The sequence below is a fragment of the Ostrea edulis genome, chromosome 2 (assembly GCF_947568905.1).
Source record: "Ostrea edulis chromosome 2, xbOstEdul1.1, whole genome shotgun sequence".
NCBI classification, from domain to species: domain Eukaryota; kingdom Metazoa; phylum Mollusca; class Bivalvia; order Ostreida; family Ostreidae; genus Ostrea; species Ostrea edulis.
Genome location: NC_079165.1, coordinates 95425080 through 95484851, shown reverse-complemented (window position 1 = coordinate 95484851; position 59772 = coordinate 95425080). Strand labels below are relative to the sequence as shown.

At 35.2% G+C, this 59772-nt stretch overlaps 7 protein-coding genes and 1 long non-coding RNA gene across 9 annotated transcripts in view; 4 read left to right on the top strand and 4 right to left on the bottom strand.

The window, feature by feature from the left end:
• Positions 1-8011: 8011 nt before the first annotated feature.
• On the top strand, positions 8012-9546 carry LOC125680830 (uncharacterized). The gene is made up of 2 exons (XM_048920604.2): positions 8012-8083; positions 8297-9546. The coding sequence occupies exons 1-2, from the start codon at positions 8018-8020 to the stop codon at positions 9371-9373; spliced, it is 1143 nt and encodes a 380-aa protein (XP_048776561.2). The 5' UTR covers positions 8012-8017; the 3' UTR covers positions 9374-9546.
• A 3195-nt stretch (positions 9547-12741) lies between these two features.
• LOC125681957 (uncharacterized) lies at positions 12742-15066 on the bottom strand. Its single transcript, XM_048922249.2, has 2 exons — positions 14861-15066; positions 12742-14083 (listed from the first exon to the last, which is right to left on the bottom strand). The coding sequence occupies exon 2, from the start codon at positions 14080-14082 to the stop codon at positions 12907-12909; it is 1176 nt and encodes a 391-aa protein (XP_048778206.2). The 5' UTR covers position 14083; positions 14861-15066; the 3' UTR covers positions 12742-12906.
• A 9243-nt stretch (positions 15067-24309) lies between these two features.
• On the top strand, positions 24310-28430 carry LOC125680783 (uncharacterized). Its single transcript, XM_048920549.2, has 3 exons — positions 24310-24537; positions 25568-25743; positions 28288-28430. The coding sequence occupies exons 1-3, from the start codon at positions 24418-24420 to the stop codon at positions 28325-28327; spliced, it is 336 nt and encodes a 111-aa protein (XP_048776506.1). The 5' UTR covers positions 24310-24417; the 3' UTR covers positions 28328-28430.
• Positions 28431-33805: 5375 nt separating this feature from the next.
• On the top strand, positions 33806-40166 carry LOC125681256 (mucin-5AC-like). Of its 2 annotated transcripts, XM_056155644.1 has the most exons (9): positions 33806-33989; positions 34457-34559; positions 37820-37929; positions 38135-38311; positions 38403-38502; positions 38783-38913; positions 38995-39135; positions 39276-39393; positions 39460-40166. In XM_056155644.1, exons 1-9 carry the CDS (start codon positions 33923-33925, stop codon positions 40163-40165), a joined length of 1653 nt encoding a protein of 550 aa, XP_056011619.1. In that variant the 5' UTR covers positions 33806-33922; the 3' UTR covers position 40166. The 2 variants fall into 2 exon arrangements, with proteins under 2 accessions (XP_056011619.1, XP_056011618.1); XM_056155643.1 differs by having other exon boundaries at positions 33807-33989; positions 39276-40166.
• A 184-nt stretch (positions 40167-40350) lies between these two features.
• LOC130046382 (uncharacterized) lies at positions 40351-44750 on the bottom strand. Its single transcript, XM_056153537.1, has 7 exons — positions 44723-44750; positions 44397-44582; positions 44026-44141; positions 43726-43858; positions 41171-41300; positions 40840-40874; positions 40351-40727 (listed from the first exon to the last, which is right to left on the bottom strand). Exons 1-7 carry the CDS (start codon positions 44748-44750, stop codon positions 40516-40518), a joined length of 840 nt encoding a protein of 279 aa, XP_056009512.1. The 3' UTR covers positions 40351-40515.
• LOC125681257 (uncharacterized) lies at positions 44483-47585 on the bottom strand. The gene is made up of 2 exons (XM_056155645.1): positions 45818-47585; positions 44483-45631 (listed from the first exon to the last, which is right to left on the bottom strand). Exons 1-2 carry the CDS (start codon positions 46000-46002, stop codon positions 45325-45327), a joined length of 492 nt encoding a protein of 163 aa, XP_056011620.1. The 5' UTR covers positions 46003-47585; the 3' UTR covers positions 44483-45324.
• A 4045-nt stretch (positions 47586-51630) lies between these two features.
• On the top strand, positions 51631-55931 carry LOC125682202 (uncharacterized). Its single transcript, XR_007372479.2, has 2 exons — positions 51631-52657; positions 53144-55931. It is a non-coding gene; the product is annotated as an uncharacterized LOC125682202 (long non-coding RNA).
• Positions 55932-57117: 1186 nt separating this feature from the next.
• LOC125680397 (cytochrome b-c1 complex subunit 8-like) overlaps positions 57118-59772 on the bottom strand; it is a 2818-nt gene continuing 163 nt past the window's right edge. The window contains exons 2-3 of the mRNA XM_048919955.2: positions 57754-57907; positions 57118-57312 (exon numbers count right to left, since the gene is read on the bottom strand). Of these exons, the coding sequence (XP_048775912.1) occupies positions 57194-57312; positions 57754-57907 (273 nt within the window). The 3' untranslated portion in view covers positions 57118-57193. The remainder of the gene's footprint in view (positions 57313-57753; positions 57908-59772) is intronic.

Here is a 59772-nt window from a genome sequence, read left to right as displayed (position 1 = left end):
TTAAACTATATTAGTAAATCACAAAAATTTCAGCTTCCTAAATCAAAACATCACGAAAAAAACTCAGGAAAACTTAGTGGTGACAGAAGGACGGACGGTTAACGAACGTCCGGACAGAAGGCTCTATCGGGAGGGGACTAATTATCACGGAGTAATTTTACAATGTGTAGCTGTCGATGTGTAGATTCTGGATAAAGTTAAGATTAGGTTATATTCAAGAACAAAATGACATACCCCAAGTATCTTTGACACTAACATAGCATCACATGGCTACCAGTTGGCGTAGATAGGTTTCGTATTTTGATATGAATATTTTTTGGCTAATTATGTTACAAAACCGGCAGAGATTCTTAAGGTATAATTCAAGAATTAAGTATAGAAGATCTCCGTGACAAATTTCAGTTCATAGTTTTTGTACTGTTTTAAAAACAAGAGACCTGTATGCTCCGAGGCCATTACCATTATACTGAAATGAGCTCATATCTGATACAATCCCACCACTAATATTATCAAAAATCAGCTCATCTCAGTTGTGTGTTAATTTTTCCATACCCGAACTTGAAATGCAGCGTAGACTGTGTTTTAATAATTCGCAAGAGGACAGAGAATTTCGTGTATTTTTCTAATCGAAACCGTTCTAATAAGGTCTCTTGATTCGTTCTCGGCACCTCCGTAGCTACAAACTCCTATGCATTATTTCAATGTGAGTAATTAAGAAGAACTCGTCATTTTCCAGTTTTGTCTTTCTTCATCTTCCCGTGGGGATCCGGGTTAGAATAGATCCTACAGTAACCCTTGCTTGTCGTAAAAGGCGACTAAATGGAGCGTTCCTTCGGATGGGACCGCAAAAACCAAGGTCCCGTATCACAGCAGGTGTGGCACGATAAAGACCCCTCCCTGCTCAAAAGCCATAAGCGTCGAGCATAGGCCTACATTTTTGCAGTCCTTCACCGGTAATGGTGACGTCTCCATATGAGTGAAAAATTGAAAGGGACGTTAAACAGTATAAAATCAATCAATCTTTCTTCATCAAAGAAAAACTTCTTATATGATGTATTATGTAATCGAAATTATCCTCAGTAACGGAATTTCCTACTGATATTAAGTGATTTGTGAGTGTGTGTCGTTATTGAATTGAACACTACAAGTACGAATAAAACGTAATCGATACTTAGATTAATTTATTAAGTTATCTTACAAATTAGAGCACTGGGCTCAAAAAATAGCACTATACAGGGGTAAAATCACAACGATATTATCAAACCATTGCAAGAGTCTTGAGGTCACTTTGTTTCTTGTCATTGAAGAGTTTCATCTTCTTCCAAATGTTCTTGGAATTAAAAACACCATTATCTCTATCTTGATTCGCATCCTTAGATTTCTTCATCCGCAGAATATTTCTCAATATTACCATTGGCTTCTTTCCGGCACATTTCCTTTCTCTTGCTTCCTTGTCACAGCCGGAGTTACTCGGAACTTCTTGGACTTTTACGAGGGATAGATCCGCCCTAGTGCTTGTCCGTTGGAATACTTTCGGTACAGATTGGAGCGCCTCGTTTTGGTACATACATAAATCAATGTCTTTCATGTAGGAGTCTTCAAGAATAAAGTCTTCATCGTTTTCATGGATGGTCCATGTATACACACTCGACCATGAACATCCAGGTTCGTGACAATTAGAATCTGGAATAGCCTCGATCATGGTTGACGACGCCATCGGATTCACCCAAGTGAACTGCAACCCTGCCCTTTCTTTCTCTTTGCTGTCGCAAGCCGAGTCTGGTAAAGTGGCATTGCTGCATTCCTGATCTTCACATCCCTCAACTATCCGCTCTAATATTTCGCCGTCTAATTCTAAAGATGGCACTTGTTGGTCGGAAGTCCGTTGTAGAGCTCTAAACTTTTGCTGTGGGTTGTTGCATATTGGAACTACACAATCTGAATCGATGGGATTTCCAAAATTACCTTAAAAGAAAAATGACAATTTGCAATCATAAGTTAAAAAAAAATTCCACTAACAAAAAAAAATTGTTTTCTTAAGGAGGAATGATATATGAATTGACTGATTTCCTTTTTAAACTTTAATGAATATAATTATAAATATCAGCTGTACGTGTATATTCCTTTTAAATCTAATTGCCTATAGCTGGGAATCTCTGTATGTTAACGTGTCGCTGATCTCTGTCTATAAATTCACATCAGTATTGTGTAACATACCATATAATGTCATGCCATGCCATACTATACAATTGTTAACTTGTTTATTATTTTTGTAAACATGTATGCCATAAGACGTATGTCTTCAGCAATAAAGAATAATAATAAATGATCTGTAGATCGTGGGTTTCAGTCTAGCAGGGGTTTTAACCCCGCCCCCACCACCCGCCCCGCTTACTTCCTACTTTAAACTACATCTTTTAACGGGTAACTAGAATTACCGAAATATCCGTGATTTACCGAAATACCCTCAGAAAACACCGAAATATTCATCATTTCATATTATTGTAGTTGAAATATTTGTATAAGAAGATTTTATATAAAACCAAGTATATAATAATTCATGGAATTTTTCTTGTATATTTCAAATTTTGAGAATTAAATTGTTCATCTCCTCGTCAAATTCCCCCTTTAATTTTTAATTGTAAGAATATAATTAGTTTGATCCAAGCAGATGATACTGCTTTCTTTATCTTTAACGAGGAGTAGAAAATTACCTGCTCAGCTTTTCTTTACAATGATATCATTAGTGTGCCATTCCGAATTATCAAACGCCAAAATAAGCTTGAAAATAATTATAATGAGAAAACGATCATTAATTGTTCATCAAAATTAAAATAAATGAATATTTGTACAAGTATGTTTGTATGTGGCGATATTTTATCGACCTTTATGATAGTTAACAAGAGTTACGATTCTTGTCTCAAGCCGTTTCCGATGTGAAATATACAAGAAAAATCCATATATTATTAAATACTTATAATATATATATATATATATATATAACCTTCTTACACAAATATTTAAATTACAATAATACAAAATGAAAAAAATGGGTATTTTGGTAAGTTAGGGGGGTATTTCGGTGTTTTCTGAAGGTATTTCGGTAAATCACGGGTATTTCGGTAATTCTGTGTATACCGTCTTTGAACTAAATAAGGTAACTTTGAAACTTTTCAATTTCAAAATATGTGTATTATTGTACATATCCTCCAATCCTCCATTTTTCATCCATATCAGATCATGCATCCTTAAAGCAACACTCAACAGAAAATGTTTACCCACTTTTCAAAATGATTATGTAATGTTAACGCCCTTTTTCAAAATTAATGAAATGAAAGAGAAAAAAAACATGAACATACCTTTCATTGCAGACATTTTGTACACCGACCAAAACTACCAGGATATATCTATGTTAAAACATCGATAGGATCATTTTCACAAATTCCTAAATATATATACACCGATAGTACTCATTATTAAGTTTTCCTAAAAGTGACAATCGCATTCAATTTTTGTGCAAACACCAGTCTCTGATTGGTCCATTTTCTATTTTCACGACCTTAGGGGCAACCAGGGATAACATTTGTGTTGATTAGCCTCTCACCTTGTCCACGGTGGTATGTTTTTATAAACTAAATTACATTTAATGAAGTACGATTATGAACATGTGTTACTACAATTAGACATACGTTTACACATCTGTGAGCACCTTAATGAGCTGGCAGCATATGCGCTCATGCATGGACTGATTTCACTGGAATGGTGATTTTTTTATTTTATTGTTTTCAACATATTTATATATCAAATTAAAAGGATTACGACCACATTCTAACAACTTACCAATCCCTCTAAAATATTACAATATGTCATGCAAAATGATAATCAACAGGTAACTGTATATATGATTAAATTAATCTTAAAGCGAACAGCAGAAAAACTATTCATATTAGACTGCAGAGGCAAATTAACATTAATGCACAGAAAACGAGTTGTATCAATTTCGACAAAGTCAAGCATAAAAAGCGATTTAAAAGTTTATTTGTACCTTTAGAGTAATTTTTACAAGTAAAAAAAAAAAAAGAGATGATAATTTTCGTTATGTCTACATGAACAAAATGGAGAAATCGTATTATTACGAAGATCGGAATGAAGTATCCAGTTGTGCCTTAGCTCTTGATGAGTAGTTCCCCAAAAGAAAAATTTGATGGTGGTCTTGTTATTTCCGCTACTATATTTTTGCGGAATGAGTTGCCTGGGCTCTACATTTAATGAAGTCCGATGTTTTACGGAATCAAATTATTTTTTTTTAAATAACTTCAATCTGGAATATAGAATCGGTCTTTGTTTCGTGTACACAATTTCGTGTTTTTGTTTTCGTGGCGCTATGAACATGGTAGTCATTTTTGCAATATAACGTCTACTTGTTAAGTTTGCCATCCTGTTTCTGAATAAAGGGATTCTCTAGATGCAAAAATAGGAAAACCGATAACAATTCTAGCTAAAGATATCTGTATTTTTTTTTAAAAAGCTTGCCAGAATCGTGAACAGAACAGTCATCCCAAACAATTTATACATATTCAAGAGTAGGTCTAATAAATGCTATGTATAATTTTGACAGATGTTTTATACCAAATTTGAACTTAATTTTTTGTTGTTGCTTACTATGAAATCAATATAAGTTTATATCAACTGAGGTTGTGTGACAATAATAAGCCAAATGACGATGATGGACTGGAACATACCCTAGTCCATCACCCTGAAAAAATAGTGTTGATAAAGCAGGAATGGCTTTCTTAGAAAATAAAGAACTTTTGATAGTCTTCGATGGATTAAATTTGAGTATCTTTCTAATGTATGTAAATCATGATTACGCTTATCTTCAGTATCTAACATATTACATGAAGATTGATGTTCAAAGTAAGTTGTCAATAGTAAATGGTCTACACATTGATAGCATATTTACACCGACATCATTAGCATAGAAAGAACCTTGGGGTACACAAGCAAATATATCAAGTTTTGACGATAAAAGGTCCTTATGTAGTACTTTTTGTGATCTATGACACGAATAGCTTTCAAACCATTGTAAAAGATTGCCAGATATACTATAAGTTTGTCATTCAAAAATGGGACCATTATGCCAAACTCTATAGAATGATTTCATTTTATGATAATTGTGTACGTTTGGCACGATAATTGAATATGTTTGCATCAATGATAAATGCTTTTTCCCAAAATTTAATACACAGATTTACAAACGTTTTGATAATTACTAAAATGATCTACTTTATTCCTAAAATTAGTATTTGTGTCATAGTGCGCTTTTATTGACTTCAGATCTTTCGTTTTAAACAGTTTTTGTTATATCAGTATCAAATATTACATTTAAACTGTTATATAAAATCAACTCTTCCAAGTTTTTCCTATTTTCGAGAGATAATTGCCTTTCTTTGTGTTTATTTTGAATGGAATGAATTAAGCAAATATGTTGCTTACAAAACACCTCGCGTAAATATATGTATTAAACAAGGCAATTTTAATTTTCAAAACTGTGAACTTTTACATGATCGTGACTTATTACCATTAAGTTAACACATTTTATTGACAAAACAGTTGGTTTAAATGAATTTTATCGACACCACGGATATAGAAATGAATGACCGCAGGTGCCTCAATTTTCCTAGATACTGGAAAGTGTTGCACAACTTAATAGTGTTAACAAATTAACACAGGACGCTTAATAAAGAGGCATTTAAGACACATTCTAAATACGTAATTATGTCTTTATTTAGTATATATACGAAAAATGAAATCCACCAGAGAGAGATTCATTATAGCTTCCCCTGTGTGATGCTATAGTTTTCTTGTTTTCTGCATCCATTGTATGTTATAACAATGACGGACCGTGCCATACCCTTTAATGGTAAGTACATGTAATCTAATTGTTTGTTTTTCTTAATTCAAACTCGTTTCTTCCACGTGTTTCATCAATTTCAAATTAATTTTCTCAATACTCAAAGCACTCCTATAAATAACAACATGCACACAGTGTTTATGAAGAAAAGTGCGTCAACACATGTTTAATCAATACAGACTAGTTAGTTAAACTACGGCTGTCAGGTTTTAATTATGAGACACACGTTCTATACTAATACATTAATAGGACGTAGTACTTTGCCATCATTAACTAAATATAACATATATAAACATCTCATCCGTGTCCTTCTGAGTAGCAAAGGAATTTCTATCAAAGTTTTTTTCTTTGAAAAAAGAATTGCCTATATCGATCGTAGAGAAATCAAGACAGCATATTATAAGATAAAAGACTGTTTTTATCGGAGAATATACAGGTAAATGTTTGGATTAAAATGGATCGATAAAAGTATAATAAGAAAACATTTTGATCTCGGTTCATAACTATGCTATATTTTGATTCTAGATTTTGATCTCGGTTCATAACTATGCTATATTTGGATTCTAGATTTCGATTTCGGTTCATAACTATGCTATATTTTGATTTTAGATTTTGATCTCGGTTCATAACTATCAGGGCCGTAAATTACATGGAGGCGGAGGAGGCAGCTGCCTCCTCCAACTTTTGAGCCAAAAAAAAAATTAAAATTTAAAGTTCATTAGAATTTATGTTGTTTCCAATAACTAAGAACATGATACCTCCCTTAAAAAGCATTCCAAATCTTTCTTTTAGAATGAGTTAGTCAAGTAACATCTTAGAAGGCCCTAGAATCAAGGATTTTGCACGAAACGTGTTCAGTGTGCACAGAATGTGCTCAGCGTCTGGGGGCCTGGGCGGCCCTCAGACCCCCGCCTAATTTCTTGCCTCCTCCAAATTGAAGGTTAATTTACGGCCCTGACTATGCTATATTTTGATTCTAGATTTTGATCTCGGTTCATATCTATGCTATATTTTGATTCTAGATTTTGATCTCGGTTCATAACTATGCTATATTTTGATTCTAGATTTTGATCTCGGTTCATAACTATGCTATATTTTGATTTCGGTTCATAACTATGCTATATTTTGATTCTAGATTTTGATCTCGGTTCATAACTATGCTATGTTTTGATTTCGGTTCATAACTATGCTATATTTTGATTCTAGATTTTGATCTCGGTTCATAACTATGCTATATTTTGATTCTAGATTTTGATTTCGGTTCATAACTATGCTATATTTTGATTCTAGATTTTGATCTCGGTTCATAACTATGCTATATTTTGATTTCGGTTCATAACTATACTATATTTGGATTCTAGATTTTGATCTCGGTTCATAACTGCTATATTTTGATTCTAGATTTTGATTTCGGTTCATAACTATACTATATTTGGATTCTAGATTTTGATCTCGGTTCATAACTGCTATATTTTGATTCTAGATTTTGATTTCGGTTCATAACTATACTATATTTGGATTCTAGATTTTGATCTCGGTTCATAACTGCTAGATTTTGATTTTGGTTCATAACTATACTATATTTGGATTCTAGATTTTGATCTCGGTTCATAACTATACTATATTTGGATTCTAGATTTTGATCTCGGTTCATAACTGCTGGATTTTGATTCTAGATTTTGATCTCGGTTCATAACTGCTATATTTTGATTCTAGATTTTGATTTCGGTTCATAACTATACTATATTTGGATCCTAGATTTTGATCTCGGTTCATAACTGCTAGAATTTGATTCTAGATTTTGATCTCGGTTCATAACTATACTATATTTGGATTCTAGATTTTGATTTCGGTTCATAACTATACTATATTTGGATTCTAGATTTTGATCTCGGTTCATAACTATGCTATATTTTGATTCTAGATTTTGATCTCGATTCATAACTATGCTATATTTTGATTCTAGATTTTGATCTCGGTTCATAACTATGCCATATTTTGATTCTAGATTTTGAACTCGGTTCATAACTATACTATATTTTGATTATAAATTTTGATTTCGGTTCATAACTATGCTATATTTTAATTATAGATACCATAGATATGTCGGAGATGTACAGATCGTATCTGGAACCAAGAGAAAAACTCCGTGTCCTTCATGCTGAGTGGGTAAGGAATTTCTATCAACTTTTTTTCTGACTTTGAAAAAAAAATGAAATTCAAAGCTAAATGGATACTACTGACATCCATGTTTTAAAGCAAAAATAGTTTAACACTATCTAAAACATTTTGAAACAGGATGCTAGTGTTGTAGTGTAGCACAGTAATTTTCATTTACAAAATACAGTAATTCAACACGATATCAACCATTTCTCGTTACAGCTGGAAATAAAGCGAAAGGAAATGGAACTTCAGACGGAAATTGGAGATATTGAACGGAGATTTGTCTCAATGATTGAGAACTGCGGAGTATCGAGAAACCATTTTCCATTTCCAGCTCCGGCTAGACAGGTCCCTGGGACTCCATCATTTCTGTTTCCCACCTCTGGCTCACTCACACGGGTATCAGCCTTATCTAATTTAGCCGAGGACTTAACATTTTGTAATCATCCTTATCAGGGAAAGGATCAGAGTCTTTACGAAGATACGGTACACATGGGAGATACTACAATTGAAGACGTCCATGACACAACGTTCTTCTCATCAGACCTCGACAAAGAGTCAGAGGAGAAAAAGTTTGAAGAAGACACCGACACAAATCAGCTAGTGCCCGTAATCGATGTTGACGGAGAGAAGATTTACAGAGTAGTTGAGGGCTGCGAGACCGAGACAAAGATGCTGATAAAACGGCCGTGCTGTGCAAAAGCATCACCAAGCATGATAGATCACGCGATTTTAAAAGAAATAGCTAAAAGACCGAAGACTAAAAGACCAAAAATCAGTCATCCACAGGCTTGTTCCACTTTCATCGGAAAAGATGAAGTGGTGGAGGAGACGATTGAAGATGACGATACCAGCTTCCGGTCTACAAACGACAGTTCCAGCACGTTATATATTGAAGATGATGGTACGAAAAAGTTCCCTCGAACCAGCACCAAAATCAACCTTTCTCCTGAGACAGATATACATTGTGTTCCCGACATAACAGATTCACTTTTCTCAGGAAATTCCAGGAACTCTGACAAGCGGCACCGATCACAGAAGAAACACAGCAGACACTTAGCTACAGGAGACATGGACATCTCACTCTATTCAACTCTTGGATCAATGGGAGATGCCTCTGTTTTTCAACAATCCCGAGTGGTACGAAAAGGTGTACCAAAAACTGGATTGCTGCGTAGACAGACTTGTATAACACAACTGGTCGACCCCAGAGCTTTGGTAAAGAAAATGAAACGCTTCAACAGCAACTTACGAAACAAAAAAATCAACCTCGCTCATACTCTGTTAGTGATATAACCGTTGTTGAGTTAACTAATGAAATTTGTTCTGTGTAAACTTTAGAGAGATCGTATAGTGCTACTTTTGTACAAAGCATTATTTATTGTCTTCGTTGAGAAGTGCAGTACATGTCAATAAAATATGCATAAATGCTTGTTTTTTTTTCTGTTGATTAAAAACTTAAAACTAGGAGAGTTGCTTCATAAGAATAGGTGATGCACACGACTCGACATCACCTTCACACCCCTTCCCCTAAAAATACCCCCACAAAAATTATGAACATGTATACTACATACGAAGCAATTCAATGGGTCACTATGTATACCTAAGTCACCAAGCCCCATACAGAAACTTGGAACACATATTGCGGCCTATTCTCTAGTGGACAGTCTATAATCTGAAGAATGTGTAAATACCGGGACCGGTGATGGTTTACACTTCGATCGACGTTTCGACTTAAATATGCCTGGATATTAAAAAAATCATCACCACTTACTCGCTGTATCCATTTTCACATGTCCCTAGCCAATTCAATTCAATTATTCACTCAATACCAAATCACTGGTAATTGTAATTGTAATTAAAAGATTTATATAGCGCCCTATCAACATTAGTTCTCTAAAGCGCTTTACAAATGTGAAAGAAAAGATAATATAAAATCGATGTGCACATACATGTAAATAAAATATTCATAGTGTCAGAATTAAAATGCATAAATATTATTATTAATATATAGCGATATGATATGATTACCCTAATAACATATGAAACAATTTAAAACAATCCTTAGGAATAATTAAATACATAAAAAGGACATAGGCATAATAACAAACAGCAGGGTTGGGTTTTTTTTTGGTTTTTTTGTTGTTGTTTTTTAGCAGCACTGTAAGAGCTGTATGTAAGAGCACTAAGTATATAAAAATAATCACAAATTAAAAGCTAATCTAAAGAGATGCGTTTTGAGGTCCACTTTAAAATTAGACAATGAAGTACATTGTCTGAGTTTAAAAGGCAGAGAATTCCAGAGACTCGATGCAGCCTTGTCCAAACGTCGATCCCCATATGGTACTGAGCATCGTCTTACGCCACGGTCCGGAGTCCTCATAGAGCCCTCTCCAGATGGAAGAAGATCGTACATATTGACCGTGGTTTGTGACGATGGTATGTGACGTACATATAAACTATGATTATAGGCTAAGCCTGTTTTGGGCCCGAACTCTGTGATACCATGAATGTAGAAAGGGGTCTATCTCTGACCCAGATTAAAAAAAACATACCCTCTCGCTTCAAATGCCTAAAAATAAAAACCAGAAACTATGTGCGACATGCGTAATTTGCCCGTCCCCTTGCATAGATCAATGTTTTAACTACTTGCATGCCAAATTTCAAGTCTATTGCACCTAGTTTCTGACTTTTTAAGGTAGAGGATCAAATAACCCCAAGGTGTTCGGGATCGTCTAAATTAAGGTAGCTCATTACACTAAAATTTTATTGAATGGCTCGTTAATACACTTCTTATGAAGTATGGTTTCGCCATCGAAAGAGTGATACAAGCATTCAAGTATTTTATATGAATTTTTTTGTGATTTTTCCCGGAATGATAAAAAAAGTGTTTTGCTTGTGAATAAGAAGTTCTTGAGTCCGAATTTCGGCTGTGATGTGGTGCATGATATGAATATCTAATAAAACATGCCTAAAAGATTCAGATATAAACGTTCTAACATTTTAGAAATTTTTTTTATGAAAATTGAAAACGCTATATGCTAATTTTTATGAATCTATGGATAAAATCTTCAAAAAGCATGTCAGTTAGAAAAGATATATATCAAAGAAATATATCATAAAAAGAAATTGAATTGAAATGACAAAATTTTAAGATATCATCCCTATATTCAAACTGGAGAAAAGAGTACCGATCCCGATCAAAATTGATAGAAATTACTGAAATAATCATATTGTGTTGCTAATTGTATGCACTATTCATGAAGACAGTAGTTTTCTTTATAAAGTAGTTTAATTTGTAAACCATTTTACATCAAGGGAATGTAGTTTTCTGATTACAATGTTCTCTATGACTACTTTTTTATAATTCCGATCGGGCTTGTTAAAATTAGAAAAATCGTAATATTTCTGAATTTTGACCATTTCATTTCAATTTCTGTTTAAAATATATTTCTCTGATATATCTTTTTTCAAATTGAAATGTTTTTAGAAGATTGTAACCGTGTATTTAAAAAATATTAGCAAATAACGTTTTCGATTTTCATAAATATTTTTTATTTAAAAAGAATTAGAACGTCTGAGTCGTTCAGGCATGTTTTATTTGATATTCCTATTATGCATCAAATCACAGCGAACTTTGGACTTTAGAGTATCTTAATTTGCAAACAAAGTACCTTTTTCATCATTCCGAAATAAATCACAAAAAATCATATAAAATATGTGAGGGCTTGTATTCCTTTTTCGATGGTGAAATCATACTTCATAAGAGGTGTTTTAACGAGCCATTAAACAAAAACTTAGAGTAATGACCTACGTCAAATTTTCAGAGAAAACATGTTTAACGATAAATTGGATTTATGAAAAAAATCTCTACAAGAACAACAGGGGTCATATTGATTTGCAAGCATTCCCAGGTATCGTGGACCGTGAGGGGGTCACAATTGAGAAACAAAGTTTTAGTTTTGAATACATATGGAAAAATATTTTGAGAGCAACAGTGCTGCCCCCCCCCCCCTCCATGTGTAGGATGGGGCCTCAAAGGGGGATCAAAGTTTGACATGGTAAATTGGTAATATATGGGGGGGGGGGGGCGTCTTTTCAAAACCAGCAGGATCATGCTTAGTCATATCAATATGCAAATATCATCAGGTAGTGCAGATTCTATTTCACTCAAATTATGATTCTGGAGAATAAGATAAGGCCACAATAAGGGCCATGGCAATATATGAGGAGATTAATCTGCATCATCGATACTTGTGCTCATACAAAATTATCATTTTATACGGTCAGTGATTTGCGGTCGTTTTTTACGCTTACGTCAATATTTCTTAAGTATTATTTGAATGAAACTTAACATTTCACAGTATTATTGCTCATTATTTGATTCAACGTGATGAAAGTAATTTTGTCTTGCCTATAAGTGAAAAATACGCACACACTAAAATCTATGCTAGTGTTTTCTAAGTTAATTTCCTTCCTGTTCCTGAAAAAATCAATCTATAAAATCAGTCTAAAAAGTATATAATATATGCACTATACATGTGTGTGAACTGAACCCATACAAATATGTCCATTCACAAATAAAATTTCCAATCTGGTTTTATTTTGCTTTTGTTTAACTGGATGCAATGCTTAATAAGAGCAACCCATTTTAAACAACGGTCTTGATGGCTCTGTCTGTTTATTCAAAATTAAACTTCTGTACAAAATCAATATGCAATAACAATGTTTATGATGAGGATGAATTTCTTCCCTTTGTTTGAACATATACATAACTCATGGAGATAGATAGCAAATTAGTAACATTTCGAAAACAGAAAACTATTTTCTCAAAATTCACTATCATCAGAGAAATAATCGCTTTCAGGACTTTCTGTACCGAAAAAATCGTCAGCATCATCCTCTTCGTATTCATCTGATTCGTCGCATGAATCGCTGTCAAATGGTAGTCGTCGAATTGATGGTTCTACGGGTGCTAGTTTTCTAAGCTTAAACGTGAAAACGCACTCCGAGTTGAAATCACACTTTTGCCTCAGTTCTAAACGAACTTTATCCACGAATTCTTGACCTCTGGCCTCCAGAAGGAATGGGCAACTTGGGTGCCAGTAGGCATGATCCTCCCAGGGGTCAAAATCAAACTTTTTCAGCTGTAGCACTCCGCCACACTTGAAACACTGAGCCAACTTGACGTCATTGGTGAGAAAATATCCAGCCTCTGCAAGTTGCAGGGAAAAAGCGTCGATGCTTACGTCAAATCCGTCTTGTAGACGTCGGCACGACTCCAGACGCCGCTGAACGTCTTCGTATTGCAAGGAACCTAAACGAACACCCGTGTCACCAAACACTTGGCGGATAAAGAAGTATTTTAGAATACCTGTTAAATACACATCACCCTTGACGTAACACATAAGTTGTTCACCATAAAATGGCAAAGGAACTATTTTTCGAACGAGTTTGGAGAACGCTTCTAGTCGAACACTCCCTTCTTTTGTTTCAAAGTCATGGCCGACCGCGTGTTTTTCCACTGTGATACAGATTTTCACGACATCGACCTTCTGTTCTGTTAGGGTTGGACAACTTAAGACATCAGCATGGTGATAAGTGTCGTACATAAAGGGAGCGATGGTTTTCCAAGATAGAACAGCAGCATTGTCTTCCAAAGAAACACCACACACGTCCTGGTAGATGGAGAAGAAATGTCGAACACTCAGTTCAGCTATGTAATGTGACAACCCGTCCTTTGTGTATAGCCAGAAGAAAACGATCTGTCTCTGAAGAGATCGGCGACATTCGTTATGTTTTGTCCACTGGAATGTTTGAAGGAAAATCCAACTACCACATCCGATAGGAGGTATAACTTGTCTCTGGAATGCTGATGTGGTTGTATTTAAACTATCCCTTTGTGATCGTCCAGACACATTGTTCAACTTTAATCGTTCTTTGAAAGTCCTGAATTTGTCGTTGATTTCGTCAAAGGATACGATGTTTGCTATCACAGTCCACATTCTACAAAACGAAAGTAGCAATGAACGTTCCACAAACGATTTCTCCGACTGACAAGGATTTATTTTCAATTATTTGTATAACATGTGTATTTTAGCGAAAATAGAGTAGATTCTATAGAATTTGTTTATTTCTAATTCAAAGTCTCAAGGACAAATCATAGATATATATGAGAAAAGAAATGCCCAAATGATGGATTGGCACAAAACCAGTAAAACACATACATAGTGCAGAGGGAGGGAGTATCCTAACTTGTTGTAGTATAACAATGCGAAACATACAATCAATTATAAAACATATCTATAGACTATAGGCCTACAATGAATCCGATGAAAATCAATGCCACAGTATCAGGAATGAGCATATATGAGCAATTCATATACAGGATTTATTAAACCACAAACTTAACCCCTCTCCCTCCAAATCAATAGATCAATTGAAATTTGGGTTATAACTTCGATAATTGTTAGTATATCAATGTTCTGACACCATTAAATAATAAACAGTGTGTCATTATGAAGGGATATCATGGATAAAAATAAACCTATTGCCTACAATTTTAAATCTTTAATTTCCTTTCAAACTTTATAGCTATTAATGGAACTGTGGAATGCTTCCGCAAAAATTAACTTCTTAAGCAATTGTTAATTTTAAAGAATTATCAATGAAGAAAAATGTGGTGCAATCATTGGAGAATGTGAGTTCGATTCACCGTTCAAAATTCTTTTTTCGGCTCAAATGCGTAATTCTTACTGTTTACAATAATGTAACACTCATTACCTTAAATTTGATACTGCCTGGCCTGTGACTGTTCCTACGTCGAGTCTTCAGATTCAGTGGTACTCACGTAAAGTGTGTACGCGTTGCATGTCCGTATACATACGTATACGTGTCGCTGATATTGTAAAACCTTTGGTTATTGCACAACTCAGTTCAATGTTTACAAACAAACAATGGTGAAACCGGAAGTGTATTATATCCTTGGAATTGTATCAGAGTTATCCTTCTTTGATCTCACCCATTTTCGTGCCTTCTGTCGGTAAATAGCTGTTGCGTGTTGTAACCATGCCCAACTTAAAATAAAGATTATTTGATGTGGATTAGAAATCATTACAAGAAAAATCAACAACAAAAACAAAAACCCGATTTACAAATTATAGAAAATCGCGAGAATGATTTAGAAAATCGATGTCTAGAAGCAGAGACAATCCCAAAAAGTTATCAGACCGATTTAAGAAATTTTAGAAAACTAGAATTATAATTTGCAATAAATGCCTATTTATATTTTGTTTTTCAAGCCCAAAAGTTCTTTTGAACAAAAAGCACACTTGTGTACATACGAAATTTGAATTTATTAGAACAAAGTGTCATGTCCTCTCCAAATGGGAAAATAAACATACATACAGGTGTCGGTCAAATAAAATACCTTTTGATGCAGAACTTCAATAATCTGTTGCCGCTCTTCTGACAGTAACAGATAAAAACATCGAATTTGAATTAGATTGCCAGGTATTTAAACATCTTTTTGTTGTGTATACAGGTACCCTCTATATCCGTCAGACAATAGTGAAGAGATAAAATATCAAATCCCAAATGAACATCATTCTCGAAGACTAACATCAGCAGAGTTCTGGTTTAATATGTAAATAATTATACATTGTTGACATCATTTGGTTTTTGCTTAGAATAAAAGGAATGTAGGATGTGCATTTTTTAAAAATTCAATGGATCACATAAAATAGGGGCGTAGCTATAGGGTCCACTTGGCGTGGACTACGAAGTTATGGGTTTTGGGGGACACCTTAGGTCGGGCTGAGAACAGGGCACACGTACTGACCTCTGGTTTTCAGTGCGACAAAAAGTGGAAACCAATTGCAGGATATACTTTTTCGGTGTTATATATGTAACTAAATATGTAAAGAATCCGTAATCACCCCCACCCCCTACCCGGTCATACGAGTCTACTTTTGGCAAAGAGGAAAGGCATTTGTCATACAGAATTATATACCTTGTTTAGGTACAGATTTGCAAACTTTGAACACTTTATATATTTTCACATTTATATTAAGCTCCATTCTAGTTATATTTTGTGGTGCTAAGAGGGAGGATAAAATAGAAATAATTTTCATTTTTGAAAATACACGGGGATATGAAATGCGACGCTTCACGCCGATCTCCTTCATAAAGCACGAGAAATACCGGCATGCCATCACGAAGTGTTGCAGTTCATACCCTCGTGTATTTTCAAACTTATTTTAATTTCTATCGGAATTCCCAACCGTCAAAATAGAGGTACTATGTTTATCAAGATTCATACACGCATTGTTCACAACTGCAGCGCGTTCACGAGTAAATGACTATCATTACAATTTGGAAAGAAACATTGGAAATATGACTTTTTATCGCTGGGTCATCATACACTCATCTTTCAGTTTGATAATATTTTGAATTATATTTTGGTGTTCATGAAATTATCGGTGAAGTTATCTATCCTTTGTTCTAGTAGCTGTAGAAGATCAATCTCATGAATGATAAGTGCAGCTACAGCTACAGTGAATTAAAGATACTTGTGCAATTCCACTCTGTAGCTTTACATTCTATTTCCCTTTCTCTAAAACTACATGCATGAAGATCAGAGCACTTAAAGTTATGACGTCTGTATACTTTTGATTAGATTTCAAGGTGTGTGGACGTGTTTTTGGGGGCTCCTGATTTTGGGGGATTTATAAGTGTAAGGTCAAATTATCTTGCGACATACGTTTTGTGTATGTTAGCTCTTTATAATTGAAGCGATTATAGATACAAATGGGGAAATCTCGTCGTGAGAATCAGGATAAAAAACGCAAAAAAGAAAGTCAAAGTCTTAGCAGTTCGGACAATAGTGACAGTAGTACCTTGGCTGTGAGTAGTGTTCTCAGTGAAGTGAACGATGTGCTCTATGGAAGTTCAACGTTGGCAGCTACACCAATTATCGATACAAACAATCGAGAAAATATTACTTCTACACCGTTACCAACCGCAGCATCGCAGAATCAACAAAATGTCTCTCTGGTGCAATCGCAAACAAATGATACATGTCCACCATGGGCTAAGGAACTTGTCAACGCTTTCCGTACGTTGGAGTCCAAAGTAAACGGTGTGTACAAAAAACTCGAAAAACTTGAAAGTGTTGAAACTAAAGTAGCGAGCATCGGCACAACTATCTCAAATTTTGAATCGGAACTATCCAACATAAAATCCAGTATAAACTCAAGTCTTCAACAAACAAAGGACATGATTACAACTCTCGGTGAAAGGACAGATGGAGTAGAGTACCAATGCAACGAAATGGACGACCGAATAGCACACCTAGAGTCAGAAAATCAAGCACTGAAATGGGAAATCATTGACGTAAAAGCGCGCTCTATGAGGGACAATTTAATCTTCTCAAATATTCCTGAGAGAGTCGACGAAACCCCTAATGTGACTGAGAACTTTTTACGAGAATTTCTAGAAAAAGAACTGAAAATGGATACGGCTGATGTGAGCAACATTAAGTTTGACAGAGTACATAGAATGACGGGACGTAACAAACCCCGAGCAATAGTGGCGAAGTTTAACAACTTTAAACAAAGGCAAGACGTCAAATTCAGATCCAGAGAACTGAAAGGTACAAACTTTTATATAAATGAACAATTTCCACCAGAAATCAACGAACAAAGACGACAACTAATTCACATTGCGAAGGAGAAACAACGACAAGGACACAGGACACGTTTAGTGTACAATAAACTGTACATTGATGGCGTTCCATACAAACCACCTACCAACCCACGGATCCAGGAACCGATGAGATAGGAAATTGCGGGGGTCGGACATTCATTGCGTATAGTCGCATGGAATGTAAACAGAAATTTAGAGCAAAAGATATGTGACAGTGATTTTTGCACAGTCATATCTGACTACGATGTAATATTTTTATCAGAATGCTGGATTCAACCTGGAACAGCTCTAAAGTGCGATTGGTTAAACGACGAATTTGAATACAAATGTTTTCCTAGACTGAAGGGTAAAGGCGGTGGCCTTGTGCTGTTATACAGAAAAACACTTCGTAAGTTTGTATCAATTGTTAAATGTGTTGAAGACACACTCATATGGTTAAGAGTAGAACAAAGAGATCATCCCGATATTTATATCTGTTTTGCGTATATACCTCATGATCATAACGTTTACTACACAAAGTATAATTGCGATTTATTTGATTGTATCTTAAATGATATGTCAATTTTTACACAGAACGGCACTGTTGTTGTTGCCGGTGACTTAAACAGTAGAGTTGGTAATTTACCTGATTATATTGTAGAAGACTCTCTTGCTATACCTATTCATGATATGCTGTCAAATGTTTTTGATTATAACACCGATTCGGTCATGCCACATCGAGTATCAGAAGATATGATGGTTAATAGGTTTGGCAGAAAGCTTTTAGAATTATGTAAATCTACTGGTTTAAGACTTTGTAATGGTAGAACACCAGGTGATGAAAATGGTCAGTTAACTTTTTACAATCACTTGGGTACAAGTGTTATAGATTACATTTTAGTAGAAGATGCGTACTTTAACAATGTCACTAAGCTTAACGTCTGTGAGTTTAACGAATGGTCAGATCACGCACCAGTAGAATTTACTTTGAAATGTATGAATGCTAGCTTTTCCAATAATAGTGATGTAATCACGAGTGGTCCAAATACGACACGGAAGTTCAGATGGGACGACGAGCACGTGGAACAAATGGAACGTGACCTCAATGACAAAGTCAGTGATCTGTATAATATTATCGACTTAATACAATCATCTACCCTAACACTGGATCGTGGTATTGAGCAGTTTAATTCTATATTAAATGATGTTTTTCAACCTTGTTCTAGAAATGTAAAATGTTGTAAAAAAAATTCACCAAATAAGAAAAGTTCTACCAACAAGGATAAACCTTGGTTTGACGAAAAATGTAAGCACTTGTACAACACTTATCGTCATTTTATGTACATCTTTAATTCTGAGCGTAGCCCGGAAAACAGATGTAATCTGGTTGAAGCTAAAGGTGAATATAAACGTTATGAACGACAGGTCAGACGTAAGTATTTAAGATCAGAGGGGAACCGACTTAGTCTGTTACGTAGGAATAATCCTAGGCAATTTTACAAAGCGTTTAAGAAGAATTCACGGTCTCCACCTACAGAGTTGTCTTTGAATAATTTTTTTGAGCATTTCAAGTCTGTCTGTAACAATGATGGAGATAACAATAATACAGATGTGGACCGAGCTCAAAGTTGCATTTTCGAGGAGCTAGATGTTCCAATATCATGTGATGAAGTTTGTAATGTATTAAAGAAAACGAAAGCTGCTAAATCACCGGGCATTGATAACTTGTTAAATGAATACTTTTGTAAATTTCGAGTTATTTTTACTCCATTGTTGTCACATCTATTCAATATTATCTTTAATCGTGGCACATTTCCAACATGTTGGTCTGAGGGAATTATTTTCCCATCTTTTAAGAAAGGAAATGCTAACGACACTAATAGCTATAGAGGCATAACTCTGGTGAGTTGTTTGGCAAAAATATTTACTTCTGTTTTAAATGATAGGTTGTTAAAATGGTGTTACGGGAATAATTCTGTGTCAGATGCTCAGTTTGGTTTCAAACCAGGTTTTGGCACTTCAGACGCTATATTTGCATTACAAAGTGTCATTAGTAGAACGTTATCACGCAAAAATAAGTTATTTTGCTGTTTTGTTGATTATGAAAAGGCTTTCGATAATGTCAACCGAAACAAGTTATTTTTTAAATTATCACGCTGTGGCATCACTGGTAAATTACTTACAATCATCAAATCACTATATAGTAACTTAAAATCCTGTGTTAGATTTCAATCCGAATTATCGAACTTCTTCTCATGTACAAACGGATTAATGCAAGGTGAGGGGTTGTCCCCCTTTTTGTTCTCTCTCTATGTGAATGATTTTGAGAATGCATTTATTAATAGCTTATGTGATGGAATTGACTTTAAAGATATATCACTGTTTTTGCTAATGTACGCTGATGATACTGTACTTTTTTCTGAATCAGCCACAGGATTACAAAACATGTTAAATACTTTATCAGTTTATTGTAACGAATGGGACCTAAAAGTTAACATTCAAAAAACAAAAGTTCTTGTCTTTCGTAACGGAGGGAAAATAAATGCCGCCAGCAAATGGTTTTACAATGGTAGCGAACTAGAAGTTGTTGACAGTTTTAATTATCTTGGTCTTACTTTAAATTTTAATGGTAAATTTTTAAAGTCTCAGTGTATTATCGCCGAGCAGGGTAGAAAATGTATGTACCATATTCTTCGAATTTGTGATAATCTGTCACTGAATATTGTAACAAAACTTCATGTATTTGATACTTATGTTTCAAGTGTTTTGAATTATGGTAGTGAAATTTGGGGTTTTAACCCAGGTAACGATGTTGAAAAGGTACATGTGGACTTTTGTAAGCGAATTTTACATGTAAAGAAGTGCACTCCAAATTATATGGTTTACGGGGAACTTGGTCGTGTGCCAATGTATAATTTACGTATGATAAAAATTATCAAATATTGGTTGAAAGTTATCAAAACCGACAATTGTATCCTTCAATCTATATATGATGACATGTTGATTTGCAATCACAAGAACTGTAATTGGCGCTGCCAAGTTAAGCATTTATTATTATCGAAAGGATTTGGTGATGTATGGTTTAACCACTATGTTAATAATGAAGTTTTATTTCTAGAATGTCTCAAACAGCGTTTAACTGACAACTTCATGCAGTCACGAGATGAATTTTTTGTTAATTCACCCAAATGTATTCTGTATAGACACCTTATTGATAATGTTACCATTCAATTTTACTTGACAAAATCTATTCCGGAAAATCTTATTAATCTTTTAGCAAAATTTAGATTGTCTGCTCACCAGCTTAGAATTGAACAAGGTAGATATAATGGCACAGCAAGACAAGATCGATTGTGTGAATTCTGTAATTTGAACGAAGTTGAGGACGAATATCATTTTATTTTAATATGTCCTTTGTACAAAAACCTCAGATCTGCATATATAAAAAAATATTATTGGTCGCATGCTTCTATGTTTAAACTGGTACAATTGATGTCAATTCATAATAGAAAACAAATCTGTAATCTGGGTAAATTTTTAAAAGGTGCTTTACTCTTACAATCTAGCCAAACTATCGTCTAATGTATATGCTGGTTTTTGTTGGTTTCTTTTTTATGTAAACTTGTCTTATAACTCTCTTCATGTATGTCCATCCTCTAATATTCACTCCACTTTTCATACTGTATACATCTTTTTTGTTTATACTTTGTAATTGAATATGTATTATGCTGATGAGCCGTAAGGCTTAAAGCCAATAAACAATACAATACAATACTAAGAGTGTTTACTATACGGACTTCGTCACTTCATTTACAGAAACAAGTACCTGTGATGTGAACGCCCGGACATACGTCATTGCAGTGTATAACCCAGTAGATCTAATTTCTTTTTTCTTTTTCTTTTGGTCCAAAGGTCTGCAAACTTCATACGAGGGATATTTAAAAGAATGAGTGATACTTTAGAAATAAATTTCATTTGTGAAAATACATGAGGTAAGGGCAGGTCCAGAAATTTTCGAAAGAGGGGATTCTACCATCATTTTCGGTTTTCAATGGGAGATCCACCCTCAAAATTCGTTATTTTTACCTTTTCTAGCAAACTTTACTGACCAAAGGAGGGGGGGGGGGGTTCAACCCCCCTCCCCCCATGGAGGGCATCAACTGCTACGCTTTACGTCAGAAAAGAATGCTGGAGTGACATGAGGTGTTGTTTTTATACTCTCATGTATTTTCATACTTACATTTTACTTTCTTTTCTGTCGGAATATTCTCAGCCGTTAAAATATAATTTACGAGGAAATTACTATCATTTTCAATTGATAAAGATATCATAGTTCAAAACATTGGAAATGTAACAACTTAAAAGTGTTTGAAATAGAGTTGATTACCTAAATCAATTCCCATGATTTAGAAAATAAAATTCTCTTCACAAACAAGGTTGTAATACATATTAACACTTCATGTAATCTCTCTCTCTCTCTCTCTCTCTCTCTCTCTCTCTCTCTCTCTCTCTCTCTCTCTCTCTCTATATATATATATATATATATATATATGTATTCGGTCTTTCCTATAGACCGAACATAGATAACCCCCTCGTTTCTACAGAAAATACTCCATCGTCAACTTCCCATATCTATGCAGCAATATTATATCATCACTAACATATGGTGTTTATGTCTTCCTATTGATTTGATACGCGGAAGCATGTTCTGCGTATATTCAATTTTTGAAAGTTGGTGTTACAGGGGTTTCAACAGCATGTTAGAGGGCTCACTGTTTGTTATCTTTACCTTTTTCATCAAGAGTAATATATACCGACTCGTGATTTTTAAAAATGATATCTACTGTTTTCTCGTGTACATAATTTACAGGGACTGTAACCTATGTAAGCTCCTTATGTCCCCCTATCACAAAGTTTGTGGACGCAGTTTCTCTAGGAATGAGAAGAGGTGTTCAGCACTAAATGTAATTGTGCCCACGGATTTTCTTTTCTTTAATTTTTGTTGTTGATTGATTTGGTTTTCCCCATGGTGTAATAACATGGACATGGCCGTTTTAATATATGAAGATGTTTCTGAATGCAGATTAATATTTGACGGAAGTATTCAGTTATTAGTATTAGTTGTGAAAGTGATGGCAACCTTTTGTGGACGTAGTTTCTCTAGGAATGAAAAGAGATGTTCAGCACTAGATATAATTGTGCAAGGCACCGATTCTGGTATTTCCCATGGTGTAATAACATGGACATGGCCGTTTTAATATTTGGAGATGTTTCTGAATGCAGATTGATATTTGACAGAAGTGTTCAGTTATCAGTATTAGTTGTGAAAGTGATGACAACCTTGTTTTCTCAAAATCTCTCAATGGCATAGGAATATAAATATTAATGACTACTTAAAACATTCATTTTGTACAAAAACAGGAGAATAAGAAACCAAGATAGATAACCGCTTTTAGTGTAAAGAAATATAAAAGGAAGAATTACTGTCTTGCAAGACAATGATTATTTAATCACCAAAATTACATATTCATGTGCCTGTTACGAGGTTAAAAGGTGTTTGAAATGATTTTAAATACTAGTGTTATTACTGAAATAATAATATATATTATTGAGCAATTTTCATTGAATTCAATTTTTGGTGACAAATAATTGACATATGCTCACCAAAAGCAAACACAAAATGAACACACGCACGCACACGCACGCCGGTCCACCCCCATACACCCACACCCATCCACCCACACACCAAAAAACAAAACAATCAAACACACAAAACGAAACACAAACATACATGTACATTAGTTACACTGTTCTTTTTCACAGCTCTTGATTAAACTATAAGGCTGGACCCCAAATTGAAACAATCGAATATTTTAATCCCTTGTTTTCTTTGCAACTTTTCAAAGACCACCATTGAACTGTGCACGTATTACAATGAAATGCTGCCGCTAGAATGCAAATATTAGAACAAAGAGAACAGTTATAAAATATCGAATTCTTGAAGTTTGAACTACACTCGCTCTTGTGTGAGGGACATTTCAATCAGAGGTATAATCATCACAACCACTAATCGTTGAGAGATAAATTTCACTGCACTACAACAAAAAAGATTCAGGGTAGGCCTATGATGTTATAAAAATGTTAATTAATTCTACATGACATTACAACAGTAAACGTCGACGCGCTTTACGCACGAAATTTGTTTTTTTGTCGAGCCTGACATCCATAGCTATCAAATGTCTCGGTGGAACACAAATTAACATTAAGCCAGTTCTCTTTGTACACTGACCAAGATTGCACGCCAAGTTAAAAAATTATCTTATTAAGGTAAATATTCCATGACTTAATGACAAGATATGCTGTAAATAATACAGATCCTGGCAATACACAATTACGCGTCCTGCTCTGTCACTGCTTGATAGATATTCAAAGCACCCCGAATTGTTTAAAGACCGCTACCGGGGAAAGTTTGAATAGCACTGTTTGTATATGTTTCACTTTAAATTCAATGCATATCTTATAGATTACCAGAATAAACGAACTTTATAATTTTGGCTCGTGTGCCCGTTTTCTAGTGTTTTAAAACTTTTGGGTTTGTGCAGTAAGGAGTCGATTTTTGTGATTTAGTTTACTCCGAATTAAGGAGGAGGGGCACCATGACGCTGATCAGTGTTTCTGCGGTAGTTAAAACGAATGTTCCTCGACAATCTATAAAGAAAGATTTCTTAAGCAAATTTACGGAGTACTTATGCGATACATATAAAACGGAATCTAAGGTAAGTTATCTTGTCAGGTAATCGAATTACGTAAATCACCAACGCATTAGAATTACATTTCTAAACATTTTAGATTTTATTTTCATGGACTATTATCCTTAGAAATCGATTTTTACCCGAATAGTATTAATATAGAGAGAGTAATTCGGTTTATGACTTTTTGTTGAAATACGTTCCGTGTACCAAACGGAAATAAGAAATTTTTTGTAAGATACTAACGCAAAATAAAACAGATTGAATTTTTTTTCCCGTTTAGTTTTGCAGTGCAAACATACTTTAAAGAATATACTTGTGTCATAAAATGATATCTAGAACTATGATTTGTTTCATCAGAGAGAGAGAGAGAGAGAGAGAGAGAGAGAGAATTTTTGTGATCTGGGGATCTTTGTGATTTGTTTCAGAGTGTGAAGTTGGAGATCTTTGTGAATTGATTCAGAGATCTATGTGGTTTGTTTCAGAGATCGTTGTGGTTTGTTTCAGAGTGTGACAAACCACAACCATCTCCACATCACTCTCTGAAACAAACCACAACCATCTCCACATCACTCTCTGAAACAAACCACAACCATCTCCACATCACTCTCTGAAACAAACCACAACCATCTCCACATCACTCTCTGAAACAAACCACAACCATCTCCACATCACTCTCTGAAACAAACCACAGCCATGTTCCAAAGATCTCAGAGATCTTTGGAACATGGATGTGGTTTGTTTCAGAGAGTGATGTGGAGATGGTTGTGGTTTGTTTCAGAGAGCGATGTGGAGATGGTTGTGGTTTGTTTCAGAGAGTGATGTGGAGATGGTTGTGGTTTGTTTCAGAGAGTGATGTGGAGATGGTTGTGGTTTGTTTCAGAGAGTGATGTGGAGATGGTTGTGGTTTGTTTCAGAGAGTGATGTGGAGATGGTTGTGGTTTGTTTCAGAGAGTGATGTGGAGATGGTTGTGGTTTGTTTCAGAGAGTGATGTGGAGATGGTTGTGGTATGGTTCCTTTAGTGATAGATAACACGTGTTTTGTAATTTGTTTCAGAGAGTGATAGTTGAAATCCACGCCGACACTCCGATGATGAGGGGTGGTTTATCTGCCCCCATGATGAACATTGAATTCTACCACAACTGTGACATCATCTCACAAACCACAAAACAGAAATATGCCACGGGAATGGCTAAGTTTATGGCGGATGAGCTCCGTATGCCTGTAGACAGGTAATGGTTAAAAATCACATCTCCGTCTCTTTCGACTCGAATACGAACATGGAGGTTCAACTCTCAATGAATATCGTAATTTCGTACATAAGTTGATATGTTTATCTATGCCAAAAAGTTTAATTGAAAAGTGTTATGCCACTCTCGAATGTTGAGGATGCTTTGAAATAGCAATCACATTTTTTATTACTTGAAGTAAAATGGAGATCACGGCATGATGCATTAGATAGTAGTAATATATGTACTTAGCTACACATTCAGAGTATTTTAAGCTGATATTTCAAACATGTGACTGCTATATACATGTATACACGCACTTCCAATTTTCGATCGGTTACGAAAGCCAGTCGCCAACCGCTCGGTATTTAGATGCAAAGGTCAAGGTTCTTACGAATAACGCGGTTAAAGATCCCTCACTGCTACGGGTCTGACCCCTAAACATTGGTTTAGATTTATGATACTTCACCAACAGCTGGTGAATCTCAATATGAGTGAAAAATTCTCAAAGGGACGTAAAACAATAAACAAATGAAACAAACAAAACGTTCCACTTTCATATTTAGTGTTAAACATGCATAACAGAAAATGGCATTTTGGAACATATTCTCTGTAGAGAAGTCGAGAGGCACAGTCTTCGGTGAAGGCTATGCCTCTCAACTTCTCTAAAGAGAATATTTGGAACAGAAAGAGAAAAACTTTATCATAACATGCGATACCACTGCTTCATTTACATACATTTTGAACAGCCATTACCAATTAAATAATGGTAGTCCCCTTCATCAAATGAAATGACATGTTTAATATCCAAATCAATCCGTGGAATGAAGAAACAGTTTGCCAAAAGCTGGACATGTATGTAGGCAACAATTATGTAATCTGTTAGGGTCACAGGCTCTCTCGCCTTTAGGGAGATAACGCATCGTCGTTCTCGTTTTATCGCTGCCTCCCTCACGCATTCTCACTGCCTCGTGCACGCATTCTCACTGCCTCGTCCACGCATTCTCGCTGCCTCCCTCACTTATTTTTGCTGCCTCTTCACGCATTCTCACTGCCTCCCTCACGCATTTTTACTGCCTCCTTCACGCATTCTCACTGCCTCCCTCACGCATTTTTGCTGCCTCTTTCACGCATTCTCGCTGCCTTCCCCACGCATTATCACTGCCTCCCTCACGTATTCTCGCTGCCTTCCTCACACATTCTCACTGCCTCGTTCACGCATTCTCACTGCCTCATCCATGCATTCTTGCTGCCTCTTCACGTATTCTCGCTGCTTCCTCCACGCATCCTCACTGCCTCCCTCACGCATTTTTGCTGCCTCCTTCACGCATTCTCACTGCCTCCCTCACGCAATTTTGCTGCCTCCTTCACGCATTCTTACTGCCTCCCTCATGCATTCTCGTTGTCCGTCCCCCCCCCTCCACTGCCTCGTCCACGCATTCTCACTGCCTCTCTAACGCATTCTCACTGCCTCCCTCATGCATTCCTGCTGTCTCCCCCACTGCCTCGTTCACGCATTCTCACTGCCTCCCTCACGCATTCTCACTTCCTCCCTCATGCATTCTCGCTGTCTCCTTCACTGCCTCGTTCACGCATTCTCACTGCCTCCCTCACGCATTCTCGTTGTCTCCATCACAAATATTCACTCCCTCGTCCACGCATTCTTGCTCCCTCTGCCCCGCTTTCCTGCTTCTTCGCGTCGTTGCCTTAAAGACGAGGTATTCAGAATGCAAAGGTAAGAAATTATTATCACGTTTCCTTGAATTTTCTTTCCTTTCGGTTCTCCTTAAAGGCAATGGAGCAAAGTCGGAAGGAGGGATTGGTCTAACAAACCATTAACGAAAAAAAAGGCCGACTGCTTCATGGACAAGGCAGCGAGAATGCGTGGACGTACACAAGGAATTATTTTCATTTTCTGTTTGTCTTTTTGACAACCAGTAATTAATTTGTTTCATCAGGAGTATATAATAAATGTATCATGATTTGAGGGGTGTCAATACAGGTGTATGTCGTCACGTTTCGTTGATTTTAAGGTCCGACGTAGTCCGCCTCTTTACAGTAAATTCTGTGGTCGTTATGATAATATGATTTACCAATACAACCTGTCCATGGATCAAATGGTGTCAGACGTGTTTCATACATATTGTTAGGCCATTCTACATACTAATTTTGACGGATTACTCAGTTTCTGATCAAAATATAGGGCTCACGGCGGGTGTAACCGGTCGACAGGAGATGCTTGCTCCTCCTAGGCACCTGATTTCACCTGTGGTATGCCCAGAGGTCCGTGTTCGCCCCACTCTTAATATTGTATTCTTTACTGGAGTTAAGAGATTAATCGCTGTTCGTTATCTTCGCCTTTTCATCAAGTTTATCAAATTGAATTTGGTATAGCTCTACACATACACATATTTTCGATTGAGTTCGGTATAGCTAGGCACGTTGTAGAACTCGGCAGATTATCACATTTTCCACGCGACTTTTCACATATTATGTATAAGGTTACGCTGTATTTGAAACTGATTATAACGTCTTTGTCTTTTTCAGAGTCCTAGTTTTATTCTTTGACACAAGAAAATGCACATGATGAAAAATGGGTTGTCCCACTGGACGTAAACTGCATGTTTTATGGTCAATTCCCCACAATAGCATGTTTGTTGTACACTTATTAAAATCGTTTACTAAATCAACAGAGTGTTATAGTTTTGTCTGATAATGGCCAAAATCAACTGGTGGATTATGTTATTAGGTATTCTGCGATAGAGGGCGCACGCAAACGTTAGACATCTAAACTAGCATGCAGTCTTGTAAACCAGAATGCAATCTCGTAAATTAGCATGTAAAACTGGTAAAAAGGGGGAATTTATGGGAAATACAGCTCTAGTGTTGAGAAGATTTTTGTTTTAAAATTCGACGTATTTCTACGTAAACTTCCATTATATTGTGGCCCCATCTAACCTCCGGGAGCCACAGATTGAATATGACTCTACACTATCTGAGGATGCTTGCTTATTGATACTATAATCATGCTCTGAAGAAAATATCTCTTATCATGGAGCTTTAATAAATATTTGAAGGCATGTTTGGACCCAAGTAAAGTGGGAAAATGTGTTACGATTTTTTTTTTGAGATGACAATGCAAGAATACAACCATATAAGGCTTTAACCGTACGTGCGCATTTTTTCCTGTGCCGTAAATCGAAGGGTTTTTATAAGGGGTGGATCTGTAGCTCTCTGGTCTGTCTCAATATTTTCCCAGAGAGCTATATAGATCTGCGGCTAATGGAGACGTCACAAGTGATCAGAAAAGCTCACTTGACTTAAAAACTCAGGTGAGCTATAAAGAAATAAGATCAGGCGGCAGTGCTCTTCTGAATTATACATGTATTTCCTTGACCGTGGGAGCATAAAAAATTCTCCAGCAAACCCTTCAGATCAAAGAACGCCAAGGGGTATTGAGGAATTTTCTATCTTGACGTCACGTCACATGTAGCTGACTTCCCCTATAGAAGAATCGAAATTTGCACATGTTAGAAACATCACCCTAGTGGGATAGAAATAATTACTTCGTCATCGGAAGAGTTCAAGCATAATTCATTTGATCTCGGATCGGTTTTTATTTTCCACCAAATCTTCTCAACTGAACTATATTACAGTAAAACACGCTTATAGCGAAGTGCAAGGGGCGAACAATTTCAATTCATTATAAACATAATTCTTCATACCCAATAAGTTTATAATATTGTGACGAATTGGGATCGGGCACGGGATGTATTATTATCTATGTGATCCGGACTTCATCGTATGACAATACGATATGACCCAAGGCATAACGAATGCCGGGTAGTATAAATACGGCTGTTTTGCGAGAGACAGTGTCATTCTGAAGTAGACGCTGGCAAGAAGTTATCGAAGGTACGGTGAAGAAAGAAACTAACAGTATACGGTGTCTCGTATACTAGTAGGGAAGCTTTTAAAGGTGGGGACGTTCACCTGGTGTTTATTTTATTTTGTTTGATCAGTCCTTCGACAAAAGGGATCTGTCCGGTATAAGGACGCATCTCCCGTACTCCCGGATCTGTCACATCCAGATCTATAGTCTCTTTATGATAAAGATAGGAAATCTTGCACATATCTGTATATATTGACTCGTACATTTTTTTTATAAGGATAAATAATCTTTGATATATCTGTATATATTGACTCGTATATTTCCTAATCATTTGTTTAAGATCAATATCAATAAGTATAGGGACTCATCCAAATCTTCGAACCATAACACGTTACAATATGCTTCAAAGTTACAGGGAATGAAAATCACTTTACTGTAAGTATGGATTCATTGTAAACGTGTTCGCTGTAACAGTGTTTGGTACTGTATGTATTAGTTTTGGTCCAGATGGTAAAAAATGAGGTAGCACAGAAAACACACACACACACACACACACACACACACACACACATATATATATATATATATATATATGATCCAAATAGAAAGAGTTGATATCACACAGTCAAAATAATTCAATAAAAAAGCAGGAAAATATACAGTTTCAAAATATATTTAAATCACTAGCGCTTTCTGGATTTTAACATCCATCCTCAGGTGAATACAAATTAATAATCTAGTGATTTAAATATATTTTGGAACTGTATATTTTCCTGCTCTTTTATTGAATTATATATATATATATATATATATATATATATATATATATATATGCAAGGTGAAGATAACGAACAGTGATCAATCTCATAACTCCTACAAGCAATACAAAATAGATAGTTGGGCAAACATGGACCCCTGGACAAACCAGAGGCGGGATCAGGTGCCTAGGAGGAGTAAGCATCCCCTGTATATATATCTTCTCTCTCTCTCTCTCTCTCTCTCTCTCTCTGTGAAAACTTTTTAAAAATTCTTCTCATGCACCACTGGCCATGATTAGTCATATTATATGCAAGGATTTGAATATAGTACAAATATTTATATATCTATTTGATCATTCCATGACCCCTGGGTTAGAGTTGGGCTAAAATAGGAATTTTTAATTCAATTTAATAAAAAAATTCTTTTCATGGCAACAGGGTCACGCTAAATCATATGAATATGAAAACATTCCTAAGTTGTATGGATTCAAGCTTCTTATGATGAAGAACAGCAGGACTAGGTTGACACAGGGATGCATTGGATACTTATGGATACTTTTATAACACAATCTTTCTGTGACCTATGCATTTGGATACATCGTAAAGGCTACTCAACATAACATTTCCAAGGTCAAGGATATTCAGGAAATGCTATACATTCTATTTTGTTTTTTAGAAAATCTTCAAAAATATTATTGGTGAAATATAACAATGACATCACAATGCCAGAACACCACAACAATAACATCAGCATGACATCACAATGCTGGAAAACCACAACAATAACATCAGCATGACATCAAAATGCTGGAACACCACAACAATGACACCAGCATGACATCACAATGCCTGAACACCACAACAATGACATCACAATGCCGGAACACCACAACAATCAAACTTCCACCAGAGTTCGTTTGCTCACAAACTATTTGTAGGTGACGTAATGAGGCCTTGACGGGGAGTTTGCACAACAATAACATCAGCATGACATCACAATGCCTGAACACCACAACAATGACATCACAATGCCGGAACACCACAACAATAACATGAGCATGACATCACAATGCCTGAACACCACAACAATAACATCAGCATGACATCACAATGCCTGAACATCACAACAATAACATCACAATGCCTGAACACCACAGCAATAACATCAGCATGGTATCACAATGCCTGAACACACCAACAAAACATCAGCATGACATCATAATGCCTGAACACCACAACAATAAGATCAGCATGACATCACAATGCCTGAACACCACAACAATAACATCAGCATGACATCACAATGCCTGAACACCACAACAATAAGATCAGCATGACATCACAATGCTGGAACACCACAACAATAACATCAGCATGACATCACAATGCCTGAACACCACAACAATAACATCAGCATGACATCACAATGCTGGAATACCACAACAATAACATCAGCATGACATCACAATGCTGGAATACCACAACAATAACATCAGCATGACATCACAATGCTGGAATACCACAACAATGACATCAGCATGACATCACAATACTGGAACACCCCAACAATAACATCAGCATGACATCACAATACTGGAACACCACAACAATAACATCAGCATGACATCACAATACTGGAATACCACAACAATGACATCAGCATGACATCACAATACTGGAACACCACAACAATAACATCAGCATGACATCACAGTGCCTGAACACCACAACAATAACATCAGCATGACATCACAATACTGGAACACCACAACAATAACATCAGCATGACATCACAATGCTGGAATACCACAACAATAACATCAGCATGACATCACAATGCTGGAATACCACAACAATGACATCAGCATGACATCACAATACTGGAACACCACAACAATAACATCAGCATGACATCACAATACTGGAACACCACAACAATGACATTAGCATGACATCACAATACTGGAACACCACATTGACATCGCTATACAATGATATAACAAAAACAACCATCTCTGTTGCAGTTTGTTCACTCACAAACACGGAAAGTTGTACTTCTAAATTTACAAGGATATCCTTTTAAATATCATGCTTTGATACAATGTGAATATCAAATCAATTGGATTTTAATCAAACTTTACATAGAAGTTGCAGATAACACAATCTTATTATTTAACCATTTGCGTTAGATACATTGTACATATTCAAACGTGTTGTCGTACAGTGTGAAAGATTTAAATATATAAAGATATTTTTTTGAGAAACATCCCTCAGTTTCTCTGATTTTTTTGTTGTTGTTCAAACTTAAATCTATGATGAATGAATATTGTAGCGATGAATATACAAGGAACTTCCCCTAATAAGCTAGGATTTCTAGTGATGTGACCGTCTCTCTCTTGATCACGCAAATTAATTAACAGCGCGAACGATGTTAGTACTTAGACGGGTAACAGCTACACGTTACAAAATTATAATATGTTATACCTTAAATTTTTTTTAAAAAGACTTTGGTTACAATGATAAAAACCTACAACAATGTAAGAAATAAAAAGCATGCCCCAGCTAACATAAAGCTCGTTCTACTATAAAAACCTCTATTTTCAAATTTGTAGAATCAGTTTAACTTCCTTGATTATCACGAAGATTTATTCTGGGTTATATTCATTCAACCAAAGAAAATGTATATCCGTTTCTCTGACTCCCATATTTATGGCACGCCAAATTCACAAAAATGAGCTAAACATAGTTTCACAGTTGATAAACTAGGTTTATCGACTGTAAACTATAGTTTACGGACTATAGTTAACGACGTTAATCTATATTTCACATCTGTAAACCATAGTTAACAGATAATCTATGTTTCCCAAGCGTAAACTATAATTAACAATGAAAACAATCATTAGCGATTGCAAAACATAGTTTATTTGATAAATACGGTTTTACGATTGTAAACTACGGTTATATACGGTGATAATTCACAATTTGTGAAACTAGGATTAACAATTGTGAACTATAGTTAACGAATGTAAATTATAGTTTACAAATGTGAATCTGTATTTATCAGCAAAATCTATTGTTAACGTTTATTTAAAGACAATTAACTTGGATTAACATTTGTAAACTATAGTTTACAACCGTTAAATATAATTTTACGCATGAAAACTATAGTTAACGAATCGTTAACTATAGTTTACAGCATAGGCGTAGCTTGGGTTCGAATATTACCGACGCAGGGGGTCTGGGGGGCTGCGCCCCCCAGAAGCTATCGACATTTTAACAACGTAAAAGGTGGGGGTTTTTTGTTTTTTTTTTTACCGAGGCAGCTGCCTCGGTTGCCTCAATGGAAGCTACGCCACTGGTTTACAGTTCGTAAACTATGTTTAGCTCATTTTTGTGAATTTGGCGTGCCATAAATATCCCGCCCTTTTTTTCTTCACGGATAAGTTGACAACGTCGTGTCTGTCGCGTCGCGTAAGAAATCGGTGAAACACAATACATGTACTAGTTAACATTCGGAGAGCCGGTTGTTCGCATGGATACCGCTGGTCATTTTCTTCTGAGTATATCTCTATTCAACAGTGTGTTCAACCATTTTACAAGTAAGTATGTAAAGAGAAGTTTTTATCTAAATATTGAAAAATATAATGAAATGAAACGACGGTAGATGAGGGTTTTTTTTATTATTATTATCATCATTGTATTGATACTTTGAATTCCTCAATCGTGTCCATTGTGGTCCATTATTTGTAGACTGCTATGGGGAGTGCAGACACGATACTCCATTTTTTTTATATAGCCATCTCTGAAAAAATATTAGGACAGACCAGAGATCCCAGAGAGCTGACACGTACAGATCGGCAGCATATAAATAATACGAAAGGATCTGTCAACTACTACGCGAATTTTGTCTCTACTTTTTTCTCTTACTTCCGGTTTTGGTGCAAAATGAAAGAAATGGGTCTATTTTTCAAAAGACACCTGAAACGATACCACTCTGTACATCGTGTCGTTGAGGACACTATTAACACGGTTGCATAATTGTTAACAATAATAAACATCATTTCAGGTGTATCGTGTCAGTGTGACGGAAACACCCTATCTGTACCTGCACCTAACTTCGACAGGGTAGTATTTTCATATCCCATCAATTCATCCGTAAGCTATGACAAGTGAGTGTATGTGTACACTGGCATTATGTATCAAATTATTTCCTTAAAAAATATGAAGTAGAGTTACCATTTATTGCTAGCTCTTGTTTACACAAGAGTTTTTAGCACAACCTTTGTATGATATATTGATATATATATATATATATATATATATATATATATATATATATATATATATATCGGATCAGCTCTTAAAGTCTTTGGACGAATAAGGCATGTCCTAATTCGCTCCACTTTTAACATTGATTGGCAAGCCTAAAGACCAAAAACATGTAGTCTGCGTTGTAAATACGTTTGTAGATTAGTGTAATTGTAGTGCTAGATGTATTTATATGTAGTTTTTGTTATTATGCTCTATTGATATTGGCCACATTATGTAATTCTTTTCGTTTGTCCTGAAGAAGGGACGGGGCGTCCCGAAAATTTGTTCGTGTCGTTGGTCAGTTTAGTGCTTTGTGTGTGTGTGTGTGTGTGTGTATATATATATAATATATATATATATATATATATATATATATATATATATATATATTCCACTTGGATTTTCCCCCTCTTAATGAAAGCACATCCATGTTATGATGTTGCTAGAAGTCGTGATCTTTCTCAAACAAAACTATATACATGTAGACTGTTAAAACATCTACATTGTATGGGTATATATAACAAGGAATGTCCTCAATAGAGTTCTTTAAAGGGATTTTCTTCTTTATAAACCGATTTCGCTTATAATTATGTTGCGCTTTCTGAATAATAAAATGATTTCTTTTAGTTAGTCAAACGGGATATGAAGGTCGCTTACATGGTAAAAAAAACCAACAACCAGCGATAAGCAATGTTTGAGATCTTCATATTCAGTTTAACAAATCAGAGAAAAGCATTTTATTATTTATGTTTTTCTACTATATTATTTTGAAATATCAATACTTTCAAGTAAGTAAAATATACGTAGATATTATTGAATTGTAAGTTATTTAAATGTAACAACAGAAAATCACTTCACATTATCCGTATTTGGTAATGACTTCCATATTTGAACGATGGAAAAGGGAAATAATTCAAGAAAGACGAACTCAAAGTAGCAACCACCACCCATTTTTTAAAAATTACCCAAAACAATAAAAATCAGGTGTAATTACCAATTTTGAGTATGCTGATTTCAAATCTGGATTCCTTTTACTCCAATTTCTTATAGAAAATGAGGTATAGTGTCTTAAACACCCCTACCGTCAGGTTGCCTAAAACGGAAAATGTTTCATTTCGCATCAAAAAGTGACCCAACTTTATTTCTTGAAACACCATTACCCAAAACAATAAAAAGCAGGTGTAATTACCAATTTTGAGTATGCTGAATCCAATTCTGAATTCCTTTTACTCCACTTCCTTACAGAAAATGAGGTATAGTGTCTTAAACACCCCTACCGTCAGGTTGTCAAAAATTGAAAATGTTCCATTTCACATTAAAAAGTGACCTGAAAGTTATTTCTTGAAATAAGGCATACAACAGAAAAGGAAAACAATTAATACTGAATTGTTCCATGAACATTCTTAGTTGTTTTGGAAAGAATATATCTCACCTCTGGACTTCACAGATACAGGAAAGGAAGAGGAATACGGAGCGGATCAACGATCTTAAATTTAATCAAATTGGGCCATAGCCTAATGAACTGATGAACAGGAGCAAAAGTAAAATTAATAGGAAAACTGATTTATTAAACATCAGCAAGTCTTTTCCGAGAACTTCTGGTAGAGCTGTCGGGGGGGGGGGGGGGGGGGGGGGGGCCTGAGTTGCATCATTATCAAAATTTACCGAAACAGTGGACTCTCTGGCCAGCCTGGGGCTGAGCTAGTTGCATCAGAACTGACAGAAGCAGAACTCTCTGGCCAGTCGGGGGGCTGAGTTGTATCAGAATCTATTATTTATTTATTTTTATTTTTTCAAAATTCAGAAATTTAAAAACTGCATGATCAGATTTTTTTGAAACACTAATAATTAATGTCACTTTATTGCGATGACTCTTCAAGTACAAACCATGATACTATAAAAAAAAAATGAAATGAAATGATAGATAAATAAATAAATAAAATATTTGTAAGTTACTTTATTTATCTGTAAGTAAGTCACTAATTAAGTGTAACTGGTGGCAGTTTTTTTTGCAAGTGAAAATTGCATCTGTAGCTTATGACCCCTTTTGCCTTGCCTTGTAATTAATATTGTTGAAAATTTGGCAAATAGCATTTTTAACCCCCCAGTCCATACCCCACTTTTCTTTAAACGTTAAAAATCCAGCTAATTCAGTGAGGAAGAAATGTCACTACCATATTTCGAATTTCCTCTAGACTATATCAAATTAAATACCGCACTGCTATCAGTCACAGATTGACACTGGTAGGGGTATGGGGACCTGGTCTGTGAGTGTGATGGAAAAGATTCTGATGAAAATAAAGATTCACTCATCATTCAGAAATGTTTAAACATTGTACTATTGTATACCACCGGTACGTTGTGAGTACGTTAATAATGGGAGTTATCTTTCCTTGGATATCTAAATCAATCAAATACTATATGAACACGGGCAATTATCGTCCATGTTTGACCTCAGTATAATTTATTTATGCATAAAATGTATTAATATGTCACTCTTTGTTGCGTATTTCACCGTTAAGTAAATGTTTACATATACTCGCTCTGCTTAATCGCTTCAATCTCAAAGGTATTTTCTGGAATGTGCCTAATCACGTGAGATACGCAAAATATAGCTATTTTAGATCCGAACGATCAACTTCGCATCATTCGTAGGCTCTAGGTTTATCCATACTAGCCCGTAAAAAATAGGGTGGAACCTCGTCCCACTTTTCCTGTAGAAATAAAAATAGAACATGACGCGACACCTAGCGAGCGTGGTTGTTGCTACTCAAAGCGCATTACTAGTAAATAAACCATCATATGATAGAGATAATGTTATTCATTGTACCTATTCAAATGAAAGGTTAAAAAATGCAGAAAACTTAATTTCCAACAATTTCAACAATGTTGCTAAGTAGGTCGCAGAGTTCGTAGAATGTGTATGTTCACACGCAGACAGACGGCAATAAAAATCGGATAAAATTATATTGAAACTAAGTATCTTCATAAAATTAAAAAACAACAGATTTCAATAGAGATTAAGCAGAAAACACAGTGATTATTGTAAATATAACGTGGTGTTTCATTTTGGCATGCAAGAATCTCTATTCACGAGCAAAGTCTTGTATATTTCCAGAAACCTGGATTGCAAATGGTTATTTGAATCCACCAACGCCAGTCTTGTTTTTGTGTTTCATGTAACAAATCTGCTAGTGGATTGTGGAGATATTCTAAAAGTATACGATGGTAAGACTGTTTATGATGCATTGATGGTTTGGGCAATATCATTATTTACATGTATGTAAAATGGCTCGATATACAATGTAGTTCTTTTAAAAGAACTAGAAATGGTCATCATTTAATAGAGAACAGTTTACATGCATCAGCGTTTATTTCTATAACAAATGCATACACTAAAAGTAATGAAAATTCTAATGAAGTATCTTGAAAGGTTCGAGTAGAAGCGCCTCACCGCTGACGTCAGCTATATGCTCCGATTCGTCCAGCACTACACCTCTCTACACGACGTCGTCCAATCAAATGCTTGTATCGTTTCAAACAGACAGTACGACAAAGATCAGTCGAGAGAAAGGCTTCACATTCAGTATACTCTCCGCAAAAACAACAGGTAGATCTTGAATACGTTTCACATTACAGAATGTGGTATTTGTAAATGTCTGGGGTTCAAGATTTGCATACACAAGCTTCTTTAATTGCAGCCTACGATCTCGATGCTTGCAATTCAAATACCAAAACATTGACAGCGACCACAGATGAACAGTACATAACATCACCATTCTTTCCGGAAAATTACCGGAGGTAAATCATTTAAAAGTGTCTCCTGTCATCCTGACTATCCATGAAAAGCAGCTGTTTCTCATGATTTAATTTTTTGTAATATAGGCCTATACCATACGGTGTATCAAGTGTGATTGATTTGAAAATTTTCTGCAAGTACATTGCTAACGCACTTTTATAATTATTTTGTTGTCTAGAAATGAGTCTTGATTCATTTATGCTGCACTTTTACAATTTTCGAATGTACTGTTAATCATTATTTCTATGGCAACAATCATAATACAAATATACTACTTCACAGCAATACATCTTGCATGTGGAACATCACAACCCAGGCGGAGGCTGTATCTATTGTTACAACAGTTCGATTTCTCGATATGGATTTCGATCAATTAAATTCTGCATGTACAGATAATATTTCCGTTAGTGACGGTAAGTTTCTCACTATACGGTCCTGCATTTCTGTTATCCCAAAATGTGCAGCATCAGTACTATATACACTCTCTGTTTAAGGACAGACTGAGCGAGTTTTCTGTTCTTCTGCGAGCTTTGATCCACAAATTTCAACAAGCAACACGTCTTTTGCTCTGATTAAATTTTATTCCGATGATAACACTGAGGGAAGAGGCTTTCTGCTAGTATACAATATTCTTGGTAAGTAACAGATGAGATCGGATTGAACTGTATTAAAAATAAATTTAAGAATACATGTAATGGTAATAAGCAACGATAGTTTTTCATACAACTTAAATTGATATTTGTATGCTTACTATCTTTATACTATATCGGCACAGAGGATCAAACGACCAGCTCAACAACCACAGACCCAGCTACTGCAGGAACAACAACATCCATAGAGACAACAACGGACCCAGCTACTACAGGAACAACAACATCCATAGAGACAACAACATCCATAGAGACAACAACCACAGACCCAGCTACTGCAGGAACAACAACATCCATAGAGACAACAACCACAGACCCAGCTACTACAGGAACAACAACATCCATAGAGACAACAACATCCATAGAGACATCAACAACAGACCCAGCTACTACAGGAACAACAACATCCATAGAGACAACAACAACGGACCCAGCTACTACAGGAACAACAACATCCATAGAGACAACAACATCCATAGAGACAACAACCACAGACCCAGCTACTGCAGGAACAACAACATCCATAGAGACAACAACCACATACCCAGCTACTACAGGAACAGCAACATTCATAGAGACAACAACCACAGAAATAACATCAACAACAAAGCTTATAACAACCATTACAGAAACAACAGCTCCTACGACAATCGCCACTATGATATCAACATCATCATCATCAACAGTGTCGACAATAACCTCTAGACCGGAGGAATCGAGTCCTTCTCCCACTGTGTCATCCACCGCATCCAGTGGGCTGACCCCCCGAAGTGAAGTCACGTTGGAGGCAGTGATTGTGTTGACGGTCTTCTCTTTCCTAGTTCTGGTTGTAAGCATCACAGCCACCACTGTCATGTGTTTCTCCAAGAAAGACTTGAAGCGCAGGCATATTTCAATCACGTCTTCAGATTCCCAACCCCAAAGTGGACATTGGAGCCATTACTTTGATGAAATTAGTACTGTTCACAATCACTATCGTCGGGCTAAATATACACATAATGAATATAACACATAAACATTGTCTTCTATTTTGATTGTGACTATTGGGAATTAAATATTGAAAGTTAAAAAAAAAAGGTATGAACAGGTATTTCATCGCATCTCTTCAAACAGCATGACTACACACATGTAACACCCATGTTTGATATGATAAACTAACGTTGTCAATATCTGTGTGCATTAGTACCGTAAAGTGTAATACAAGGACTCGGGTCTTTATTACACGTAGTATGAATAACAATAATAGTTTAGACATGGACACTCTTATCATGGAAATGACGGTGGCGTGATTAATATGGACTAATGCATATGATGAATAACAAGATAATCTAGCTAAACGACATTGTTGATTGACCTAAGGCTACTTTATTCATCTCCGCCAGATGTTGCGTCCCCATTTCTTTCCTGCACTGTATTTTCTGGAGATAAGGGTTCCACAGTCGTTGGTTTAGATTCTTCTTCATCTGGTTTCTCTGGTTCATTTGACTGTACTAAAGGTTTGTTGGGGAAAATTGGAGGAAGTTTAGGAGTTTGTTCACTCCTCTCTCCGACAGTTTTACCGTCCGATGTGTTCGGCCCTAGGTTGAAACAATTCTTAGATAATCATAATGAAAAACACAAAATGTTTCGTAAGTATTACTACTATTTTTATGGGGATTTAAATTGAATACAAGTATCACAATAACTTACGTGTAGCTGATTCTTTTGTGTAAACCTCCAGTTCCCTGTTAAAAAAATAAACCTTTAGTGCCATTGGTAAAGCATAAACTGTGAATTATTATTGTAAAAAATCATTCGCGTTCGACTAGTATCCTCGAAAACCCCATTCTGGTGAGTACTAAAACTTTGCCGTAGCAAACATGTTATAAGTTGGATTACTCGCGAATTCTACTCGTCGTAAACACGGTTCCCATCGATGAATCGCGAATAAAAATAAGTTAAAGAAAGCTGATTTACAGTTCACTAGTTAACAGCGATGTCGATTACATAAAAGTGGATTTGTAATGAGTGGTATACTTACATCATTCGAATTTTATTCTTGTATTTGACAACCATAACGAGAACGATAAACACAACAGCAGCGATAACGAGAATCCCTAGGACGATCAGAAAGTAGTAGAAACCGCTGCTTCCACCTTCTTTTATTGTCACTAAAAGGAGAAAAAATCTGAAAATAACATTCCGCAAAGTCACACATTGGATTACAGGTCTATTGATTGCATTCCGTTGTTACATTTCATTTTACATCTACAACATCAAATGATGATGGCGTTTGAATTGCTCTAGTGTAAAATTGCAAACCGTTTCATGATGCCAACGGACACATAAGACATTAATATCTGATTGTTTTTTGTTTTTGTTTTTGTTTTTTTTTTTTTTTACAAAATACTATTAAAATACTAACTTACGATATTTTTCTTTCTCAAACATATCATACATCAGTTTTACATAGATATTAAACCTCGAATCGCTGAAGTGGGACTTCATAATACCAATACTGTATGTTTTTGTGAGATAATCGGAGTCGATGACATCTATATTGTAATCTACAGGGATTCCAATTCGCTGTGTTCATCTTAACCCTCGGCAGATTAATCTGAACTGTTGAAGACCAGACGGTCTCCGCACCAATCCAAATGCATCTAACGTACAACCACGTATAAAACATGTAGGATGCATTGCTACAACATAACTGTTACAATTCACCACTACTGTACATAGTAGAATTTGGTCTTTGTACTTACTATAGGATTACTATAAGTTAGTGATATACCACTTCTCGTTCTTATGTTGTAAAATTTCTTTACGTTGATAGCAGTTGTCATGGTTTTACGTTGGTAACAGTTGCCATGGTTTTATGTCGGTAACAGTTGTCATGGTTTTCTTCCAGATGTTGGAAAGTTTGGCAATATAATTTGAAATGTTTCGCATATATTTGTGTAAACAAATGGTGCACTCTTATAATCTATAAGAGTAATTTTCCTGAACTAACTGTATCTACGAAATGGGAAGATGGGGGCAGCGAATAAGATCTTTAGCTAACGAAGACGGGGGTTCAACATGCAGCAATTGATTTTAATTTTGTTGATTTTGTACACTTGAGTCTAACTTCTAATCATGGCAGTCGGAAAATCAAAAAATACCCACCCACCCACCCCCACCCAAAAAAAAACAACAACTCCAAACAGTAACACTTCTTAGTACTTCTCTTCTTACTACATATTCTAAGAGACTAGTGGCTTGGCATTTAGTCGTTCTATAGAAGCAGATTGTTGTTGAAAGTAGTCAAAATCCATGGTGGTTATCCTGGAATTCAGATCGCTTCATGTACAGTAACTAAACTCAACACATTTATACATGCACTTGTATATGGAGCGCCAAATTAACATAAACTCAAATAATTGAAGATATCTTCAATTATTTGAAGATATCATCAATTCAATTATTGCTCTCTTTAATTGAATTAATGCGCGCATTAAATCAATTATTGCTCTCATCAAATGAATTAATGCGCGCTTCAATTCAATTATTGCTCTCATCAATTCAACTGATGCGCGCATCAATTGAATTAATGCGAGCAATAATTGATTTAATGCGCGCATTAATTCAATTATTGCTCTCTTCAATTCAATTGATGCGCGCATTAATTCAATTATTGCTCTCTTCAATTCATTTGATGAGAGCATCAATTTAGTAGAAATATTGCTCGCAATAATTAATTTAGAGCTCGGTTTAAATAATTTGATGATCTCTTCAATTCAATTGAAGATATCTTTAAATCATTTACAATGCTTTTGTATAAGGAATTAATGCGCACATCAATTCTTTTAAAGAGAGCAACAATTCAATTAAAGATATCATTAATTCAATTGTGGATATGTTGAATTGAAGATATCTTTAATTATATAGTTGCTCTCTCTAAAAGAATTATTGCTCTCTTCAAATGAATTAAAGATATCATTAATTCAATTGAAGAGAGCAATAATTGAATTAATGCGCGCATTAAATCAATTATTGATATCAACAAATGAATTAATGCGCGCATCAATTCAATTATTGCTCTCATCAATTGATTTAATGCGCGCATTATATCAATTATTGCTCTCTTCAATTGAATTGTAGCGCGCATCAATTCAATTGTTGATATCATTAATTCATTTGAAGAGATCATTAATTCAATTGAAGCGCGCATCAATTCAGTTGAAGAATTAATGCTATCATCAATTCAATTAATGCGCGCAGTAATTCAGAATTGAAGATATCATTAATTATTTGAAGAGATCTTTAATTCAATTGTTGCGCGCATCAAATGAATTGATGATATCTTCAAATAATTGAAGATATCTTCAATTATTTGAGTTTATGTTAATTTGGCGCTCCATACTTGTAAGCTGTTAGAATTGTTCCTCAATCTGCATTCAGCCGTTCAGGAAAATCTGAGTCTTGGTTATCCAATAAAAAGTTCCGCTGGTTTTGTTTCAATTTTTACACAAAGTAGTACGGTGATACAGATGGATGAAGGCCGCCAAGTGATATAACCTTAGGCCACGTGAACTAAAATCATTTTAGTCTTACCACATGTCTCCGTCTGTGATGACAAAGTATATTTAATCCCTGGGCTCATTACATAGGTACTCGTTTGATTGGGATACTCGCAAAACCCGGGATATTCTGTCACGTACAGTGTTGAGCCAACAGTCCGAGTGGCCTAGTAAAAAAAATATCACTTTTGACTTCCTCAATGATATCGATCTAAGCCTTTTTAAAACAAATAAAATCAAGCAAAGAGGAATTTTTAACCAACTATTACACAGATTAAAGGTGATAAATAAGTTGTTCTTTTTTTCCATTTGCAATAGAGTTACGACAGCTTACGTAGCAGGTTGACCTGTAGGTACTACTTCCGGTGACGACTGTGTCATTGTTCCAGGTGATGGTGTATGTAGTCTGACCGCTGGTCTGGTAATGGAGGCAGTAGAAATCACCCGATGCTGTGGAGAATATCAACTTATTTGAAAACAAATTGAAATGTGTTAATACCCATCAATTTAGTGTCCATACCATTCAATGACTATAAACAGAACTGTTGAACATTGCTACAGAACATCCTATAAGTAATTTCTGTAAATTAGATGTTTTTTATGTGTACTTTCAGTTCTATGGAATGAGGCCTAGTTTGTTTAAATATATATTTTGCATATAAAAAGGTAGGCGATATTGAGCAAATTAAAGGTGATTGATCTTACTTGAAAACGCCAGGCTTGAAGCGCATGCTTGGTATGAAAATTTGAACGTGAGTTTATGAGTACAGCCATCATAGGAGTGTCCGGTGCAGGTTGTAGACGCGTCCGAGTTCTGTAATGTTGCGGATGAGTAGATTGCCAGAAGGTCAGGGGGACATGTCGCTAGAGCAGAACCAGTGTACACTTCACCTGTTTACCATAATAATTCACCAAAAATGTGACCCTGCGTGCTGTTGTGTAATTCTTTGGATTTTTTGTTTTAATTCTACATTATACAGTTATTAATTCATTAGATTACTAGAACTCAGTTGCACAAAGGTTGTAGTTACGGATCACTAACTGATATCCACTTGCCATCAACATACACTCGCACGTTTCCGCTAACTTGTTCTTTTACATGTTTTATACAGCCCGGTTTCCAACCCTTTGCACCATGTAAGTGTGATATATTGTGTACAAAAATGTATACAATCAGCCCAACTCAAAATGCAGTATAAATTGTATGTATAGCAAACAGTGCTCATATTTCCAAAAAATAGAACGATATTTTTAGGTGCTAAAATAGTATACCTATTCAAGTCTTGTCTATAAACACCAACGAAGGACAATTCAATGTCTACGTGAAGGGACACCGCGATAATGCATTGTAAATTCAACGTGATTAAAACTGCAGAAATGAAAGCAGAAAATAAACACCTTTACTTAACAAAAATAAAATTGTTGCTTCATATTAAAAAAAAAATCCTGACTTACACGCCTTTAAAAAAAATTTGCTTGCAAAATCGTTCTATTTCTTGGGAGAAATTTTCTTGAAACATTGTTCTTGCTTGAAAGCACCAACATCAAATTCCAGACGATTGGATGGCGTACTTACATTCTTTGCTTCACGAAAACATTTTAATATTTAGGAGACATTTAATCAAGAACATGGTCAGCTGAACAATAGTTGGAACCAACTTTTGTGTAACTGGGTGCTGAACTTGTTTTCAGAATCATTGGTGTACTTGCCGTCTTTGACCAGTGTGATGAAGGTTCCTGTTTCATAGGGCGTGGCCCTGTTGCAAGCATCACTCATGGTGATATTGGTTTGTGTCATTATGCCGTACACGAAGTCATCGATGCTAGACTCTCGGGTGGTTCCGATGTAGTATCTGTACTTTGTGGCAGATATTCTCTGAATGTCGAGGCAGATATAAGAATCTATCAGCTGACCAAAAGCTATTACCGCGGTCGTCGATCTGAAATTGCCAAGGATGCGATGTACTATATAACTAATTATAAGTTTACATCGCCAAAGCATAAATTTTCGTTAGATAGATAAATTCACTTTATTTATGAATAATTATTTCCCTTACATTATCTTTGTAAGGTAGAATATTTTGGGGACGGGGGTTACTGAACTTGTGATTCATTGTACAAATTACTTTAGAAGGTAAATTTTCCCGCTGTTTTCCTCGCAGGTGAAGTCAAGAGAGGAAACTAAGGCGGACATTTGGATGGGATAACCATAGACTGTCGAGTCGGTGAAATTTAGCTCCCCTTTGGAGGAACTGTACCATATCCCACGAAGTTCGTCTGGAAATGTGCACGTTGCACCTACAAAAGACATTGTTCTCTAGTGTCTGATATATAATGATATCAATTTGGAGCATTGGTGTTTAAAAAGTCATTTTTGTTATGCATGATGCAGTGCTTGACTTAAATTTTTTCGAACACGATTAATGTGTTCTTATATTAATATTTGTTCAAATACTTGCTATATGTACAGTGTATTTAGTATTAAGTAATCCAAAGGATTGGTATAAAACCAATCCTTTGGAATACCCAAACTAATTAGATTGTGGATGGCTTAATAGCGGTTTTAAACTTAGAATAATAAAAAATCCGACATGAACGGAACGGTATACTTTCAACAATGAATTTAGTATATAGTGTGTATTTCAAGAAAAGGAAAATACCGGTATTATCCAGTGTCTTACAGAATATGAATACTACAGAAGCTATACAAATTCTGTTTCGAATTCGGTTGACGGTGTTATATAAATAAATGATTTTTTATAACTTATCCTGTGAAAATATTATTTATTTAAATATGGAACACATGAAGAGAACAATCGTTCGTGTTTTATTAGAATTATGAATAATTGTTTGAAACGAAAAACTTACCAGCATTGCGTATCAGTACTGTAATGATTGTAAAAATAACTAAGACACAAATCCTCATCATCTTTTATGACACTGGTATCGATGGCGAATGTATCTCCAACTTGATTTGTCTCTAAACTAACTGACTCCAGTTTCTATCATTTTCCATAAATGCACACTAGCCTGTTGTCAACGGTGCAGATTTGGTGAGAGTTTTGCCACTATTAATCGTCTGTGACCCCGTGTTTATCCCTGATTAAGCAGATTAGAGTCTCCATATTTGAGATCGTTAGTAGTTAGTGACCTTTGACTGAAGTTAAAACTGATTTGTACGGACAGTGTACATGAACACATATGGGGAGGGGTGGGTGTGAACATTTTCAATGTTTGGTTTTTTTTATTAATCAGAGTTACCCCATTGATTTTTGAGAATCTTGGATTATACATAAGGTTGATGATTTATTCTGCTAATTAATGAATTTGACGGAGATTCTGTATTATTCCGCGTCTTTGTGTCACCCAGAGAGTAATTCCCTTGCGGTCAATGACATCAACATTGAAGGGGGAAAATTCAACTGCTCAAATTTTATGTCCAATTCTAAGCGCTTAATCGCACCTTGGTCCACTTTTTGTTCAAAGTTTCTTACCAACTACTTTCAAGAGGTATCTTACCAATAATAAAATCTTGTGGAAGAGGTAACCGAAAGGCAGGGAAAATATCTTGGTCCCCCCCCCTTTCTCAGTACTATAAGTTATCTTACAGACAGACTACTGCGGTGAATCAGATTAGAGATAGTTGTTCGTGTTATTAAGAGAGAATTCTATGGAGCACCAAATTATCATGAACTCTAACAAATGCAGATATCATCAATTCAGTTATATTGCGCGCATCAAATCAATTATTGCTCTCTTCAATTCAGTTGATAAAAACATGTATTCACGCATATTGAAATTATAACATGCAGAACCCATAACAGTTGAGTTATTTTTGTAAAAGTTGATAATATCCAACAATATGCACCAAAAATTTGTATAACCCCCAGGCCTCGATCCAATAAATATTAATGAATTGTAAATTGGTATATTACATACTGCATAGAAGTTAAGAGGTTTTTTGGATCGAGGCCTGGGGGATAAGTGAATTTTTACTTTTTATGTTCTGCATATAACCGGAATTTCCCATTCCATGCACGAAATCCGAATACTTTTCCAAACTATAGGTTTAATACAAATCGTAATATTTAAATATTATATTTTGGGATTGTTCCATTGTCGTTTTAAGAAACCAGTAATTATTCAAAGTTAATAAAATATGATTATTTCAAACAATATTATTGAAATAAAACTGGATCCGCGCCATCGTCGAAATCAGGCTACGTACATCAATCGATTTTGCCCCCAAGATTTCAAATAGATTATATGCTCAATTTATGAACTTGAATATATATGTAACCATGTTAGGGATAGTTACAAAACCCTTGCACTAGTTAACAGTTTTAGTTATTTGATCAAACAATTACGAAGCTATGCCCTCCAATCCACTCCAGATACAATCGAGATCCACCCATCGTCTGCGCCGCGCCTTCACTTCCACACATTTTCTTTATACGTTATCACACTATATATATTTTTATTATCTGAAGACCGTTGAATCTAATAAATATCTGGCTTCACATGTTTCATCTTCGTGCATTCAGTTTTCTTGGCACTGATAAGCATGTTGAAATCTAGATAGAATGTTCTATCGCTAAAATGATAATGTCCTACGGACCCGATTTAACGATAGAATGCGTCCTATATACCTGCAATGTAGCAAAATGAAAATTGAACACAGTGCATGTTTCGGTAAAATTATGTAACACATCACTCATATGCATTTGGAAAGTTATCTTAACGACCCACTTGGGCCGTTCTTATTTGCAAATTAGGTAAGTGTTCGTTTTTGGAAAACAGCATGCAGCAGGGTGTTCCGATGGCAGTTTCCGGTAAAATGGCAGTCAGTTCGAATCGAGAAAAGTGACATTTCAAAGTGTTGAGTTTACAATATTATTATACGATTTTTTTTACAGTGTTAAGGACTTACAAATTACCAATGAGGTTACTTGTATATAAATTTAACTTTAAATGTACGCGTTTATTCTTTGATAAGTTTAAAATCGTTTTGGAGCGATTCCGCAATTTTCTGCTACATTACGGGTATATGGGAGGTATTCTAACTGTGGTGAGGGCCTGTCCCGAGACACAGTTAGATTATTCTAACTAGTTGAAATCGCTGTCGCAGTACATAAAAAGACTTGGAGAGCCGAGGGGTGCCTAACTCGATAGGCTACTTAGGTGAGAAGATATATTGGCCTATCCCGTATTGTTTAATGGTTTCTAAAGTTATAGTACAATATATTTGTATCAGACAAAAATTAGGCGTCCACATAACAATACAAAGGATAGACTGTAGACTACAAGTTCCCTACAAGTCTCTGAGCTATCTACAACATTCGTTCGGTTGTTTACGTGTCAACCGATTTGGACATGTGTCAACCGATTTGGACATACGTCATCGGGTACCGTTATATTTCGACACACAGCTATTCCGGTCCATTGCATATTTCATCCGTCAGAAATCAATATATAGAAATACATACAAATATGAATACGAAAAATATATCTAGCAATATGGATCTTGTTTTGCTTTTAAATAAAATTCATTGACAAACAGAATTACATTTTATCTAATTAGCAAAAATACAAGGCAGTTAATAAAAAGGGATAATAATAATGAATAATTCGAAAATGAAAAAAAAAGGAATGCAAAAAGAATGTTAACGAAAATAGTGTATATTTCATTGTTTCAATTATATTTATCATTGAAAATTCAGTCTCAACAGCAAATATTCAAAACCACAAATCTTATAACAAAATAAAAAAGACAAATGGAAGAAAGAAGAAGATATCATTAATACTGATTAAAATAGAGGTGAACATATGAATGACACTCGTTCCTGAAGTAAAAATTGATTTGATTTGAACATATTTTATTGTCTGGATGTTATTACAAACGGATTGAGCACAAGTTCTTAAAACTTAGAACGCCCTCTCCTATATGACAATTGATTACATATATGATAATGTTCAAGAAATGAAACACAAAGGTATATCAAAGGTAAAAAATGATTAGCTTTCAGAAAGCAATTATATCAATAATTATATCTGTAGATATATAAGTACAATTGATTACTATATACATGTATGTACAATTGATTAATATATGCATGAAGTACGTACAAAGTAATCGCTATGTAAATTCCATCAACTAAAAACGACCAGATCTCTTTATAAATAACTGCACATAGGAAAATAATTCTTCATTTTCTGTGGTACTAATTGCGTTATCTCCCCATAATAATACATGCGTGTCTACTATATGCAAATTTTCCATTCTAAAAATAGCATTAAATGGGTCATTTCTTGGAGCGGTGTATTTTGCACATGAGAAAAAGAAATGGTAAGCATCTTCTACTTTACCACAAGTACACAAAGGACTGTCAATGATATTACATCTAAATAAATCTATATTCAATACACAGTTGTGTCTTAGTCTCGTATGGATTACGTTCCAATAGCGTTCTCCGAAAGAAAAAAAAGGATGGAAGGTGCGATTTTTGGAGGCGTAAATTTTTTTTAAACGAGCTTAATGTCGTAGATTGCCTTGTTCCTAGGGGCAAGGAATTCCATTCACGTACCCCTCTTGATACAAAAGATGATTTATAGATGTTTAATCTGAATTTAGGAATCCCATAATTTTGCGATTGTCTTGTAACGTAATTTGATTCATGTGAACGAATATTTGGTAAAATTTCTTTCAGATACTCGGGTACCATATTGTGATAAATTTTGTACATAGTTATTCTTAATTTTGTCAATCTTCTAACAATAAGTGGTTCCCACCCAGTTTCGAAATATAGAGATTCCCTTGATGCCAATGATATTAGTCCAGTAACCAATCTTGCTGTTGCTAACTGTAGTTTTTCAAGTTTTTCAGAATTTTGATTTGAACACCCACCCCATACTTCAGATGCATATTCTAGAGGAGGTCTAATGAAGTAGTATATAAAATAGCTAAAGTTTTCGAACTGACCTTGATCTGTAATTTTTTTAAGTAGTCCAAGTTTTTGATAAGCATTGGCTAATAGCGAATCAATGTAAGCTGACCATGTGCGATCATGTGAGAAAGTGATACCTAGGTGTTTATGTGTTGATACAAAATCTAAATTGCAATTTTGAAAATGTAGACAAGGTAAACATGTATTTTTCTTTGTACAAAACAAGACGGCTTTTGTTTTCGAAGGATTAAAATTTAACAGCCATTGTTTAGACCAAGTAAAAGTTGATGTATTTATTTTTTTAAAATATTATCCTACATAATTAAGTAAAATATTACTAAGCATTATAGAAGGAAGAACTGAACACATTATTAAACCACGCTGTCTTACTTAATTTAGTTTGAGTGTTTGTAACATGGAGGAAGTGTCTGATAACGGAAAAAGGTTTCCCTCATGCATTTTATGTAAGATATGAACTAAACCTAATGACAGGAAGAAATGTGAAAGTGTTAAAATAAGCAAATTTTATGGTGGATGCCAAACTACAGATGTGTTAATTCACCCCTTGATTGATAAAATTCTTGTTTCTATTTATGTGAAAATAACATCCGCTTAATTTTGTTTGCACACTTACCATATATATGCAAGGAGGGGGTTTGGTTCTATTATATGTAGCAGTATCAGAATAAGATTTTTTAATTAATGAATTCGTTTCATAGATGTTATGGAGTTAATGGCAATAATTAAGGCATTTTGAAATACACATAGGTCTAGATATTATTGTAATAAATGATCCGGATAGGAAACTAATGAAATTAAATCAATGGAACATATTCTACCTGATGATGAGTTCACGTGAACATTTTCTTAGCCTAATGTAAAATAAATTATCTCCATATGGTTAAACTAAATGTTTATGTGTTATTCTGTATATGTACGGCTACTTTTGTAACAGCCCCCCCCCCCCCCCCCCCCACACACACACACACACACCACACACACACACATCATAAACGTAACTTCCTATATAGCAAAACACAAAATGAACGTGTGAAACATAGGATTAAAATGTTTACTCACTGTCCAAAGTTGTACATGTAGCAACGTGCGTCTGAAATAACGCCGCTGTCCGAAGCCTGGCTGTTACTGTTTTCGGCGTGTTTACATGTACATGCGGGATAATAATAACACCCCCAAGCAAATAATAAAAATAAGAATCCGCAAATTTATAAAAGATTGTTAAAAGAAGTGATCAATATGCAACATAAACAACATGTAATATTGAAACGCACATACATAGGTCAATAGATCTTATTCGTAAGTCAACGGTTGCATCCACCATGTTTTCGTGTACATTTTAAGATCCCCCCCCCCCACCCGAAAACTATCGGTATATGCAATAAATGGTTATACAGTTCAAATATTGGGATTGGGTTTATCTTCATGTCATACTTAAATAACAAGGTAAGTAAAGAGGTACTGAATTAATATTACTTTAAAACTGTTGAATGGTTGCATATAAATAAAAATTAAAAAATATAAAGAGAGGAAAGGAGACAAACAGAGAGAGGAGAAAGAGATGTACGAGTATACTATATATAGGTGTGTTTTAATATAGAATTAACATAGACAGATTTAAATATTTACAATATTATAATTAAATTGCACTGAATAGTGTTTTTGTTTCACTTTTATACCTAGAGAACTTTCACGTAAATGTACATGAAACGTTGTAAAATTCTAACGTTACGTTGCAAAATTGCGACGTCAATAACAATCTGGCCAAAACAATGGGTACTTTGAACGTCAATAACTAAAAAAAAAATGAAAAGATATCGGAAAAAAGATAACATATTTGAAGAATAGATATTCTTGGCTTCTGTCCCCGAGAATAATATCATGTTCTGACTAAGGGCCATTTTTGGCTATTCGTGGCTCTGGTTCTTTGATATTTTTTTTTTACGTTTGCGAATAAAATCTGGCGATCCTTGATCTGAAATAACTACAGATTGCACATATATGGTAAGTTTAACCTGTTTTCTACTGATTTTACTGGATACGTTGCTATGAATATTTATTTAACCAGCGTTTTACGCCAAGGTAAGAGGTTAACTCAGGTGGAACTTGGGAACCTGATCGGCGGTCTGTACAACGCAAACAATCGATTTTGTTCGCAACTTTATTGTATTTATTTGTCGGATGGCCAATTCATAGATTGTAATGTGAAATTAAGGCGATAAAAGCTGGAAACTTGGAATATTTCAGGATATTTTTCCCTCAGGTAAATAACAGGTAATAACATTCGAGTCATTCAAAATGGCGACCGGCGGTTTTGTAACTAAGCGTCAGGTGTGAATGTTCTTACTTCAACAATTTTAAAATGAAAACAAATGATTTTACATCATGCCCAGCTACATGTAAATCTCTTAAATTTTATGTCTGCCAGTAGACTAATCAAACATCCCACATATTACTTAATAAAGATTATTCTTATTTCCATTTTTCTAGGTCATACAACATGCCTCATCACTGTTGTGTCCCCCAGTGCACAAGTGACAGAAGACAGGAGTCTTGCAAGGGTTTGTTATTTCATGTATTCCCCAAGGATAAGGAACGTTCCAAAAAATGGTTGATTGCAATAAGAAGAGACATTGGTCCAGAATTTAAAATAACCAAGGGAACTCGAGTTTGTTCATTGCATTTTGAAAAGAATGCTTATGCACCAGCAACTCCTTACACAAAATTAAGGAAGTTGAAAAAGGACAGTATTCCCTCTGTATTCAACTGGACGATAGCAAAGAAACCAACCCGTCGAGTTCTATATAGACAACAGTTAACGATTCCCTCTAGGACACCCTTGAAAGCAGATTCTATACGGATTGAGTCACTAGTGGTACATGCCGAACATTCGTATGCCAATCCAGTACCAGCCACAGAGCCAGAGGTACCGGAGTCCGCAACAGTGCTTGATGATGAAACATCTGAAATCTTGGAAACTTCAGGAAGTACTGATGATAGTTTGGCTGAAATCGATCAGACGCCATTGATGAGAGCAATAATTGATTTGATGCGCATTATTGCTCGCAAAATTACATTTGAAGTTCGTATAAATGATTTAATGATCATTTTAATTCCATTGATGTTATTTTATGTAATCATTTAAAAGTCTGTTGTATAAGGAATTAATGGTGTAGCAGCCAATTTCTACATTTAAATTTTTGCGCCAATTTGTACACGTTATCCGCGTGCTACGTCATAGTTTTTAGGGCACATATATTTTTTGTGTATGCACAAGCGCGCTGCGAAGAATGTGAGTATTATGTTCCTGTTTCACTGGACATTGTACTGAACTGCCGTTTCCTAGAGAAACTACTTATTTGGTAAGACAATGATGAACATTAGCACATTCCATAGATTTATTTGAAAATGTGTATTTGAATTGATAGTGTAATATGTTTTACGGCGTGACCGTGTTTGAGGGCGAAGCAAAAAAGTTTTGACATTAGTATCTATATCCAAAACAGGACAAAAACAACTCGAAGTTAGCACGCGGACGGAGCTGTATCAAAGCATCCTAATTTTGGACATTTGATCCGCCTATATATTGAACGCGGGAAATATAACGCAATTGATGTAAACAGTACATTGTGACGTCATATTCAGCGTCGTTATTTAGCAAAGTTACAAACAAAGTGTTTGAACCACAACAAAAAACATGGCGTTAATCGTGGAGTGATTATATATGATTAAGAAAATAAGATTTACATGCTTTTACGGATTTTATGTGTAACATCTCAGAACGACGTAAACTAGGGTAGACGAGATTCAAAATGGAGGAATACATGTCCACGCGCTAATATTCGAATCGACGCCATTAGTACCAAACTTTTCAAGTTCCATAGGTATGGTTTAATTTTTCATTATTTTCCTATATTTTCGTTTTAAACATGTATATACGTGTTACCTATAGGGAGAGCTCCGCTCTCACGGCCCTTCGGGCCGTGAGAGGGCTTCGCCCTCTATAAAGCATGTTCTCCGAGTAAACACATGTGTATGTAGTTCATGTCCCGAATATTTATGCAAACTGTGTTTACAGAATTACAGTATTGTGCAATATAATTCAATGTTAGTAATATGTATACGGTGTGACCGTTGGGCCGAGCGAAGCATGTACGTAACTCCGTGTCCCGAGTGGTAATCATAATTCCGTTAAGTACGGTAGATTATGATTCTTTTATAAATATATATTTTGAATGAAATTTCCTTGCGCTAAACACCCAGTAACATCTCAATATTAAAGGAGTTTATATGGGGACAACAGTTTCACATGATCCGCCTATTCGTTGAACGCGGCAAATAAAACGCAAGGCGACGTAAACTGTGCATTGTGACGTCACATTTAACCTCGACTTTTTTCTCTTTTTCAAAGCAAACAATTATAAACAACAATAATACATTCCGTATGCAACGAAAAAGGCCGTTAAAACCAAACAAAATTAACCAATAAATTCAAAATGGTTAAAAAGTAACCATAATTTTATCGTATCTTCTTATTTAAAGAAACTCATGAACTCGTTCATCTATTTAGTCGTATTACGGTTTTATATGTATTTATTTGCTAAAACCTGTTACAATGATAATTATACTATTCACTTTGAACAAAATGAGTGTTTAAATTACGAATTGCACGTTAGAGTCTTCTATTATTGGCATTCAAAATAAAACACGAATAACTGTTGAAACAGGTAATGAAAAAATAAATGGCGGCGCCCATATGGATCACGAAAATTTCAGTGAACGTATATAGAGATGATCTCTTTTTCTTTTGCTGATTTTGACTTTTTTCTTTTACATACGTGTTACCTTTAGAGCCTTGCTTCGCGGACGGGCCTTCGGCCCGTCCGAGCTTCGCTCGGTATTAAGATATATATGACATATAGTAAGACCATGTGTAGATTATTTTTGCTCATAAGGTGAAAACTAGTTGCACTCAAACTTTTTGTAACTTCAGGGGCAATAACTCTGTTTTGTTGTGCAATACAGATGCTCTTTATATTTATTGTAATTTATATCAGAGTACTATTTGTTTGGTGCAGTCTGTTATAAACAGCAATTTTCTGTATTGAACTCAGTTTTTGGATAGTTTGAATTATTATTATACATGATCATATGTGTTGTCAGTATCAATTCACTGTTTACAATTATTGTTTTGTTTTATTACAGTATATCGTATGAAGTTGAGGAAGTCACATGATGCCAATCATTGACTTAAGAATAAATTTTCCAGGCATACGCATAGACGATTTGTTTCTATTTATTATGGACGGTGGCCAGTACAAATGGGGCGTCAATTCTTTTAAGAGAGCAGCAATTTATTAATAAGATCAGTTCAGTTGTGGATATGGTGAATTGAAGGTATATCTAATTATGTAGTTGCTCTCTCTCTATTGCGTACATCAATTGAATTAATGATATATATAATTATGTACATATATATATATATATATATAGAGAGAGAGAATTTTCTAGAAAGCATCCGGTGCCCCCCTAACATTTTCAAATTTAAAGTAAATCGTGGTCTCGTTTAAAAAAATGTAAACGATAAAATAAGCAATAATTTCTTCCACTCTCGGAGGAATAAATGACAAAATCTTTTAATTTACTGAATTATTTTTATTGGGAGAATTTACCTTTCTTCCAAAACCCTTAAAATTTGTGTCATTTTATTAATTTCACCTTATCAAAAATAATAAAAATTACCACATAGATATTTCAAGCCTTATAAAATTTGTAAACCCCCATCTGGATCCCCACCAGGGCTTTGCCCTGGACCCACTGGGGGTCTCAAGACAGCCCCCATACCCCCGATTCATAAAGTTGTGCCCCCCTAACCGCAATTCCTGGATTCGCCCCTGGTATGCATTGCACACAAGTCATGTGTATATTGTTTTGACACGGTCATAATTGAGTAAATGACCTTCAAAGTAAATGCATGACTTTACATGGCAGCGGTAATGGGAGACAACTGTGTTGACATTATATTCTGTAATCATCATTACACAGCACCATACCATTGTACCACTCATCTATGTTGCATATATATTTTCAGTTTAGTTATACTAGCCTGTACTATTACTATCCCATTTCGTATAAAATTACTCATACAAGTTGACCTTGAAAAACAATAGGCTTCCTCCTCTAATCATTTGGTAAAATTTGTACCAAGTTTGATTATCCTAGCCTTTTTCTGTTTTTATATGGCCCACAAAGGGGCAGACAGACGGACACATGCAGTGCACTGTACCACAAAATAACCCGTCTATGAAAGTATATAAATTTATTGCATCAAAGTGTTGAGTTTACTGAATTGATTAAAATTGTCAACAATCCAGTTTAAAAAATATTTTAGTTCCTTAAATCTCTTGTGCAGCGTAAAGCACATCCTTAGGATGTTTAGAGATAAGACTCAAGCAAACAAAATACACATTAGATATCATCTATTGAAACATGGACAGGTATTCATTTCAGAACAATTTGATAAACTCAGTGTTAACATCTCTATTTGTCTTCCTTTAAACTGGCAAAGTATTCTTCGTATTCTGGCATGTTCCTCTTCCTGTGGCCTGCTGCAGTGTCATTGAAACAATATTCCTGGTACTTGTAGTATGCATAGAAAGCTGAAAAAAAAATATTAGCAGCATTTTCATTATTAGCAGCAGATTTCATTAATAAATAAATAGAAAATGTGTTTCCCCAAAAAACCTACTGACTACCTTAATGAATCTTTTATTTGATTTTCATGCATGAATTTATATGATGAGATATAATAAACATCTGTATCATACAGTAAAATGTCCACAATTTTGTTTTAGTTAATCAATGTGAGGATTTATCACTATACATGAAATATAGATAAGATTTACTTAGGATTCATCACTATACATGAAATATGAATAAAATTTACTTTCAATTGGTTTTAACCATAGGCATACTGTACCTAACTTGTAGGTAAAACCGTACATCATTGATCAAACGAACAAAAGTCAACTAAGTATCATTAATACAATGTCTTTTTTTTCATTCATGAAAAGCATGAAATTTGATTTTGAACCACTTACGGATAAGAAGATGGAATTTACGTCCAAATCTTGCAGCTGCATTTGGGATTCCATTCTTGATCATTCCTCCAAAGGCTCTCTGTTCAAATGGAGACAGGTTGTACTCGACATAACCTGCCCCAGAGGTTCTCAAGTTATGGAAATGAACACCCATCTGAAATAAGATGCACAGTACAACATATTTAAAAAGAGAAAGTACCTTTTATAACTGTTGTACAAGTACTTGCTTCTAAAATGACAGAATTCACTAAGCAGCCCAGTTATGATGAAGCCCGGTCTCACAACAAATGTGTGCAACCAATGGAAATTTGAGTGTCAATATAAAAGGAAACTATAATGAATACAATGCGACAATCAAAATAAACAAGAGCTAGTGAAGGTTCGATTTTAATCAGACTGGGCTGAAAACTGCCAAGATATTTTGTGATTAAAGCAGTGCAATAAACATATTATCAAAATGCTCATACGACTAAGGAACAGAATTTATGTATGATTTATTATTATGCTTAAATAAGTCAAAAGTTTTAAACATTTTTTTGTGATTTTAGACATAACTACATGTAGGTACACAAGTATCAAATCTTGACAATTGGCAAATGCTAGTCTAATCATTTATTTGTTTCTTATGATACATTATTCAAATTATTAGTCCCAAAGAAAACGTGCATGTATCCTTTAAATGTATATTCCAACATTGAACAGTCCAAGATTCAGAAAACCACAAGAAAATCAATTAATAGATGGTCTCCTACTTCAAGAGACCCAATAATGATAATGAAAGGACAAGAATACATTGAAAGGTTGTCAGAATGGGCAGACAAGTGGCAACTCAAGTTCAACACAAGCAAATGTAGCGTGATGCACCTTGGGCGGAATAACTGAACCATTCTCACAGCATGAAAGACAATGACGGACAGCAGAGAGGATGGGAAACAACAGAGAGGGAAAAAGATCTTGCTGTATTGGTTGACAAACTGTCGTCTCATCAACATGGCAACAACGCTATAGGGAAAGCCAACAGAGTATTGGGGGTCATCAAAAGGACGTTCGCTAAATTCACCAGCACAGTCATCAAAAAATTGTACACATTAATGGTTCGTCCAACAATTGAGTACGGCAATGCACCTTAGATACAGCAATTTGCAGGTGATATCTGCAAGTTAGAAAAGGTATAGAGACGAGCAACAAAGCTATGCAACGACATCAAGAATCTTCCCTATGAGGAAAGCCTGCAACATCTTAAGCTACCATCCCTATACTACAGAAGAAATCTGGGCGATATGATTCAAGTGTACACGATCTTGACTGGCAAAGATCGTGTCGACAGAGAGAAGCTGCTGCCAATGTCCAATACAAACAGAACCAGAGGGCAAAGTATGAAGTTGTTAAAAAGACACAGTCACCTGAATGTTAGAAAGTACTAATTCACAAGAAGAGTCATCAACGATTGGAACAGTCTACCTGACTAGGTCATGGGTGCGAAGGACTTGAATTAACCAAACTTGACAAGTGCTGGAATTATGACCATACCCATGCATACAAGAAGATATGAGCAGGAATTACAGGCCTAGCCTTTATACTGTAAAAGAGGTATCGAAGTATAAAACGTCTCCAGATCCAACATCTTCTACCACAGGTATCTGAATTTTAATCAGTATCTAGATATAAATAGGGGAAAAACTATAACTATATATAAATACACCAGGGTGTAATATATATATTTCTTTCTATCTATTGATTAAAATTCAGATACCCGAGTTTCTAAGTCAGGAGACTAGACCCAAAGTTCTCAAATTCAAATAAATGGTAAGACCCACTATAAAACTTTGTGAAAAGTATACTCTTCCTCTTGGAAATTTTACGACCACATAAGTCAAAATATTTCAGAACAATACCAAATTTTGGTATTTACGTAAACAGTTAAAACAGAGAAAATTCAAACTATCTAAGTTTTCTCGATTACTGTCCAAAACAAAGACTTTATCAAACAAAATATTAATCATATAGTTAATGTGATAT

What these genes read in the sequence shown, in the direction of transcription:
- LOC125681257 (XM_056155645.1), bottom strand. Translation starts at nt 46,002, where the DNA reads ATGTCTTTTGTAGGTGCAACGTGCACATTTCCAGACGAACTTCGTGGG. An exon ending in GGGAAAATTTACCTTCTAAA is followed by an intron (nt 45,632 to 45,817) that starts GTAATTTGTACA and finishes TGGCAATTTCAG; the next exon opens with ATCGACGACCGCGGTAATAG.
- LOC125680830 (XM_048920604.2), top strand. Translation starts at nt 8,018, where the DNA reads ATGTCGGAGATGTACAGATCGTATCTGGAACCAAGAGAAAAACTCCGT. An exon ending in GTGTCCTTCATGCTGAGTGG is followed by an intron (nt 8,084 to 8,296) that starts GTAAGGAATTTC and finishes TTCTCGTTACAG; the next exon opens with CTGGAAATAAAGCGAAAGGA.
- LOC130046382 (XM_056153537.1), bottom strand. Translation starts at nt 44,750, where the DNA reads ATGGCAAGTGGATATCAGTTAGTGATCC. An exon ending in TTCAAGCCTGGCGTTTTCAA is followed by an intron (nt 44,142 to 44,396) that starts GTAAGATCAATC and finishes TATTCTCCACAG; the next exon opens with CATCGGGTGATTTCTACTGC. An exon ending in ATCACAGACGGAGACATGTG is followed by an intron (nt 41,301 to 43,725) that starts GTAAGACTAAAA and finishes TTCTCCTTTTAG; the next exon opens with TGACAATAAAAGAAGGTGGA.
- LOC125681256 (XM_056155643.1), top strand. Translation starts at nt 33,923, where the DNA reads ATGGATACCGCTGGTCATTTTCTTCTGAGTATATCTCTATTCAACAGT. An exon ending in TGTGTTCAACCATTTTACAA is followed by an intron (nt 33,990 to 34,456) that starts GTAAGTATGTAA and finishes ACATCATTTCAG; the next exon opens with GTGTATCGTGTCAGTGTGAC. An exon ending in GCTAGTATACAATATTCTTG is followed by an intron (nt 39,136 to 39,275) that starts GTAAGTAACAGA and finishes ATATCGGCACAG; the next exon opens with AGGATCAAACGACCAGCTCA.
- LOC125681957 (XM_048922249.2), bottom strand. Translation starts at nt 14,082, where the DNA reads ATGTGGACTGTGATAGCAAACATCGTATCCTTTGACGAAATCAACGAC.
- LOC125680783 (XM_048920549.2), top strand. Translation starts at nt 24,418, where the DNA reads ATGACGCTGATCAGTGTTTCTGCGGTAGTTAAAACGAATGTTCCTCGA. An exon ending in CATATAAAACGGAATCTAAG is followed by an intron (nt 24,538 to 25,567) that starts GTAAGTTATCTT and finishes AATTTGTTTCAG; the next exon opens with AGAGTGATAGTTGAAATCCA. An exon ending in CTCCGTATGCCTGTAGACAG is followed by an intron (nt 25,744 to 28,287) that starts GTAATGGTTAAA and finishes TGTCTTTTTCAG; the next exon opens with AGTCCTAGTTTTATTCTTTG.